Source organism: Leptopilina boulardi, unplaced genomic scaffold (assembly GCF_019393585.1).
Source record: "Leptopilina boulardi isolate dan_hultmark-lab unplaced genomic scaffold, ZJU_Lbou_2.1 LbouV2_389, whole genome shotgun sequence".
NCBI classification, from domain to species: domain Eukaryota; kingdom Metazoa; phylum Arthropoda; class Insecta; order Hymenoptera; family Figitidae; genus Leptopilina; species Leptopilina boulardi.
In genome coordinates this window covers 1922-74010 of record NW_026137961.1, presented here as the reverse complement: position 1 = coordinate 74010, position 72089 = coordinate 1922, and the positions used below count along the sequence as shown (strand labels likewise).

The following is a 72089-nucleotide window of genomic DNA, read 5'->3' as shown; positions in this document are numbered from 1 at the left end:
ACCAAAACCTTCCACTTGAAGCCAGTAGTGGAATGTACTTCGAATATATCGGCGTGGTGAGACGATCAGTCAGCAATTGGAGGATCACCATATTCCTGGATGTCGGCAAACATAGCCGATTCTTCGACGACTTAAAGGCGAGACTGCAGCGACTAACGGAACAATGCAAACCTAAAGAAGATTGGTGCAGAGAATTAACAAGTGAATATCAATGGGAAGACCGATGGGAAATGGCCTCGGAGTTGCAGAAACAATTCCGAACCCAGGTGGAAGAACTTGAAAATACCAAAATGACCTCACCTGGAAAGATGTCCTCGCAGTTACGAGCAAGACGATCCGTTCCCCTGCTTGGATTTCTGGGAAAAATCGCGGGACCAATAGTTGGAGTTCTAACATATGATGATGGAGAAAAATATGATACCGCCATCAAAAATCTTAACGAGGCCCAGGCCAACTTATCCCATCTGGTCGGAAAGCAGACACATATTGTGAGATCGCAGTTGGATTCCTTACATTCTCAGGTCCAACGACATGGTGTATTGTTAAAGAATTTGCAGGACCAACTTCAATCCCTACTTTCCAGGGTTCATCAAACATCGAAGGAAGAAATGGAGCGAATGAACCTGACGTACGCCGTGGCGAGAGCCTTGAGGTTGGGTTTGGATCATAACATCCAGGCAATGGTTACGATGTTGGATGCGGTCCACGAATCAAGGAAGGGCCAACTCCATCCTGGCCTCATCACTTCAGAACAATTGGAACCCACTCTGCGAGAGATCCAGGATAACCTAAAGGATGTCAATTTTCCTCTAACGGTACCAAGGATCAGCATTGACGAACTAATGCGCATTTCTGTCGTTACAACCATTTGTGAAAATCACCAACTCAAAATCCTCCTGGACATCCCACTCCTAGAAAAATACAACTATCAATCTTATAAAATCCACTCGCTCCCAACAGTCCAAAACTCTTTGAACAATGGGACTGGAAGAGCATATATAAAATCAGAATACGACTATCTCATCATAGACGAGGATCAACGCACTTACCTGTTATTGAAAGCAACGGATTGGAATTCTTGCAAGGCCACGGCCGCGTACCACGCATGTTTGAAGGGTACTCCAATCTACGATTTTGAGAAGAGACCATCCTGCGAAGCCCAGTTGCTGATAAATCCAACAATTCATACCTTGAAGAATTGCAATATCAAGGTAACTACCAACCCGAAATCACACTGGGAACCTTTATTAACCATAGGAGGATGGTTATACTCCTTCGCTGCGCCGGAAGCTGTGATCATAGCCTGTCATTCTATCAGCCCCACCAAATTATCCCTCCAAGGTACAGGAATCTTAAAACTGGCCCCGGGATGTTCCGTAAAAACAAGGGACGTTATTGTGCCAGCTACAATTTCCGAAGCTGGAAAATCGGAATTTATTTTCGAATCGGAGCTACACTTGAATCTTACTATATTGTCGCCATTAGTGGCAAGATATGGACACCTGCTGCAGAAGTCTGACATCCCACTTGGATCTGGCCCTGCGATCGAGCCTAAATTCTCCAGTTTCGAGATCAACTCCAAAACCTTAGACGAGCTAGAGCAACAACTCCAGGAATTTTCCCTTCAACGCCACCTAAAGGGAGAAAATCAGATTCTAGTGTACTGCTCGTATGGAGGATTGATTCTACTATTTATGATAATGATGCTGTATTTTTGCTACACATCACTCAAGGGTAATTCTAACAATTTAACTCGAGTATTGAACATCAAAAGGACAAATGGTAATTTCGAACTACCAGCACAAAAGAAACCCGACCGTGCTACCCAACTACCAGCAACAGCAGAAACACTATATGAAGTAATTACACCATCCTCAGATAGACCAGTTTCTTCCAAAGAGGAAATAGCAGTGAAAGTTAAGGATGTGCTGCGCCCAAGCTCCACAAACAACGTTAACCAGAGTGAACAAAAGTCTGCAACGACCGAAGATTATCAACAACGAAGAATCAGATGACTGTCCGAAGGATTAGGATCATTGATCCTCGAAGCCTATTCCGAGGAAGATTCTGTCGGGAGAAGGCACCGCCCCAAATCTCCAAGGTGTACCATAAAGCAACCCGACATTGTTGATCATCAGTAACGTCCGGAAGATCGACCTCGAAGATCAACCATGAAGCTGAGTAAATGTTTAATCTCGAACCGATTAACAATTTGATAAGAACATTTGAGTATTTATAACTTGAATATTAAGATTTTCTTTGAAAACAATATTTCACTTATTGATAAAAGCATTTAAGGTAAAACGAAATTCAAAATAATCAAAATTTAAAGAAAGGGTCAGATTTTGTATTAAATGTTAATTTCATTTCAATTAAAGACACATTTTTTTAAAAAAAAATGCTACTAAATAAAATCTCACTAATTAAAAAAAAAGGGGAAGAAGATGGAGTGAGTCACAAGGTCGCTATAATTAAGCAATAAACATTTTATTAGATGCAAAACTCATTTATTCAAAAAAAAAAGTGAAATGTCATTATTATAAGAGGGACTAATAACCCTTAAAATTGTAATTGTGAAATTTTCTTTATTTATTTTATTTTATCTTTAATTTTTTTTTCTCTTAAAAAAAAGAGGGAAATTGGCGCAACGACGAAACGGGCACACCTGCCCTAATCTGTACTCGTGCCGGGGCGTGGCTCGGGGCACCCCCCTTCATCGCGCGGTTTCTTTTCCTCCTCCACCTCCTTTAAAAATCCGGACTCGTCAATCTACTCCCATGCTTCTGTTAGCTCCACTCTGTAGGTCTGAAACATAAAGAATTGCTGATTAATACGAATCAATTTAAATTACTAATTACCAATAGTTAAACCAAAACTTATGGAGGATCTCATGATTTTATAATCCATGAAGTCTTGTAAACAGTTAAATTTAAAACAAAACTAAATACACTTACCACTTGCCAGAATCCGAAGATCTTTTGCTTTTCTCCTGGTCGTAGGAGAATACCTGTACGAAGGACAGGCTAAGGACGTCCTCAATGGTCTGGTATCCTTCGAAAGGTGCCATCCTTGGCAACGAGGAGAAAAGGCTAAAAGAATAAATGTACAAATTTACTATCGATTCCAAAAAAAAAAAATAATAATAATAATAATAATAATAAAAAAAAAATAAAGAAAAATACTTGCATCTTCTTCTATAATTTTTCCCACAAGGGATTCTCGCAATTTTTATTTTTTGTGTGAGATGCTGGTTTTTTGGACCTGGTATTGTGCGAGTCGTTAATTGAAGAATGTAACCGCAACTACGGCATTTCCACTCGTGCGGATGCAACTTCTCATAAACTTTTTCCGGCAGCTCGTGACTAAGAACAACCTAAAAAAAAAGGGGAATAGTGTTTGCTTTTCTTTACAGTTATTAAAAAAAAAGAGGGATAATATATAGTTGAGCTGAGCTCCACTAAACAATTTACAAAAGGAATTTACCTTGTAGGGTCCAATCTTATTTATCCTCTCCATTTCTTCGACGAACTTGCCACAATGCCAGTGACTGCTAGCATCCCACTTGTGCTGGAAGCACTTCACGTGGATCATTCCATGTAGGAGAGTCGCCATAAGATCTTCTTCGGGTAGCAAGCTGTGAATCTCCCAGCTGATACGAATGTATCTCTTTTTGGTATCTGTGAATCCGGAAGTCCTCCTCATATTCTGCCCCCAGTCTACGGTAAATCCCGCCCGTTTCAATTCCCCATTAAAATAGCGGACATCCAAATCTTTTAAAACTTGTAAAGATCCAGACGGTTGTCCTTACTGCTGGAAGGTCGATAAAACTCGAGACAAGTCTCGAGAGTGGCACCTTTCGGTCTCGTGGATCTTCCCTCCATTTGATATAAGCTAAAAAAAAAAAAAAAAAAAAATTTATTTTAATAAGGATGAACAATTAATTAAAATCAAGTTAAATTTAAAAGGGGAAAGGAAATCAGTCACAACGAACAAAAAATTAACTACTCTACTTCGACTAGACGAGATTTCTCGAACTTCTAGATAGCGCCACTTCACAGCCCATTTTCAGGCACTCCGGATGAAAAATCACCTTGAATACGCCTAGTCGGGAAATAAGGATAAGGCTCTGTAGAGTAGTTTAAGCTTTGCCAGATGAAAATTGCTCTAACTTTGTCCAAGTTATCGTCAATTTACTTCAAGCATAAAAAAAAGACAAAAAAATATAAAAAAAAAAATAATTAAATACAAGAAAAATGGATTTAAAACTTAATAAAATAAGTAATAAGTAATTATTAACTAATTATATAGATAAATTTTTTTTCTCAAATGAATAATTTCGATAAAAATTATTAAAAAAAAGAGGAGTTCCGAATTCAAATTGTTTATAATTAATTATCAATTTTATTATTTATTGATTACTTAATTACTTTAGTGGTTTTCATTTCATTTAAATTCAGGATGTCTTCTAACAAAATAAAAATTTTTTTGATTGAATTAAATTAATACGTCCGATTTGCAATGAAAGTGGCTAAATACCAACCTGAATTATTGAATCTATTAAGCAATGTTCAAATAAAAGTCTCAAAATTTCAAGGAAATAATTAAAAAAAAAAAAGTAAAATAATAAAAAAAAAGAGAAAAATATAAAATAATCCTTAAAATAATTATAAACAATTATAAAATAATAATTATTTAAAATCTATTTACTAATAATTATTGACAATTTCTATAGTAAAATTTCTGTGTTTTCTGGAGTATAAAAAAAATTAAGCAGTTTTATTAAATAAAATTGAAATAACTGCTAAAATAATGTCATCTCTGAAGCCTTTGTTTTTTTCTCTAAATATTTGAATTCTTTTGAGTATTAGCGTTTTAAAATAAAATTGTGATAAAATATAATCATAATTTACTGAAAACTAATTTTTTTAAATTATATTTTAATGCTTCTAAATTATGTTGAAAAAAAAAGTTTTTTAAAAAAAACTGAAAAAAAAACATTGTCATTTCCGAAGCTTTTTCGATGAACATAGAATTATTTCTTTGTTTTTGTATCTATATGTATTATTTTGACAGGTAATAACTAGACAGACAATAACTCATTAACCTGTTACTCTGGAAATATTTGGTACTTATTAAAAAAATTGCGAATTATTACTTTTATTTATAAAACTGTTTTACATCTAAGAATATGCGTAACTGACATTTGTGTATTTTTTCGAACTCACAAAGCGAAATAAAAATAATAAACTATTATTTCAATTTATTCTAATGTTATATTTATAATCTGAAAGTTTAATAAATAATTAATAAATAGTTTCAATAAATTATTTTCATTTACAGCATGGAAAATATATTTGTCAAAATTTGTAAAACAAATGAAAATCAACAATGCTTTGAGAACCATTTTTTTGTAAATAATTTCAAAACAAAAGTCAATAAATCTGCTGTAGCTTCTGTATTAAAAAAAAAAAATTATTAATTTTGCGCAACTTCAATACTTATGTTACACTTCTATGCTCTAAAAGGAACAATTACAAGATGTAAAAAAAAAAAAAACTTACCAACGGCAATCCGTATGTCACAGCGCTTCCACCCAATCACTCGTATACTTCTTCCTGATAAAAGAGAGGGAAAAGAAGACTTTTAGCACTTCACTCGCTATCACAGTTTTTATTTACAGTTTTCTTTTCCTTGTCTCTCCTTCGTTGAGAATATAAAATAAAACTCAAATGATAAGTCCCTTTAACGTTTAACTACAATTACATTACATTTATATCCTTCTTTGCACTAACTCTTTCGCGAACTGCCGTCGACGACTTTGAGTTACAGCGGATGCGAAACTAAACCTTTGTTAACGTATTAAGGATTAGTCATACAATAAGAAACACCATGCTTACGCTTTGTTGCCATAATGTATTAACTGACTAATCCTTCAATGGAAAATAGATTTAAGAAATGAGAAAATTTTTGTGCCATTATCAGGTTACGAGTGAAGAGTATCGAGTTCTCCGGGACGGAAAACGGAATTTCCACGGTGGATTGTTACATATTTAGTTGCTTCACTGCAACCATTTAAAATTCAATTAGTATTCGGCAACACTGCCTATTATATTTTAATCTCCTTTCGTCGACAAGACTCGCTATGAGAAGCAAGAACTTGTTTACGGATACCTGACACCCTGATAAGGAACCGCCGGCAGCTCGCTAATACTCTTTACTCGACACCCTTCTTTCAAATATAAAATATTATAAATTAAGTTTTTAAAATTGTCTCTAGAGGGTAACCTTGTGACAGTGTTACGAAGCCAGATAGCGAAAAATATCACTGTCGCAAGGTTGCATATCTATTTTATCATCGTTACATATGTCTTTTATTATTGGAAACATTGTAACAATGTTGTGAAGCATCATGGCGAAAATCAACATAGTTGCAATCTTAGTCATCTACCTCGTACAAGCACCACGCGTATTTGCTGCAGCAATGTTGCGAAGAAAATGTCGAGATGCAACATTGCGCGAACAAGACTACGTTTTATAAGAATACAAAAGGAATTATATTAAAAAATATATATGTAATAATAAATGCAAAAGAAAAAAAAAGAAAATATACATTCGAACATATACAACTCACTGCTTGTGGTGTATATGTGGGGGGGACGACCAGCGCAACACACACGGACACGAAACAGCCGTGCATAAACTACAGTGCGCTCGTGGGTTCTCGGTTACAAGACTCACACCACCATGGGACTCGTCGTGCTACGGGCACTAACTGAAGAGTTATCCCAATAGTCAATAGATTATATGGAAAAAGTAGAGTATCATTTAATTTCAAAAATATAACGTTCCATTTTGATATATATATATATACATGGGTAAAGAAAAATACAAGAAAGAGAAATACTGTTTTCATGAGTACACTTGCACTCAGGAGAATGAGTATATATATATATGTGTGTGTGTGTATGAATGTCTAAACTATATACTAATTTAGAAATCCTAAAAATACAAAAATGCATAGGTAAAATAAATTCAATGTTTAAATATTATATTAAATAATTAACAATATATAAATAAAATACCCTTTTATATTATCTTAAATATCAATAAATAAAATAATAGAAATTATTTTATTTTGCAAAATTATTATAAAAAATTAATTAATTATTTTAAAAGAAAAAAGTTATAAATTATTAATAAAAATCAAAGAAAAGAAATATTAAGAAATGAATTTAAATCTAGAGAAATGGAATTTCGGAAATAATAGAAAGAGACAGAAGACATTCATAGATAACACTATATAAGAATACATAAGGAAAAATAATAGTAAGAGACGAAAGATATAATTTCGAATATAAAGAAATTATTAATTTAATTCAAATTTAAAGATTTTTTATTAACAATATTAAAAATAAATATAAACTACTATTGGATAAACTTCCGAAAACCCCCCCCTTCCGATTTTAATGAAATTTGGTATACTAACGTAATTTCATGCGCTGATCACGAAAATGATAGTGAAAATTACCGCAAATTTCATTTTTATGGTGAAAACCATAAAAAACACCATAAAATTATGGTTTTTTGCGTTTAACTCGTAAAAAACGCAAAATTAAAAAAAATCGTTCTTACAAAAGCTGTAAAGCTTCTAAAAATGAACATTTTATGTCCTATACATTTTTTACCAAAAGTCATTAGTTTTCGAGAAAAATGCAAAATATTTAAAAACGGTGAAAATCACCAACTTCTAGCTATTATCCACAAGAGGCAGATGTCTTATGTGACGGACAATATCTTTTAATAAAAAACCTTCTACTCTTTGCTGTGCAGGGCTATTTCCAAAAGAACTTTTAGGGGAAGACATCTTGGAGGAGGGGGGTCGGGGTGGGTTCCGTACCTTCCAGTACCATTAAGAATGTGAATTTGACTGTCTGTTTTGAAAGAGAGCAACGATACTAGGGAAGGCGGGCTTCGCCCGCCTCTGCATTCTTTGCTGTGCAGGGCTACTTCCAGGGGGGGAGGGGGGGAAGACATCTTGGAGGAGGGGGGTCGGGGTGGGTTCCGTACCTTTCAGTACCATTAAGAATGTGAATTTGACTGTCTGTTTTGAAAGAGAGCAACGATACTAGGGAAGGCGGGCTTCGCCCGCCTCTGCATTCTTTGCTGTGCAGGGCTACTTCCAGGGGGGGAGGGGGGGAAGACATCTTGGAGGAGGGGGGCCGGGGTGGGTTCCGTACCTTTCAGTACCATTAAGAATGTGAATTTGACTGTCTGTTTTGAAAGAGAGCAACGATACTAGGGAAGACGGGCTTCGCCCGCCTCTGCATTCTTTGCTGTGCAGGGCTACTTCCAGGGGGGGAGGGGGGGAAGACATCTTGGAGGAGGGGGGTCGGGGTGGGTTCCGTACCTTTCAGTACCATTAAGAATGTGAATTTGACTGTCTGTTTTGAAAGAGAGCAACGATACTAGGGAAGACGGGCTTCGCCCGCCTCTGCATTCTTTGCTGTGCAGGGCTACTTCCAGGGGGGGAGGGGGGGAAGACATCTTGGAGGAGGGGGGTCGGGGTGGGTTCCGTACCTTTCAGTACCATTAAGAATGTGAATTTGACTGTCTGTTTTGAAAGAGAGCAACGATACTAGGGAAGGCGGGCTTCGCCCGCCTCTGCATTCTTTGCTGTGCAGGGCTACTTCCAGGGGGGGAGGGGGGAAGACATCTGGGAGGAGGGGGGTCGGGGTGGGTTCCGTACCTTTCAGTACCATTAAGAATGTGAATTTGACTGTCTGTTTTGAAAGAGAGCAACGATACTAGGGAAGGCGGGCTTCGCCCGCCTCTGCATTCTTTGCTGTGCAGGGCTACTTCCAGGGGGGGAGGGGGGAAGACATCTTGGAGGAGGGGGGTCGGGGTGGGTTCCGTACCTTTCAGTACCATTAAGAATGTGAATTTGACTGTCTGTTTTGAAAGAGAGCAACGATACTAGGGAAGGCGGGCTTCGCCCGCCTCTGCATTCTTTGCTGTGCAGGGATACTTCCAGGGGGGGAGGGGGGGAAGACATCTTGGAGGAGGGGGGTCGGGGTGGGTTCCGTACCTTCCAGTACCATTAAGAATGTGAATTTGACTGTCTGTTTTGATAGAGAGCAACGATACTAGGGATGGCGCGCTTTGTCCGCCTCTGCATTCTTTGCTGTGCAGAGCTACTTCCAGGGGGGGAGGGGGGAAGACATCTTATATATTATATATACATAATATATGTATAATATAATATAATATCATAATAATATAATATTCAAACGAATCAAATTTAATGTGCGATCTCTCAAAACTATCTTTATAGGAATTCCAGTTTCGTGGTATTAGTAATTTTTGTAGTGTGCTTTTCATGTTTCTGCATTTTTCTCGAAAACTAATGACTTTTGGTAAAAAATGTATAAGACATAAAATTTTCATTTTTAGAAGCTCTACAACTTTTGTAAGAACGATTTTTTTTAATTTTGCGTTTTTTACGAGTTAAACGCAAAAAACCATAATTTTATGGTGTTTTTTATGGTTTTCACCATAAAAATGAAATTTGCGGTAATTTTCACTATTATTTTCGTGATCAGCGCATGAAACCAAAACAATTTAAATACTATTGGCTAAGAAAAAAGGACGCCGCGAAAAATGCGATTAGAGGGAAAATTTGGCGGTAAGAAATATACAGCAAAAGTATACGAAGAAAGGTAGGAAGGGAAAACCGCGGATTGTCAAGCAATCAGCTATCAGAGTCTCTCTAACACACTTACAAAATTTAAATATACAAGGGATATAGAGAAATTTGGGGGATGAAGCGTCTTCTCGAGTTAATAAATAGAGAAGGAGACCCAAATTTGGACATTCATTCTCTGAATATCAGACAGTCTACATATAGCTTTCTATTATAATTTTTTGACAGATAAGTTTGTGAAGTTTAATTGTGATTGGAATTATCTATAAAACAGTAAGTTCAAAAAGAACAAAAGAACAAGCATTTAAAATTCTTTTATTATTTATATTTTTTATTATTTATTTTTTTTCTTTAATCTTATATAATATCTGAGAGGCTGGTGTAACAACCGTTCCAACTCAGAATTATATAAGAAATAAAACATTTTAACAAATAATAAATTTAAACTCAATATTAGGAAAGTAGAAGAAACGAAAAAGTGAATAATCACTTTAATTCAAAACATACAATCTACAAAGTCACGCCATGGAGAAAGACTTGAGGGGTTTCTGATAACTCGGAGTACCACCTCATTATCTGGATCCTTAAGTGGTAACAAAAGCAAATCGTAAGTCTCTTGAAGATACATATATCTCAAATTCATTGCAATAGGCGATCAATTTGTTAATGTGTAAGATTCAATTGATTATGAATCCCTGTCCTCCAATCAATAGTTAATTTAGGAAATAAATAATTTATTTAAATTATTTATTTAGCAATTTTTCAGAGAAGTAAATGAGTTTTTCATTTATTTTCCGTTTGACTTAGATCATTTTAATATGTTGTTAAATTAATAACAGATTAAATAAATTTGCGTTTAAGGAAAATATCTGCAAAATTAATTTACTTATAATAGATTATTTAATTTAGGGAATAGGGAATTTGACCTTGATAGCTGTTAGGAATTGTCAAGTTTCTTTTATTTTATTTAAATTTTATTTTATATTTTTTTTATAGATAAGCCTACGAGGTAATTTAGAATCTCAATTGAAGAATAACAAAATAGTTGGAGAGAAATAAAATAAAAAGGTGAAAAGTTAAGCTAAACAATAAAATTATTTCATTTAATTTCATTCAGAACGAACTCACAATAAATTATTTAAACCAAAATAATTGATAAACAATTATATTAGATGATTGATTGCATATTTTATTTTTCTATTAATAATTAATATTTATTTTTTTTGTAAAGTAAAAATATTCAGCTTTGAAACGATAAATGACATTAATTCATTTATAAAAGTAAAAGTGAATAAGAAAATAAACAGCTGATCTACCGAATAATTACTGGAAAGATTCCTCTAATTTGGTAAACAAGCAACAAGTTTTCTAAAAATAAAATAAATATTTTCCTTTTAACATATTTGTAGAAACAATAAATTTAAGGATTAGTCTAATTTAAATTACTCTATTATATCATTACAATCATATCTGTTGATATAGCTGGCACGTGTCTATTGTATCAAATAATTAAATTTGATAATACAATGTCCCTTTAAATTTAGACAATAGCCATTCTTTCTTTTGTATAAAGTTACGTAACGTGGGTGATTACTATATAAACATTTATGTTTATGGTCATTCAACCACATTTTTGAACTTATTAATTTCTCAGAACCGAATCAAATCAGGGCTAAGATAGATAAGAAGGTAAACACAAACACGTATAATAGTATATATCCCCGGTGTGAGAATTAATAATGCTTCAACTGGTACCCCTGGTGTTTTCGTTTTCTGAATGAATTTAAATTGAATGAAATTTTTTTTTTCTTTCTTTCTTTCTCTTTTTCTTTAAGAATATATATTAAACAAAATAATAGGGAGAAGTAGAATTAAAAGAGTGCACTCAAAGTCATTCACAATTATAAAAATATTGAATAAATAAATATAAAATCGAAATTTTTTTTGTTTTTGTTTTGAATATTTAAAATGGATCCCGAACAAAATAAAAACAAAGAAGCATCAAAACCTTTTTCAGATGAAGAAAATAAATCGTCTTTAAATGAAAATAAAGATAAAGTAAAGAAAACAGGTACAATAACTAAAAAACAAAGTAAAAATAAAGGATTTTTAGAGATTTTCGATGAAGAAATCACTCAGATTTCTCTTTGTGATAGTGATGAAGAATATGATTTTAATGATGAGGAACAAGAAATATTAAATAAAACTGAAAAAGATTTTGATGATTTCATGAAAGACTTGGGAATAACGGTTACAAAAGTAAAAAAAGGATTAGGTAAATTAAATACTAAACAAAAAGAAAATATGGATTTATGCATAAAGGAAAGATCTAAAACACGTAAAAGAATAGAACAAAATGAGAAAGAAATCGAACAATTAAAAGCTAAATTATATGATAGAGTAGACACCGGTATTGAAATTAATAAAAAAATATGCGAAAATTTAAAATTAAATGTAGAAGAATCACTGGACGAAGTAAATAACAAAATTCATGACATGGATGGCAAAATTAATAAAATTAATAATAAGAATCTTGATCTCTTTGGCGTTAGTTTGAGAGGATTTATTACATCCTTGCGCACAACTCTTTTTAAAAATCGTTCTAATAATACCAGGTCGTTCATTGCTTAAAAGTTTTTCTTTTGTTTTTGATTTTGGACGCCTTTGGTCCAATTATGTATATACATTTATATTTTTGCATTTTCATGTATAGGGCTTCTCATGCCCGTGTATAACTTTAAATAAATAAATAAAACTTACATTTGAGTACTGAGGAAAATACAATTTTAAGTTTAGATAATGAAAATAAAATAAAAACAATTCAAGAAAATCAAGCATATTTTGAACAAAAAATAAGTAGAATAAGAAACAATGATAATTCTAATAAAAATTCATGGATAAGAGAATATACTCCTCCTAAATTTTCTGGGACTACTCAGGAAAGGCCCATGATTTTTTTGAAAGAATTAGAAGATTATATTCAAGTAAATGATATTTTAAATTCAGAATTCAAATACTTTATTCAAACATGTTTAGAAGGATTTTCTAAAGAATGGTGGAATTTAGTTAAGTCGGAAGATGATAATTTTTTGAGTTTTAGAGAAAAATTAATTAATCGATTTTGGAATGAAAACATTCGTTATAAAATAAGCACAAACTTAGAATTTGGTCAATATAATCCAAGCGGGAAATTATCAAGGTCAGCTTATGCAATTAAAATAATAAACAAAGCCAAAGACTTAATTCCATCACCTTTAGAGAACGAAATAGTTATTAAAATTGCCAGACATTTTAATGAAGATATACATACAGCGGTATTAATGAGAGGAATTAATACAATTAATAATTTATTAGATCTATTAGAAAAATTTGATAGGACTGGTCCAGTAAATTCTCAAAGAAATTTTCAAAATAAAACTAATAATTTTCAAAACAAAAGTAATAATTTTCAAAATAATCCTAAGAATAATTTTGATAATTATAGTCGACAACATTATGACAATAAAAATCAAAGTAGAACAAATAATTTTAATCGGAACCCTAATTATAATAATACAAATCAAAATTTTGATCAAGGTAATAATTATCAAAACAAAAATAGTGAAAATAATAGACAACAAAATTTTCAAAACAATCCAAATTTTAAATTTAATCCAAATTTTCCAAATAAAAATTACCGAGATCAAAATTATGATAGAAACAAATACTCGGGTAATAATTTTAACAATTACAATAATAGACAAAATAATTATCAAAATTATCCTAATCAGCGTCAAAATTATAACAATGATTATGTAGAAAATGCAAGATATACACCTTATAATGTTAATCAAGAGGACAAATTTTCACAAAATGTAAATAACCAAAATAATTAAGGTTGTCAACAAGCTAGAGTAAATGTAACAAAAAAATGTAAAAATCCAAAAAGTGAAATAAATGATTGTGGAGAATCTTCATCGACTTCGGAAAACTTGTAAACCTCGGGTTTGTAAACACGAGTACGAGGTATACAAATCCGAGGTCAATGACGCTTTTAAACATAAATAACGCTAAAAATACACAAAAACAAAATAAAAAATCAGAAGAAATTATTCCATTAGATTTGCGTAGAGAATTATTAAAAAATATAAATTATCGTTTATTAAATCAATTAGGTAGATGTCCTATCGTAGAAATAATTATGTTCAATAAAAAAGTAAAAACACTTATAGATACCGGAAGTCAAGTAACATGTATTTCGGAAGATTTTTATGAGAATAATATAAAAGAAATGGAAGAATGTCTTTCATTACCGGCAGTAGGAATGAGTATTGTAGGTGCAACTGGAGAACGCCCTGTAAAATTAAAACTTCAGCTATTGATACAATTCGAAATGTGTGGTTATAATGCACAATATACATTTATAGTAGTTCCTAAATTAAATTGTGATTGCTTAGTGGGTGCAGATTTCTTAAAAACATTTCAAACAAAAGTAGATTTTGAAAAAGATATTGTTATTGTTATTAGAGAAGAAGAAGCATTAACTATGGAAATGCTTAAAGAAAACATAAATCAAATAAAGATTATTCGTGAAAATGAAAATATTGAAAATAAAGAAATTGAAAATGAATTAGAAAAAGAAATTTTAAAAGAAATTAAAGTTAATGAAATTAATAAAAATCAAAATAATAATAATGATATTAGTAAAATTATTGTCAATCAATTAACGGGAATGGAAATGTTAGAAGATGCCCCAAACGTAATTAAAGATTTAGAAATAAACAATGATTATGATGACACACAGTTCGAATTTGAAATAACTGAAGATGAAATTAAAAATAAAATTGCGGAATGTACTGTTTTAAACAAAAATGACAAGGAAAGATTTTACAAACTCATTTCACGTTATAAAAATGTTTTTTCTAAAAAACCGGGTAGAATTTCAATTTACGAACACGAAATAAAAGTAGATGATAGCAAACCATTTTTTAAAAAATCATATCCTATTCCGATGAAATTGCGTGATAAAGTCAATAATGAAATAAAAAAATTAATTAAATTAAAAATTCTAAAAAAAATGAATACGCAATATATCAGTCCAATATGTATATCATTAAAAAAAGATGGTACTATTAGATTTTGTTTAGATGCGCGAAAATTAAATTTAATTGTAGTCGATGAATATGAACGTGCGGAAACAACCGAAGTTTTATTTCAAAGATGTACGGGTGTAAAAGTGATGTCTTCTTTAGATTTAGTCAGTAGTTTTTGGCAAATTCCTTTATCGGAAGAATCTAAAAAATATACGGGCTTTATAATAGAAGGAAAATGTTATGTATTTAATGTAGTACCTTTCGGTTTAAAAACAAGTACTAGTGCGTTGGTACGAGCGTTAGATCAGGTACTATGTGGTATAGGCGATTTTGTAATCACTTTTATCGACGACATGCTGTGCACATCACAAAATATTGACGAACATCTCTATCACTTAGAAAAAATTTTTCATCTTTTAGAAAAACATAACATGACAATAAACTTTGAAAAATCTCATTTTTTTCGTCCGGAATTGAAATTTTTAGGACATATCTTGACACCACTCGGAATTAAACCGGATCCTGATAAAATAAAGGCAATACATAATTTTCCGCGACCTAGAAATTTAAAAGAATTAAGAGGTTTTTTAGGACTTATTAACTTTTATACAAAATTTTCTAAAAATCATGCCCAAGAAATAGTCCCTTTACTTGAATTATTAAAAAATAAAAATAAATGGGAATGGAATTCAAAAAAAGATATAGCATTTAAACGGGTTAAAAATCTTTTTTGTGAATTTACAATTCTTAGTTATCCAGACTTATCAAAACCGTTTTATTTACAAACAGACGCGAGCGACGTAGCGATAGGAGCCGTATTGTATCAAATAGATAAGGATGGAGAACACGTACCTATAGCTTTCGCGAGTCGAACGTTGAAAGAGCTGAGTTGACGTATTTCACGACAGAGAAAGAGCTACTTGCGATAGTATGGAGCTTATTGAAATTTCGATCGTATATACTAGGAACTCATGTAATTATAAAAACAGATCATAAGGCATTAACGTTCATAAAAACGTGTAAATTAATAAGCGGTAGGATAACGAGGTGGATTTTAGCAATTCAGGATTTTAACTTTGACATTGAACATGTTGAAGGCAAAAACAACATAGTTGCAGATGTACTAAGTAGGGCACCATCATATGAAGAATATAAAATTGGTATTAATTCACATGAGGGCAAATTATTTTTGTATAAATTAGTTAAAACACCATCTTCAATGTTGCGAAATAAATTAAAAAATATTTCACAAGAACAAAACCTAGATTCTATTTCGAAACAAAGAATTGCAGAAGTTAAAAGCGGTAAAACAAAGCGTTATTTAATAGAAAAAAATATATTATATTTTAATAGCGGGGATAATAAAAAAAAATTATGTATAACAAAAAGTATTATAAACAATTTAATCGATGAAACTCATGAAATGTATGGACATGTAGGACCACAAAGAGTTTTTCGCATGTTAAATGAATATTTTTATTATCCGCATTTTTCCAAGGTTATAAGGCATAGGATCGCTAGTTGTGACTCATGTCAGAAAAACAAAATTTCCAATCAAACTAATTACGCGGAAATGAGAAATTATGCACCGAAAAAACCGGGAGAAATTTTATCAATCGATTTTTACGGTCCTTTACCAGCAACAAAAGGCGGATTTAAATACATTTTGTCAACAATTGATGCGTTTAGTAAATATGTTAAATTATACCCCATAAGAAAAATAACAACAATAGCGCTAATAAATAAAATTTTCAAACATCATATAAAGGAATATGGAAAACCAGAAAAAATTATTTCGGACCATGGAACACAATTCACTTCTGAAGTATGGACTAATAAACTCAAAGAAGAGGGGATACAACCTGTCTTCTCGTCAATACGTCACCCCCAAGGAAATATTGTCGAGAGAATTCATAGGGAGTTATCAAGATTTTTTAGAACTCTTACCAATGGTAGACACAATTCCTGGTGGAATTGGATATCAATTATTGAAGATTGTATCAACGAAACGCACCATGAAACTACCGAGTTTACACCTATAGAACTTCAGCTCAACAAAAAGCCAAAAAGAATGTGGGAAAAATGGTTTGATTTTCCAGCTATTCCAAATAATATGGATTATGAAAGAAAATTAGAACTCGCGTATAATAATATCTGCAAAAAAGGTAAAAGAAGATCAGAAAAATTCAACATCACACATAAATTAACAGAATTTAAAGTTGGTGATAAAGTCTTAATTAAATTACTAAACAGGTCTGATAAGGAAAATAAAATAATAGCCAAATTCCTACAAGTCTATGAAGGACCATATGAAATAAAAAAAGTTATAAAAAAAGGTACATATATCATATGGGATAGTAACTTAGGACTGGAAAAAGGAATGTATCATAATCAGGATTTAAAAAAATATATCTCTAGAGATAAAGACTCCAATTAAAATAAAGTGATATTATATACAAATAAAAAAATAAAAATAATGTTAATAACAAAAATAATAAAAAGTGTAGTGAAGTGTTTTAAATAAACAATAGTTATTTATTAATATTTAAATTATTTGAACATTTAATAATAAATAATTTAGAACAATTATATTAATTAATAATAAAAAGTTAAAACATAAACAATTTCTACATATAAAAAATAAAAAAAAATAAAAATAAATAATAAATAAAAATTTCGTTAAGTGTTTAGTGATTAGTATGTAATATTTACTTTAAGAAGAAAGAAGAGGATAGATAAAAGTGATATAGACATTAAGTATCTATTCTCCATAAAAAAAAAAAAAAAAATACATATATACAAATAAAAATATAATAAATACGAAATAAACATAAAAAAATGTATAAAAAAAAAATATATAAAAGTTATAATAATAATATTGTTAAGTATAAATAGTAAATAAGTAATATAGAAATGGTCAATATAGAAAAGCTTGCAATGGTTGGATTTCTTTTCATTTTGTTTGGAAACATTTCACTAAATATATATTCAATATTATCAAGTAAAGTCAAAATTATACAATATTTTCCTTTTACTCTAGAATTTATATTTGAGAATATAGAGTGTTGAATGTCATAATTTTAAAATTTTGGTCAGTTCTTATTTGTCATTGACAAGTGAAGTGTAGTGTCGGTGAAGTGGATCCTGAAAATTGGATTAATCGTTTTAAAAAGGTATATATATAAAAATTAGTTAAAAATAAAAAAATAGTCAAAAATAAAAAATAGTTAAAAATAAATAAATAAAAATAAAGATAAAAGGGGTAGGGTCAACTTGGGTAAATCCGAACGCTTTTAGTAAGTTTCAACAATAACATAAGTTTTTTCTTTTAAAAGACAATACTTCCGGTATTCTGGTGCATGAAGTTGTTACTTTACTTCCATAGAACAATTTTATGGGGTAGAAAAAATTTTTGATAAATTACAATCGCAGGAAACTTAGCGTTCGTATTTACCTCGATACTTTGCAACTTTCCTAAAATATGGGGGTAAATACGAACGCCACTGTATTTCAGAAAAATCTTAGGGAAAATAAATTTAAAGTATTGCAATTGTTAAACTTATATAAAAACTCAAAAAAATACGATAATAAACCTATTATGTAATAATGCATCATATATAAATACAAAAATCAAACAGGTTAAAAATTAAAATGCATTACACAAATAAAACCTTCAATAACTTTATCAAATCATAACGGATTTTTGCAAAACTTGGTACAGAAAGTATTTTGGAGTGATTGAATGTAAATACAAAAATAAAAGTCAAATTTTTTAAATTCAAAATGGCGTACTTTCCTAAAACTTATTTTTAAAAATGATCAAATTTGCTAACCCTGAAACCCCCCGAGTAACAATTTTCGAGCGAATCCAATGAATTTTTTAATTCTCGTCCGCCATTTTGAATTTTGAAAAACTGACTTCAAATTGGTAATTAGCGACCCCAAAAACCGTAGAATACCAAATTTTATTAAGATCCTGAAAAACTTTTTTCAACAAACCATTTGGCAAAAAAATTGAAACACTCCTTCGAGAGAACAGAGATTAAGTTTCTGCTTATTAATTACTAACGAGGATACGTATAGAAAGAAAAACTTTTTTCTATGTACTTTTATAATGTTAAAATAATAGTGTAATCAAATAAAAACAATTTTGTGTGGCTTTGATGTAAAAAAAAATTATTAAAAATACCGTTCGGATTTACCCCAGTTTTCCAATTTTCTTGGGTAAATACGAACGGTCTGATATTATTAATAAAATTTTACAGAAGGCAAAAATCAAATATAGTTTCTGTTCTAGTATTCATAACAAACAATTATAAATAATAAAATGAATTTTTAGCTTCTTTTTCTTCAAATACGAGACAAAATACTGAAAGAGTGTCATCTTTGATTTTCAATCTTTTTTGCAATACTTGTTATCTTTGTTTATGCTGTTGCTAATTAACAAACAAAAAATGGGATAATACTTAAAATCTCTTCAAGAGGATCTGAGGTAAAAATTCTCATATCGAACTTATTTTTAAAAATTTTAATTAAGCTGAAATAATTAGCGTTCGGATTTACCCCCCGTTCGGATTTACCCCGACTGACCCTAAACTAGTAAAGAGGAATTTCTTTTATTTTTTTTAAGATGGAGATTACAACGTGTGATCAGGGGAATATGACCCGAAAATATAGAGAATGCGACAAATTCGATCTAAAACGGGGATCCACAATCTCCGACACTATTACTAACATAAAAAGAATAAAAAAAAATAATGTAACAAAAAAGAATAAATCCACTCAAACAAAAAAAAATATCAACTCAAACAAATCAAACAAAAAAAGTTCGAAGGAGAGAAGGAAGATCAGGAGAAATGAGAACAAAATTAAAAAAAATATTAAAATAACTAATACTGAAGTAGTAAAAATCAATTTAGAAAAACTTTTTGGACCTAATTACACAGACTACAAAATACAAATATTATTTAACAAAATAAAAAAAAATGTTAAAAATTAATAGAATTAAATAGTTCAATAATAAAAAAATGTGTATTTTTTTTTTATTTTCTCTTGGTGTTGTGACGGATTTTGAGTGTCACTAGATAGTATATAGTATCTTGTGATTTGCTTCTGTTCTCTTCTATCTCTTACATTCATTTTTTCTATATTAATATCTGCATAGTATTTGGTAATGATAAAAAAATAATTAAGTAGCAGAATTTTGTTTTTTTTTTTTTTTAAAGATGGAGAATAACAATCATGACTTTGATATTGTTCTCTCAATGGAACAATATCCCTCCCACCTACTTCGGGTGAATAAAAAATACTGCGTAAAAGTAGTGAACTCAATTGGACCATCTTTTATAAAAGTAAAAGTGGGAGAATTTAAACACGATTTTGAAACACAAATGGCTGAATTAAATGAATTTTATTCATTATACGATGAATCGTATAGATTCATTTTCGAAGGTGAATTAACAAATTATGCAGGATGGCCTATAGTGGCTAAAACAGACAACAATGCCTACATAAGAGGAAATCTCATGTTATTTAATACCGGAATGCAAAACAAATTTCTAGTATACGATGTGGACAATGACGTCCACATACACATAGCCAAGGAAAATATCTTTTATTTAATATACAAATTTCTCTATATAAAAAAAAATTTAACAAAAGTAGCTCTCACAGACATTTTACCAAATAACAATATCTATTGGGACAAAGAGGCAATCGATACATTCGATAATTTAATGCGAAATAGAACATTCCAATTCCACTTCAAAGATAGAATCAATGATGTAAATATGGGTTGGGGAATCCTCAACAGGCTTTGGTCAGTTGATGACAAATTAATTGATTTAAATTTAGCTAAGTTAGCACCTGGAACAATTCAAATTTTCCCAAATTATGATGAAGTGATAGAGGAGGATGTAGAGGAGGAAGAGAATGTCCGTATAAGAGCCGTTGGAGGTTAAATAAAGATATTTTTTTTTAAAAAAGAACATAAATTTTGATTTTTTTTTATTTTAAACAAATTAATTTATTACAGGATTTAATAAATTTATTCGTTTAGGGGGGCATTAAGGGGGTAATCAAAATTTTATTTTTTTTTTCTTCTCTTTAGATTGCCTATTGAGAATATTTTTCTATTTTATAAACAAATCAATTCTTTTATGCCAAAAGAATATGATTAGTTTAGGGGGGCATTGAAGAGTTATCCCAATAGTCAATAGATTATATGGAAAAAGTAGAGTATCATTTAATTTCAAAAATATAACGTTTCATTTTGATATATATATATACATGGGTAAAGAAAAATACAAGAAAGAGAAATACTGTTTTCATGAGTACACTTGCACTCAGGAGAATGAGTATATATATATGTGTGTGTGTATGAATGTCTAAACTATATACTAATTTAGAAATCCTAAAAATACAAAAATGCATAGGTAAAATAAATTCAATGTTTAAATATTATATTAAATAATTAACAATATATAAATAAAATACCCTTTTATATTATCTTAAATATCAATAAATAAAATAATAGAAATTATTTTATTTTGCAAAATTATTATAAAAAATTAATTAATTATTTTAAAAGAAAAAAGTTATAAATTATTAATAAAAATCAAAGAAAAGAAATATTAAGAAATGAATTTAAATCTAGAGAAATGGAATTTCGGAAATAATAGAAAGAGACAGAAGACATTCATAGATAACACTATATAAGAATACATAAGGAAAAATAATAGTAAGAGACGAAAGATATAATTTCGAATATAAAGAAATTATTAATTTAATTCAAATTTAAAGATTTTTTATTAACAATATTAAAAATAAATATAAACTACTATTAAATTAAGTAACCATATTTTTCATTTTTTTTTACATAAAATAATATAAATTATTTTATTTAATTGCTTAAAATAATAATATTAAAATAAAAATTATATGTTAAATAAAAGTAAAAATTATTTAAAAATTAATGGTAAAGGTAAAATTTTTGTCAAATTATTATTTTTTAAGATATTAAAGATTTAAAGAAATTACAGTAATAATTGAGAAATGATTGACAGCTGAACAATGGCATTGTTCCCTGTATACCTTACAACGGAATTAGAAAGAGAGAAATCGCTCTGTCCTTACCAAAACAATTTAAATACTATTGGCTAAGAAAAAAGGACGCCGCGAAAAATGCGATTAGAGGGAAAATTTGGCGGTAAGAAATATACAGCAAAAGTATACGAAGAAAGGTAGGAAGGGAAAACCGCGGATTGTCAAGCAATCAGCTATCAGAGTCTCTCTAACACACTTACAAAATTTAAATATACAAGGGATATAGAGAAATTTGGGGGATGAAGCGTCTTCTCGAGTTAATAAATAGAGAAGGAGACCCAAATTTGGACATTCATTCTCTGAATATCAGACAGTCTACATATAGCTTTCTATTATAATTTTTTGACAGATAAGTTTGTGAAGTTTAATTGTGATTGGAATTATCTATAAAACAGTAAGTTCAAAAAGAACAAAAGAACAAGCATTTAAAATTCTTTTATTATTTATATTTTTTATTATTTATTTTTTTTCTTTAATCTTATATAATATCTGAGAGGCTGGTGTAACAACCGTTCCAACTCAGAATTATATAAGAAATAAAACATTTTAACAAATAATAAATTTAAATTCAATATTAGGAAAGTAGAAGAAACGAAAAAGTGAATAATCACTTTAATTGAAAATACATAATTCTACAAAGTCACGCCATGGAGAAAGACTTGAGGGGTTTCTGGTAACTCGGAGTACCACCTCATTATCTGGATCCTTAAGTGGTAACAAAAGCAAATCGTAAGTCTCTTGAAGATACATATATCTCAAATTCATTGCAATAGGCGATCAATTTGTTAATGTGTAAGATTCAATTGATTATGAATCCCTGTCCTCCAATCAATAGTTAATTTAGGAAATAAATAATTTATTTAAATTATTTATTTAGCAATTTTTCAGAGAAGTAAATGAGTTTTTCATTTATTTTCCGTTTGACTTAGATCATTTTAATATGTTGTTAAATTAATAACAGATTAAATAAATTTGCGTTTAAGGAAAATATCTGCAAAATTAATTTACTTATAATAGATTATTTAATTTAGGGAATAGGGAATTTGACCTTGATAGTTGTTAGGAATTGTCAAGTTTCTTTTATTTTATTTAAATTTTATTTTATATTTTTTTTATAGATAAGCCTACGAGGTAATTTAGAATCTCAATTGAAGAATAACAAAATAGTTGGAGAGAAATTAAATAAAAAGGTGAAAAGTTAAGCTAAACAATAAAATTATTTCATTTAATTTCATTCAGAACGAACTCACAATAAATTATTTAAACCAAAATAATTGATAAACAATTATATTAGATGATTGATTGCATATTTTATTTTTCTATTAATAATTAATATTTATTTTTTTTGTAAAGTAAAAATATTCAGCTTTGAAACGATAAATGACATTAATTCATTTATAAAAGTAAAAGTGAATAAGAAAATAAACAGCTGATCTACCGAATAATTACTGGAAAGATTCCTCTAATTTGGTAAACAAGCAACAAGTTTTCTAAAAATAAAATAAATATTTTCCTTTTAACATATTTGTAGAAACAATAAATTTAAGGATTAGTCTAATTTAAATTACTCTATTATATCATTAAAATCATATCTGTTGATATAGCTGGCACGTGTCTATTGTATCAAATAATTAAATTTGATAATACAATGTCCCTTTAAATTTAGACAATAGCCATTCTTTCTTTTGTATAAAGTTACGTAACGTGGGTGATTACTATATAAACATTTATGTTTATGGTCATTCAACCACATTTTTGAACTTATTAATTTCTCAGAACCGAATCAAATCAGGGCTAAGATAGATAAGAAGGTAAACACAAACACGTATAATAGTATATATCCCCGGTGTGAGAATTAATAATGCTTCATATACACACGCGCAACGCTTGCCTCTACTCGCTGCCTTATCTGTGCGTAAAACCTTTCCTTCACCCCTCCGGGCCCGCAAGTTGTAAACACAGCACCAAAACAAAAGCACGTGCGTTTCCAACAGCTGATCCGGTATTATATGCGAACGCATGTTGCCTTGGAACATTATATGCCCAATTGCAGAAGACTCTTTTATTTAATACACATTTGTTGCAACTTTGTTTCCAACAAATTAACGGAAAACCATGGGTCATAGATATGGATATAGTCACAATTGGATACGCAACCTACTTGCTATCCTCTATATGGGTTGTAATAATTGCAATAAATTATTGCACCATTTATAATGAAATTGGACTATAATTTTGTTAAATAATATTGTAATTTATGTTATTAAATTATAATTTTGTTAAGTAAATTATAATTTAATTTAATTATTTTAAAATAATTTTCAGAAATGTCTCATATTAACAGACCATTTCCGTTCTCACGGAGCCTGCATGGTAATCAAAAAGATCAGCAAAATTGCAACTCCCACCGGGCCCAGGAATTTTCCCCTACTTCCATCTAAATTTTTCGTTTTCTCCACCTTGACACTGAAGGCAAGGACTAGAGGCTAGTCGCAAAATCTAATTAATTGCAGTACAACTTCTTGACTCTTCCGAGCAACATCTCCTGGCTCTAGCCTGGTAAGTGTTGCGAGACCTCAAGAACGCCGCGACTTAGCCCGTCTGCGCGTCGGACCCCCGTGTAGAACTTAGATGAAAAGTATAACACGAAAGGCGGACGAAAAATAAAATAGAAGTCTTCTAACCGACGAAGTCCACGTGAGAGCTGTAGCGGGAGAAATTCGGTTTAGTAAATAAATTTTACTAAATCGAATTTTGTTTAATAAATAACCGGCCAGTCCGTGCGTGTAGCGCCTGCGCCGTTTCGTTACAGTGGCCCCACAACGCAGTGTTAAAAACTTATATTCGGGTAAACCAAATAATTTAACCTGTAAAATTCGAACAATAGGTTGTAAAGACAACCAAGTTAAGTGTAATTAAAAGCGTTCTTGCCCGACGACAACAAGAATATCTCTAGCTGACGTCGGTAGTCGTAAGTAAATTCTGTATCGTTCAACATTAACCACTCTATTTGTGTTAAACTTTTAAATTCACTTGTTAACCACAATATTTTCTTTCCTGAATAAAAGAACAAATATAAATAAAATTACTAAATTTTACTTACCTTTCAACTGAACTCCTTTTGCTTTAACACCATAACTAATTGATTTTCAACCAATCATTCAAAGAAAAACAACGAAGCAGAGCGCAACTTTTAAAAGTAAGATAACGTCCCCACAAAATTAAACAAGGTCCTTCAGACCTTGGCAGCTTGGTGCCTCCCCAAACTAAAATTTAGGGCCATCTCAAAAGCTCGATTTAAATTATAAAATTTAAATAAATAAATTTTTGGTTTGTAACAATTATTATTGTAAAAATTTTTTATATCACTTTTAATTTTATTTGATAAACGATTATATATTTTTTTAACTTCACTGCTAGCGGTTCTTTGCATAACTTTTCTTAAATTATTTCTATCTTTAATAAGTTGTTTTATATTTTCAGGTAAATCAATATGAAAATTTTTTGCCCTGTTTTTAGGTATTGCTGTGTCGGCAGCCTCGATTATATACTCAGCTAGTTTTTTAACCTCTTTGTCTATATCACTTGTATTGTTCATATTTTTATTTATAATTAATTTTTGGTTCAAATATTCTCTAAATTGAGGCCAATTTGCTAATTGTTGCTAATTGTAAAATTGTTTATTGAAAAAAGTATTGGCATATGGTCTGAGTTTCATTCATTAAGTACATTAATTTCTGAAATCGAGTTAATATTTTTTGAGAACCCTATGTCAACTATACTTGGCAATGCATTACTATACGGATATAGAGTATTATTATCTGGTTGCAGTATATTGATTACATTATTGAGTGCATAATTGTATAAGAATCTACCGTTTATATTACTTGCTCTACAATTCCAGGCCTGATGTTTTGAGTTCAGATCCCCATACAATAATACTTTATTTCCCAGATTAAATATTACATCTAAGTCAGTGTTGTTTATCTTAGTCTTGGGCGGTCCATATGCAGCAACAATAATTGAATTATCGTTAAGTTTTATGGCAACAGTTTCTAGAGAAAATGTATTAATTTTTATTTCTAAAAAATTTAAATTTTCACGAATTAGTATTGCAACGCCACCTTGTGCCGTGGCATTTGGTCTATCACATCGAACAACACAATATCCTTTAACATTAAAACTAGTACCCAATTTCAACTTAGTTTCATTAAGCATCATTATGTCTATATTGTTATCATGCATAAATTGTATAAACTCTCTATAATTCCCATGAATACCATTTACATTCCAGTGGCCTATCATTATTTTATTTAACGCTCTATTTTTCGCCATTGTTTAATAATATTTCAGAAAAGATTTTAATTCTATCTAAGTCATTTCTACAGTTAAGTAATTTTTCGTTTAAATATTTAACCAATCTCAGCATCTTACCTATATTACACTTTGCATTTAACTTCTTTAATTCCTCTGTCAATTCTTGCATTTCTGTCAGCTCGTTCACCGATGTTCTATTCTCCTTCGTGCTATTACTTGTCAGCGGTTGAGTACTTCCATTTTCCTTGTCCTTGAACAGTGGTTTTCAGTCTGTTTTCTCAGCTGTGGAAATTGCTTCGTCGTGTAAGCCAGCGGCTGTTTATTTGTAAAATTCTCGACAGTCCGTTTTGCAGATCTGCTATCCATTTTTTCAACCAACTTCAAGTAGATTGGACATTTGTAGTCGCTTGACCAGTGTTCTCCATGGCAGTTGCTGCACTTTTTGGGGTCATCTTCTGACATGGTGCATGCGGTCGTTAGATGGGGACACACACACTTCATGCATTTTGGCTCCATTTTACAATGCTGCGTGCCATGTCCAAATCTCTGAAATGTGCGACACTGTGTCACTCTTCTATTTTTTCTTAATTTGTCCCAATAAATTCTAACAAAACATAGATGCTTGATGTTTCTTATAGCTTTAATATTTTGGTCTGCAGGTAGGGTAACGAGATAATTAGGATGGTTAGTCTGCAGCTTCTGCTTCATTTTAATCACTTTGACAAATTTCACATTATTCGCTTTTAAGACATCTTCTATTTCTTGCGTTAGAATAATTGGTAGTCCTTTTATAACAAGTTGTCTATTTCTCTCTTCCTTCAATGGGTGTGTGTAGTATACACGAAATTTGTGTTTTTCGTCGTTGTGATGCTGTTTATTTCCTTCATGAAGAGCGCATAGTTTGACAAATTTTCTTTAATTACAATGGGGGGAATGTATAATTTTACAGCCTTAGCAGCCATTGTCATAGATTCAGTGACGTCCTCGTCACTTGTGTCACCGGGGTCATTGTCCATGAGTGAGCCATACCTATTCTGCGTAGAAATACCCGTTTCGGTCGTTCTCATGCGTTTTCTGTTTGACATTCTTTTAATTTGATCACAAAGAGGTAGCGCGCCAAACAACTTCTACCCTTTGGTTCCACTGCACTGCACTATTAACTAATGCACTTGTCACTTGATTCATTTAATTTTGTATATAATCGTTCACCCACTATTAGAACTAGACACATTGAGCATACCAATACTACTTCTGTTCCATGAAAATACTTTCTGGGGAGCAGTGACCTGTTCAAACGCGCGGACGGTAAAGAAAGACCTCAAAGCAAATACAAATGGAGGACCAATGAATTTTTAAGTTCCACCCTTCCATACTTTAAGAAACATGGGGGGAAAGAAAGCACATAAATACTGCAGTATTTTATCTGCGAGTTATAAAATACTCGTCTTCTGGATTGTGTTTAGTGCAATTGACTTGTTTTTAAAAATGAATCGCCAGTCGACTATGCAACGACTAAGAAGATTGAGTGTTCTAATTCGACTAATGTACGAAAAGCTAAGTGTGGCAAAAAAAACCGTGTGCATGAAATATTTATGCACATGCGCGCCAAACCTCAAGCGCTGAAGCGACTTGATTTAATAAAAAAGCAGTTAGGCATTTAGTGCCTTCAAACAATAATCGGCCCTTTTCAGGGCCAACACATTTTCTTACGTAGAAATATACTTTATTTTAAACAGTTTTTTGTTTGAACATAGTTCAAATGTATGCCGCAAGATGGTAGTTTAACGCTCATCTCGCAAACACTAGAGACTGGGAGGGTGTAAGAACGTGCTTAAAAAAGCACGAGTCAATGAGAATGTGATTCCTCACAATAACAACATGTCTTGTCATAAATTTTATAAATCTTTATAAGAAAATAAACTAGAAAAATAAATGTTATAATTTTTATTTGATTATTATTGTTTTTTGTTATTTCAAATTTTCAGAAAATTAAAGTGCAACAATATTTTTAATCTATTATATTAAAATATTTAAGGAATATTATGAGCTTTCTGGGGAAGAGAATGCTATCATGAGATAGAAAAGGACAAATGTCCAAGAAGTTGGCAACGCCATTTCGTTTTTTCAAAAAAATAAAAGTTGTGCTGAATTGTGCTAGGTTTGTGCTCAACTATGCCGAAAAATTAAAAAAAAAAATTTTTTGACAAAAATTCCAAAAAAATTATTTTCTTTTACAAAAACGCCATCTTGTTAAAAATTAAAAACAAAAGTTGTGCTAAACACATCAATCACAACAGAATATTGTGCCACAGTAAAAAAAAAATTTTTTTCAAAAAAAATTTTAAAAAAATTTTATGAAAAATTAAAGTTTTTAAAATAAACATTTTTAAAAATGAAAAGTTGTGCTGACTTGTGCTAACCGAGCCCAGTAAAAAAGTGTGAATAAACTTTTCTCTAAAATTCATATTTTCCATAGAAAATCATGTTTTTTCAACTTTTTTTAAACAAAAATTTTCAAAAGTGAGAATTTTTGAAAATGAAAAGTTGTGCTGACTTGTTCTAACCGAACACAGTAACACTTTTCCCTAAAGTTCATTTTTTCCATTGTCCTGAAAAGGTCAGATTGTACAGAACTGCAGACGGTTAATTCATATTATTTTAGGTTTCGAACTTTAAGTATTTCCTACGATTGACATTTTTTTCGGTGTTTGTTCTGAAAAGGACAGATTGTATTGACCGGCAGACGGTTGATCTATATTATTTGAGGTTTAAAACTAAAAGTATTTCCATCCATTGATAATTTTGGCGGTGATTGTTTTGAAAAGGACAGATTGTTTATAACGGTTGGCGGTTGGTAACATGGCGTTGAGAAGTTGACTGGTTCCGCGACAGCTTGACTGGGAAGAGAGTCAGTTGAGGTAACTGACTTATTACTCCGTTGAAGATTGGGGGCGACTGAGAGCGAGTCAGGAAAATTGCATTCTTTATGCGCCTCTGCTGTGTCTCATCCGCCGCTTCCCCTTCCCACACGGCTTCCCCTTCCCAGTCAAGCTGTCGCGGAACCAGTCAACTTCTCAACGCCATGTTACCATCCGCCAACCGTTATTGGGATCTGACATGGGGGCGGGGCCTAAAGCAATATGGCGTAAATTGGGTAACACTTTTAGTGAATTTACATGGGAATAACAGGGGATGCAATAGAACAAAATCGTTTAAAAAATATTGCTTAATTTAATAAATGTATAAGTGAATTTTTTAAATACAAAATTACTATTTACATTCCTATTTACAAACATGAATAAAAATATAAAAGAAATCTTATTTTTATACAAATTATTTTCTCAAATCCAGCGATACATGTGCAAGAAAAGTATTGTATTTTCCTTTATATTTCATGAAATTATATGAAAATTTATAAATGTATGTATTTCATTTTTCATTGTAAAAGTCTGTTAACAAGAACTGAAAAAAAAATTTATTTATCCGTTTTTACAGTGATAAATTAACTTTCAAAATGTTCACATGCACGGGTAATATGAAAGATTATATAACCTCCAAATTTTAAAATCTTAAACTTACCTGGCAAAATGTAATCACTTTTTTTGAAATGCAGAGAACATACTCTCATAGAAGGCTTTATACTGTTTATTTTTAAAGCATTTTTCCAGGCCTTTAATTGATCGACTTTTTCAAAATTATCGAACGTATTTTCACATCCACTACTCGTTGTTTTGGTTTCGGAAATTTATGGAAAATTACGCTTAAATTTTTCGCTACAGTACTGCCACAGCCTCTCACAGAACACTTAATTCTGCAGGAAGATTTCTCACGCGGTAAAAATGTAGCTTCATTCATAATGATAAAATAATTAACAATGACAGCGGAACTACAATTGCAAGTGACACAAACAGTTATCCAAAACTAGTTACATTTTTCAACACCAGATGGCATGTGTACGAATGTCAGATCCCAATAAACAATCTGTCCTTTTCAGGACAATCACCGCCAAAATTATCAATGGATGGAAATACTTTTAGTTTTAAACCTCAAATAATATAGATCAACCGTCTGCCGGTCCATACAATCTGTCCTTTTCAGAACAAACACCGAAAAAAATTTTCTATGGAAAATATAAATTTTAGAGAAAAGTTTATTGACACTTTTTTACTGGGCTCGGTTAGCACAAGTCAGCACAACTTTTCATTTTTAAAAATATTTATTTTAAAAAATTTAATTTTTCATAAAATTTTTTAAAAATTATTTTTGAAAAAAAAATTTTCTTACTGAGGCACAATATTCTGTTGTGATTGATGTGTTTAGCACAACTTTTGTTTTTAATTTTTAACAAGATGGCGTTTTTGAGAAAGAAAATATTTTTTTTTGAAATTTTTGTCAAAAAAAATTTTTTTTTTAAATTTTTTGGTACAGTTGAGCACAAACCTAGCATTTATACCCTTTTCTATGACATGCTTGCGTTCCTGTTCGCGTTTTATATTCTACGTCGACTTATTTCATTTAAAAACAAATGCATCTTTTTATAATGGTCCTTTCTTTGTAAACGATTCTATTGTTTAGGCAAAAAAGTGAAGAAAAAGTAGTTAATTTTATATTTTAAAATTAAAAGCAGAAGTTTTTAATAACTTAGAATAACTTCAGAATTACATTAAATTTTTTTTAAGTGTGCATTTTGATATGTAGTATGTTTTCTTTATAAACTATCAGTTATGGTTTCTCATGAGGAAGCTTGATAGTCCTTCTGGTTATGTAAGGTGATGTATAATAACATCTTATTACTAACGTCAAGACGAATCGATTTATATATATATATATATATAAACTATAGATTTGAATTAAATTTAAAGAATTATTGAAAATTAAAAAAACGAATGTCTCATTTTAGCTAAAAAAATATCGATATCGTTAAAAATGCAAAAAATAGACCAAATAGTGTAAACATAAAAACTTTCACATAAGTGACGCCAAAGCACCAAATTACTAACAGCTAATTATTCCGTGAAGCAAAAAAAATCAAAATAGTTGCCAAAGATGCGCATAAGTAAAACAATACTAGTAGGAGATCCCACTGCAAGATTTCTACACTCATCTCTTTTATGGATGAAATTGATTTGAAATGAAAGATTTTTTTATCCTGTTTCCGAAACGCATAGGGTGCCTAACCTTTTATGGTCCATTTTTTTGATACAATAAAAATTTCTGTAAAAATTTGTTGAAATGTTTCACTCATAAGTTTTATGGATGAAACTTGCATTAATGGAAAGAACATGAAAAAAATAAGAAATAAATGATAGGTTGCCTCATTTCCAATGGTCTCGTTTCCTGGCAGCCACTTAAAAAATTCCCACTTTCTGTTGAAATATTTCATTTATAACTTTTATGAAAAAATCCACCACCAATGTAAAGATTGATCATTTTTCTACACGATAAGAGTAGGTTGCCTAAAAGAATATGGTCCAGAAAATTAGTTGCCACATATTAAAAATTAAAAAATTTATTCGAAAGTTGAGAAGAAATTGCGCAAAATATATACGTAAAACAGGTGACAAAAGACGAACGTATCATAAATTGTTGATACGTAGAGGTTATTTGATATTAAAAATTTGTCAGAAGATAATGAATAATGCAAAATGAACGTATATAATACTCAAATAAAAAACAAATTGTTTTTCAATAATAAAAAAAGCAAAACTGTTTATAATTAAAGAATCATATTAAATTGCGATAATAAAATCCATATATTGTCATTTGTAATTATTTTAGAAATTCTTGCATATTACTAAATGCAAAGACATATTAAATTTATAATTATTAAATTTTATTTAAAAGTGGTAATTGCTGATTAATATTTTCGGTAATCATTTCATGAATTGTCAACGAATTATTTTATTATTTATATACGTCAAAGAAACAAAACAACAGCGTTCGTGTCATCTAGTTGCGCGGTTTTTCTCACCATTCAAATAAATTTTTTAATTTTTAATATGTGGCAACTAATTTTCTGGACCATATTCTTTTAGGCAACCTACTCTTATCGTGTAGAAAAATGATCAATCTTTACATTGGTGGTGGATTTTTTCATAAAAGTTATAAATGAAATATTTCAACAGAAAGTGGGAATTTTTTAAGTGGCTGCCAGGAAACGAGACCATTGGAAATGAGGCAACCTATCATTTATTTCTTATTTTTTTCATGTTCTTTCCATTAATGCAAGTTTCATCCATAAAACTTATGAGTGAAACATTTCAACAAATTTTTACAGAAATTTTTATTGTATCAAAAAAATGGACCATAAAAGGTTAGGCACCCTATGCGTTTCGGAAACAGGATAAAAAAATCTTTCATTTCGAATCAATTTCATCCATAAAAGAGATGAGTGTAGAAATCTTGCAGTGGGATCTTAGACTATACTTCTCTCAATTCCACTTTTTAAAAAGAAATTTGTTTTTGAGATATTCCTATCGGCACAACTTACCCCCGGCACTTTCAGCCCCGGTCTCCCCTACTCTCATTATGTGAGACCTACAATTTAAAAAATATATTTATTTAACTCTCATAGTATTCGAGGTATTAATGAAAATGTAACGTATATATATATGAAACTTCGTTTTTAAAAAATGTGGTTTTTTTAATAATAAAAATCGAAAACAAAGATACATCAATAAATGGAAATCGAAAAAATTTGGTTCTGTAATAATTTCTCTATGAGGAAGCAAAATTAATTAATTTGAATATTATATAGATTCTTCAATTTGTTTCTAAATATAATATATTTTTTCAAAAATGTCAATCAACAAATAATGTGAATTTGCAAATTTGTTAAGTTAAAAGAAATATGAATATTTTCAAATTCTTCCAAAGCGAAAAATCGCTATTATTTATACAAATTTACATTAAAATATACATTTTATATACGAACCGTTCATACATCAATAATTATATTGTGATTAAATAGAATAATTTGAAGTGTTTACTTAAAAATTCATGAGTTATTTAAATTTTAATATTATGACTTAAAAATTTAAGGTTATACTCTTAACGTATTATTTTTTAAGAAATAAATTACCACAACAGCAGGACTTGAAAAACAGGTATTTATTTTGCAGAATAAAATGGGACTATTTATGTTAAAATTAAAAATTTATTATTCTTAATGTTTGAACCTTTCAAAATCATATAGGTCAAAATTTTTTTCATCCTTTTATACAATAGTCATATACATATGAGGCAAAATTCCTGAAGTGATCCAACTTTAAAATTGAAGGTTTTCGGAGTAGGTTGAAATTTGCACAAACTTTAGTACTATGAGTGAGTATGTACTTCACCCCAAAATTATTATTAAATTCTATGCAAAACTGTAGAGGGGGGAGGAAGTTCAAGTTTTTCGTCAAATGTGAAAAAAGGATTTTTTAAAAAATCATAACTTCTATATAAATGGATGACAAAAATTTTGACCTATATCACAGGTTTACAAATTTCAAATTTTTTTTTGTCACTCGTACAAAACATTTTTTTTCGATTAATATGTGTTTTTTGAGTAAGAAAATCATATTTTAAATTTTTTTCCCTCGTGCAATTTTTTTGGAACAGCAAATTATGCATTTTCGAAGTGTGACGTCACATAAAGTCACCGGTAGAGAAAGCAGTTAATCCAAATGTAAAAAATAAATCACCGTTTGAAAGATAATTAAATTACCTCTCAAACCATTGGTGAACCAATAAAATCCATTCAAAATTATTGTCAGAGTTACAGTCGATCAAAGTTCAAATTTTAAGCAAATTTTAAAGATTTTTAGACATTCGTCTAACTTTCGCTAATTTTTTTAAAGTCAAACAACTAAAAAAATGCAGGTTTTAAATTTTTTATTAATAGTATATTTAATTATGAAACTTTTAAGCCTTTATAGACCTCGATCGGATAAAAAATGACAATTCTACACTAGATTTATTGAACAAAGTACTTTTTCACTTTTAGTATATTTTCAAGTGATTTCGATCTATATCAGTTTTGTATAAAACTAAGTTAAGCAAAGATCACCAAAATGAGTACTTGGGTGTTTTCGGGCTCGCTGATTACGAATTCGAGGTCAGTTTTTGAAAATTCAAAATGGCGGATCCAATATGACGGACAAAGTTTTAATAATTAGAGTTAAGTACTCCACAATGAGTACACGGGAGTTTTTGTGAGGGAGTTTCCAATTATATGAAAAATATTACTATTGGGAATAAAATCAAACCAGGCTATAGATATTGTCACTACGCGATAACGAAAATAAAATTATAATATACGGGATCCGCCATTATGAATTTTGAATAGCTGACCTCAGATTCGTAATCAGCAACTACGAAAACCCCCGAGTACTCATTTTGGTGTACTTAGCTCTAATTATTAAAATTTTGTCCGTCATATTGGATCCGCCATTTTGAATTTTCAAAAACTGACCTCGAATTCGTAATCAGCGAGCCCGAAAACACCCAAGTACTCATTTTGGTGATCTTTGCTTAACTTAGTTTTATACAAAACTGATATAGATCGAAATCACTTGAAAATATACTAAAAGTGAAAAAGTACTTTGTTCAATAAATCTAGTGTAGAATTGTCATTTTTTATCCGATCGAGGTCTATAAAGGCTTAAAAGTTTCATAATTAAATATACTATTAATAAAAAATTTAAAACCTGCATTTTTTTAGTTGTTTGACTTTAAAAAAATTAGCGAAAGTTAGACGAATGTCTAAAAATCTTTAAAATTTGCTTAAAATTTGAACTTTGATCGACTGTAACTCTGACAATAATTTTGAATGGATTTTATTGGTTCACCAATGGTTTGAGAGGTAATTTAATTATCTTTCAAACGGTGATTTATTTTTTACATTTGGATTAACTGCTTTCTCTACCGGTGACTTTATGTGACGTCACACTTCGAAAATGCATAATTTGCTGTTCCAAAAAAATTGCACGAGGGAAAAAAATTTAAAATATGATTTTCTTACTCAAAAAACACATATTAATCAAAAAAAATGTTTTGTTCGAGTGACAATTTCACTGTAAACCTGTGTATGTTTTCGAAAGGTTTTTTTGTGCTTTTTCGAATGCTGAATTTTATTTTTTTTAATTCAAAATTTACCCCTTTTTGTCAAAATCAAAAATATTTTTGATTTTTTCTTTTAAAAAAGCACTTCTTTTTAACCCTTAAAATCAAGCTTAAGATATATACTTTCAATACCAAAAGAAACTAGAATTGTTTATTAACAAACTATTTATCCAAAATACTTCATATAATGTTCGTTGGATCCTGAATTACGTTAACTTTCAATTGCTAATTTCAGAATTACGGTAACTTTATTTGTTTGTACAATATTCCATTTGTTATAAACATTAATTAATTAATTAATATCTCGAAAACAAAAAAAAATGTTATTTTAGTTTTTTTTGTATTAATAGTATATATCTTAAGCTTCATTTTGAGGGTAAAAAAAAAATTAAAAAAGTGCCTTTTTGAAAGAAAAAATCAAAAATATTTTTGATATTCAAAAAAAGTTTTATTTAGTCGAATTCGCGTAAATCGGGGTTTAAGTTTTCATATAAAATAAATATAATAATTTAGAATTTAGAAGAAATATGTTAATACGCGCGGTCATAAAAAACCGCATATCTCCGAATTAGCGTAAAACGGGGTAGCGTAAGTCGGGGTTTTACTGTAATTAAAAGCAATTGGCGATTCAAACAGCTACACTAGCGCCACAGTTGAACTAATTTAGGCGTGACTCGCTCTAAAGCAGTCTCTGTTTTGACAGTTTATTTCAAATTATTTAATTATTCTGATATTTTTATTGCGTTTGTAAAATTATTTTTAAGCGTTAAATAAAAAAAAATAATTTAAAACACATGGAGTGCTACAGAGCGAGTCACACCTAAATTAGTTCAACTGTGGCGCTAGTGTAGCTGTTTGAATCGCCAATAAAAGAATCTGTTTTTGTTCCCTTTATAACGTATTAAAAAGCATTAAAATTTATATGCGCTAATTTAGTTATTTTTTCTGAATAGAAATGCATTAAATATAGAAAGCAACTATTCTTACTTCTTGAAATTAAAAAAAATTTGATTAATCATGGAATTAATTTGATTAAAATACATTCAATTCAGCATTAAAATTATAAATTTCAATTCTTTATAATGCAAGCCTTCTTACCGGGTAGCGAACGGCTCACATTATGTCTTTATTTTCATATTTGATTTCACAATGCCCTACGAAATTTATTTCATAAATTATAATTATTCTTATTCAAGGTGTCTAACGGTCAGGGAAGTCAGGGGAAAGTCAAGGAATTTTTCTAATTTTCTGGAATTTTTTATGAATAAATTAAAGAAACAATTAGTTTCAAAATTTTTATTACTTTTTTCCTAAAGCAAATGCAAATTAAAAAGTTGTCCTTCACACTCAATTATTAAGCATGTGATATATCTTATATTAATTAAGTAAATAACTATTTACTACTATTTATTGAATCTAATAAATGATTTTTTAAACTTGAATAACAATTAATTAATTTTTATAGTGAAATATTTGGTTTTTTAATATCCTAAGGAGTAAAATACCTGTAGCGTACTAAGAGATAAAAAAGTTGATCGGATCGGACTGTAAATTGCACATAGTTTAGTCCTAGGGGTGAGTTTTTTTTAAGTTCGGTCTTTTTTTTATTTATTTATTTATATATTGAGATATTTATTTCAATTGGTAGCTTGAGAATTGCAATAACTTTATTTAGTTTTAAAATATTTCATTTTTTATTAACATTAATTAATTAATATCTCAAAAATAACAAAAAAGGACATCGCAATATTTTTTGTGGTGAAAATTCACATTTTTAACTTTCAAAAAATAAATAAAAAAATGACCGAACTTAAAAAAAAGTCAAAAATATTTTTGAATCACTGTTTAAATTTTTCAAAAAAATTCAACTCCCTCCCTCTCCTGCAGTTTCTGAAAAACCTAACAATACTTCTTGTTTAAAATACTCACCCCTAGGGCTATGTGCAAGTTGCAGCCCGATCCGATCAACTTTTTTTTCACTTATTACGCTACAGAAAATTTACCCCGTAAATAAAAATTATTTGATAGAATTTTATTTTATCGGTTCAACTTCAAATAAAGTAAATTATTCATTAATACGAATAATTTATTATTTAATGTTAATAACCACATTTAACTTATAAAAATTTTTACTGCGTCGAATCTTAAATTATCGAATTTCTATTCATCAAAATTGTATAAAGTGGATTTTATATTAATATGCAAAATTTTCATACCGAAGAATTTATATTTAACTAAAATTCGATTTAAAAGAATTTCTATTTAGCAGAACTCTTATAAAGCATTTTTTCTAATACTTTTTTAAAATTTTTAATTAATATAATATCAATTTAACGAAATTTTTGTCTATACAAAGTGACAAAAAAAAACTAAGTAGAATTTTTCTTAAATGAGAATTCTGTTAAATAAGAATTGGTTTTAATTAAAATTTTCTTTAATAAAAACTTTGTTAAAGAGAAATTCTGTTAATTGTGGATTTATTGAATGACAATTCTGTTAAGTAAATAATTTGATAAATCAAAATTTTCTAAAATAACAATTTTGTTAAAAAAAATTTTTCTTTATGCAATTTTTCTTGACATAAATTCCGTTAAGGCCATTCGGGAAAAATCCCTAACCTAAAAGAGGTTTCCCGCGCGAGATATTACTCGTAAATAACTTGAAACATCTTGTTCGGATTTGTCGGATTAATTACACTCAGAAAAAAGATATGTTTGAACCAAATGAACCATTTTTTTATATTTACTCAATTTTTTTGGTTAGTCCATACAAAATTTGTTTAATTCTGTTTTAAACTGTATATCAATGCATTTATTTTGTTGATTTAACCAAAATTTGGTTGCTTCAAACGAATTTTTTCTGAGTGTAGATGAGGGCGAGCTGATTAAGAATCATCTCCATTTTTACAAGTAATTGTGTAAAAAAGTATTAAAAAATCGTTGTTATAAAAGTTGTATTTTTGACAGAAGTGGGGACAGACATTGAATCTATGTGTCAGTGGCCCAGAAGGTGGCGCCAATTCTAGCTAGTGGCCGCTGCTGAACTAACTTACCCAAATTACACCACTTTAAATCTTTAATAAAATAATTTCCTCACAATATTATTGCAAAAATGGAGAATGAAAATAAGTTACATTTTAAATCAAATTGAATAAACTATATGAAAAATCACTGCGAAGATAAAGTATGCATTTTTTGTGTTTATTTCATGAAAACTTTTATTCTTCATTGAAATTTTTTGTGACCAATTTTTGGTAACTCTTTCAAACTAAGCAACAGTAAAATATAATAAATGAAACATTAAATAACAAAAATTAAATTTTTAATTTTTTCAAAAAAGGAAAAGAATTATCCGCTATATTGAAATATGTTATATGAGATCCTGAACAATTTTCCGAATGTATGTATTTGTGGATTTCATTTTTGTAAACACGTTAACTTTAATAGGTTTTAATAGATTTTGATAAAATTTAATAGGCTAATTTATCACATTAATATTTAAAAATTGATAGATCGATTTAAAAAAAAAACAAAAAAAGTTTATTGTCTTTTTTCCAAAAATTTTGTTTTTAATACCAAAATTTAAGCAAATTTGTATTTGCTTTGAGGGCTTTCTTTCCGTCCGCGCGTTTGAACATGTCCGTTAATGCAGGAGTTGATTTTTCCATTTTTTTTTATAAATTATGCTGTAATTTTTAATTATATAGTATGTTAATGGTACAATAACGGGGTGTCTAACAACTGCTAGGAAAAAAATTCCCTGACTTTTCCCTGACCTAAATTACACTATAAAATTTTTATTTTGATACAATTTAATAATTTATCTGTCTATTATCCACTAATTTCATATGTATTTGAACGAAATAAATAATGTTCCGTAAAAAATAAAATATTTAAGTAAAATAAATAAACCAATTGGGGACGTATAAATATTCTCAACATTTAATTTAAAAGAATTTTTACGGAATCAAATTTTTATTTAGTAACATTATATAAAGCAGATTTTCTAGTACATCGAATTTCAAATTAATATAATTTCAATTTAAGGAAATGAGGGAGAAAATAATGGTTTTGTAGATTTCTTCTCATTTGAAAAGAATAGAATATTTTAGGTTTTAATTTTTTGAAAATAATAGAGGAAGGTATCCTGCCATGGGCTCTTCTCGGAATTTTGCATAATCTTGATAAATAATTATTGAAAAAAATGTTTAAACATTGGCCGAAAGGGGTTTCGTAAATTTCTTCTCATCTTTAAAGGATAAAGAATTTCGAGTTGGCATTTGGAAGAATAAAAGAGGAAGGGTCACTGAGTGGGGATCTTCTCCATTTTTGCAATAATATTGTGAGGAAATTATTTTATTAAAGATTTAAAGTGGAGTAATTTGGGTAACAAAGTTTTTATTAGAGAAAATTTTAATTAAAACCAATTCTTATTTAACAGAATTCTCATTTAAGAAAAATTCTACTTAGTTTTTTTTTTGTCACTTTGTATAGTCAAAACTTTCGTTAAATTGATATTATATTAATTAAAAATTTTAAAAAAGTATTAGAAAAAATGCTTTATAAGAGTTCTGCTAAATAGAAATTCTTTTAAATCGAATTTTAGTTAAATATAAATTCTTCGGTATAAAAATTTTGCATATTAATATAAAATCCACTTTATACAATTTTGATGAATAGAAATTCGATAATTTAAGATTCGACGCAGTAAAAATTTTTATGAGTTAAATGTAGTTATTAACATTAAATAATAAATTATTCGTATTAATGAATAATTTACTTTATTTGAAGTTGAACCGATAAAATAAAACTCTATCAAATAATTTTTATTTACGGGGTAAATTTTCTGTAGCGTAATAAGTGAAAAAAAGTTGATCGGATCGGGCTGCAACTTGCACATAGCCCTAGGGGTGAGTATTTTAAACAAGAAGTATTGTTAGGTTTTTCAAAAACTACAGGAGAGGGAGGGGGTTGAATTTTTTTGAAAAATTTAAACAGTGATTCAAAAATATTTTTGACTTTTTTTTAAGTTCGGTCATTTTTTTATTTATTTTTTGAAATTTAAAAATGTGTATTTTTACCACAAAAAATATTGAGATGTCCTTTTTTGTTATTTTTGAGATATTAATTAATTAATGTTAATAAAAAATGAAATATTTTAAAAATAAACGTTCGCAAAAATGATAAAAATTGAAATTCAAAACTTTGAATTTTGAAAAATACAACATTGTAGGAAATTAAAAGGCGCATCTTTTTTCTCTTTTAAATTTTTTAATAAAATGAATAGTTTAGTTTCTAGAGACCAAAAACTGAGAAATTTAAATAGTTAAATTTAATTAAGTTTTAAAACATAAATCATCATATCTCCGACAATTATTAATGAATTTGATTCAAATTTGATATATACACGTATTAGGGTCTACTGAAGGCGACAAAATAATAAAAAATTAAAAAATCATTAATCGTTTAAATTTTTTTAATAAAAATTGAGACCAGTTCATAATAACGTTTTCTTACTTTCATCGACAAAATGTCTGCGTGGAACTTTGTAGTTCAGAAAACTTCCAATGAGACATTTGTTTATCACTATACTATACATATAAGGAAGTTTTCTGCAAAATATTAAATCAATTCATTGAAAACTTTTAAAGTTATTTGTTTAGAAGAAAAATTTAGATTTTTTAAAACAAATAGACATATTTTCCAAACAGCTTCCTTGTTTGAAAATCCCCACAGTAGAAGCGATGTGACAAAAAATTTTATCCTATGCAAATTGTATAAACAAATAAATTTTTAAGGTTTTACATTTTTTTCTTGAAAATTGATATTTCTTTTTTTAGAAAGTAAAATTTATAATATCATTTTAATTATTTAAATGTTAATTACTTTTTCTGGAGGTCTGCATTTCCGTGGATAAACATCCTTAATGAAAATTTATCTACAAATTTTATAGAAAAATTTAATTGAAATATATTAAATTTTGACATGCAACAAGTAAGCTTAAAAATTATTTATTACCTAATAATATATTCTTTTTTATACAATAATTAATTAATATACATAAATTAGACTTTTTGAACAATTATCCTTGAAAGAAGTATATTATCTATATTATTTATGTGCTTCTTATTTAATTTTGACACCTGTTAAGGTATCACATCGGTACTAATCGGAGTCAAAAGTTTGTAGCTCGCATTACTACTTCCCGCACTATACTTTCGCCCTCAACTCCCTATACTCTCAGCCCATACTGTACCTACTTCTATAAATACACTCGTACACGTATACCCCACACTAGCAGCGATTGGAAGGAGTAGGAGGTTTGACAACGTCGCTATAAGTCTCGCTTTGACTACTGTGGACTACTGTCTCTCTCTAACTAATGTTACCATCCTACGATGTTGCCACATCAAAGTGGCGGGTGTGCTATATATTGCAAATGACGTCATGAAATAGAATTTTTAATTTATAACATTAGTCCCGTCTCCCATGCAAAATAAGCAACTTTGATTGCTAATATCTCTGGTTCCGTACGGCGAAAATTCTTCATATTTTGCAAATTTGTCAAGAATGATAATAAGAACATATGGTAAAATTTTCAAGAAAATTTATAGAAAACGGTTTTACCGATGTGATACCTTAAATTAACCTTTTTTCGTACAATTCATCTTAAAAATTAGATTCCTAGATAAATGTACAAAATTTTAACGAATAATTATCAAAAATGAATTCTACGGATATAAAAAATTATTATAACGAATTATACATTTCTAAAAATTGGCAGCAACGACTTATGGTGAATTATAATGGATTTATCTGCACTTTTAGTACAAGAAGAACGAAAATGTTACTTTTTTGTATTTTAGATATTAGTTAATTAATAAAAGTTAGTAAAAATAAAATATTTTATAAAAAAATAAAATAAGCGTACTTCTGAGCTAAGGAAGATTATACCTTTTAGAGTTCTTCACGGTAAGAGAGCGAACCGACTTTTGACTATGAAAACCATATTTATTTATCATTGAGAGTTGTACATTAAAGTTATACAAAAAATTTCTTAATTCTAAGATATATATTCAGCGCCTGTTATTTTAAGTAACTTATCTGAATGTTTTTTATTTTATTAAAGTTTATATATTTAATAATATTTATATATTCTTTGTTTGGGTATAAAGGTAGAATAATCCAAAAACCCCATTTGAAATCTTTTTAAACTTAAAACTAAAACTAAAAGAAATGACTAGAAAACTAAAAGGATAACAAAAATACTTATAAACTAAATAAATACTCTAAACAAAACAGTATTTTAGTATAAAAATAGATGTCATTTATAGTATTATATAATTAATGCATAAGGCAGTTTGTGTTTTATTTTAAATGGAGCAGTGTCCCTGGAATACAACTTAATGTTATCTAGAGCTTTATTATTCTTTATTTGTTCAGTGTAAAATTTATATGTTAAGTTTAAAATATTTAGGAATATTTCATCTATTTTTAATATTTCTCTAATTTTTGAGTTTCTAGTTCTAGGACTTGTCACGTCCCGAGCTAAGGTAGAGTTTATTTATTATTTATAATAATAAAAGGGAGATAAGTTGCTGATTAATCAGGTTGGTAAAGCCTGATATTTATTTTTAATGTAGGATCGCGTCACTTCCTCAAAACTAAGGGTTTTGTGTTAAATAATATAAGAGAGATATTCCTTTTTATGACTGACAATTTATTATAAACATTTGTTAATTATAAATGTACTTACAATTGATGCGACGATACAGTAATATAACAAGCTGCAACCAGGATTACAGAAGTGAGTCTCTGGATGCGTCGTAATTATTAATGATACAGTTCGTCTTTATTACACTTTCACAATTTGATTATTACGACAATTAAGAATTGTTTAAATTCACACTAAATGTTGTTTTAGAAATACAATGAAAATATGAACTTTTAAGTAATAATAAGAAATTAAGAAGTTCACGAAATTCACGATTAACAGCAATGAGTGATAAACAATTACGAAATCGAAGGGCCGAATTTAAGACACCGTTCGGGCAGAAACTCGTCTGAACAATTGACATTTTGCAATAGAAAAACTGGGGTTTATATACTACATGATCTTTGTTCATAGGGGTAGAATTGTCACGTATAATTTGCAGACAGCGCAATTATCACGTACAATTTTCATTTAGCGCAAAAGTCACGTACATTATTTATTAATAGAATTATAATAATATCTTAATTAATTTATTAAGAATTTAGTTTATTAATTATTAATTATAAAACTATCTTTTATATTTGTTAGATTTTTATCAATAGTTATTGATTGATATTTGATTATTGATTTATATGATATTCTATTAATAATCAATGTACATATATGTTTTTATTATTATTATTATAATATAATTAATAGTATTGAAATAATGTAATGATGATTGTTTAAACAATTACGAAATTTATTAAAGATATATGGCTGCAGTTAGCTCGTAATTTCGGCATCTTATATACATACATCATTACGTGATAATACACCGACCAACGATTAGTCATTTATATAGTTACAGTCGGTTTCTTACCGAGATTAATGTAGATAATTAACCGACTGCAATCTTTTCATTTGTTAAATCTTAATCGATAATAAAATATTTTATATACTGTAAAAGATTATTTACTGATTATAATATTCAAGAAATACTGATTTTTATGATGACATATAATTATATTCGCATGAATTAATAATTATGGTATATATATAGTTATTTATATACATTCATTCCAATTCATATATACTATATTTATGATAATTAAAACTATTGTAATTTTGGTTGCCTAGTTGTAGGCGAACTTAATTAATTTGAAAAGAATTTGTTATATCGGGATGTAACAGTCCTCCCCCCTTAGATTTTTATTGTCCTCAATAAAACATTGAATTTTAATAATTTAATTATGTAGTTTAATTTAACTATATCTATGCTGACAAGGAAAATGACAAAAGGTAAAAATGCAGTTGCGAGCCTTTTTGCAGAAGTCAAAACAACTATTCCTTGTGTACGTGACTCTTGACACAAAATCCTCTTTTATGAGTGTCATCAAATTTTTGCAAGATGACATACATTAGGTCAACCTTTGAGTTGCATCAAAAGACCTTTAGTTTCCTTTGTGTTATGGATGATCAAAGATCTGTTTTTAGTGCAGTTACTGTTAATTTTGTTGATTACTGTGAAGAGAGGATGTTACCGCTACCATTATTAAGGGATAAACAATTGCCCCCTGGTGAGTAATTTTGAATTATAATGAATTTTCTTTCTTATTCTCACTTATTTTCCTTTTGTGCATATTCGCGTTTGAATGTGATTTGTGATGGAGAGTTCATCTAATGATCATATTAATTTATCTCAGGAATTAATCGATAGTTTTGACTTGAGTATGTTAGAAAATTTCGGGAGTGATAATTATTTAATAACAGAATTTAGTGAAAATTCGAATGTTGCAGTATCAGGTTCTATTGACAGTTTACGTCCTAATATTCCGTACGTGAATCAACAACGGTTAATTATTGAACGTTTAGTAGATTTAGAAGAAAGGGTAGGTATTTTCCAGTTCGCCTTTTGGAAAATTTCGTCTAGTAAGGCGGTGGATGTTTTATGTAATTTGTGTTCATTAATTTTTAATAAAACATTTTCAAAAAACGAATTTGAAATCGTGCGAGAACTAGACAGTCGTCGTCAAGGAGTGTTGGTGCGCGTTTTGTCCTTAGAACAAAAAAAAAACATTTTATCCAGTGACTCTCTTTTTAGATTATATGGTTACCATGTCGATATATATTAGTTAATGTAAGCTGTTTATTGTTCCCTTTTTTTTTTTTAGTTTCCATAAAACACAGAAGGTCGGCTCGTCCTAACCCAAAAACTTTGGCAAGGATGTTTTTCATCATAAATGAAATGAGTCGTCTTCTGAATTTGGCCGAAAGCATCAAAAATTATTTGGATGCTCCAACATCTCATAAAGTTATTCAAAAAAAGGCGTGGACGTCCTAAGAAAAGGATTTGTATTAAGGCTCCGTCAACATCACAAAATGTACCGTTCTTGAGTGCAGAGGTGGAGGAATATAATGACGTATTAGTTTGTGTTAAGAGGCATTCAGATGAATTAAATAATATTGTCACGCAATTAGTGTCTGATGAGAATCCGAATCCTCGAGCCTGCACTCATATCTCAAATCCTTCGATGTCCATTTGTCAAGGGTAAGTTATTTATTTTATTGATTAATCGATATAATCTTAATATTGTTATATCAAAACCATTTTAATTTTTTGTTTGTTTGTTTTTTTTTTTTCTTTTTTTTTTTTCTTTTTTTTAGCTATCCAAATAGTGATCATCAGTTTTGCGGTTGTGGAATGTATCTAGCTGGAGATGCAGAGTGTATATGTCGCAAAGGATTGAATTACCATCCTTCTCCGTTGTTAAACATTGACCAAGAATCGGAGCCTGGTTCTAGTCGTGACTATGAAGAAATTGATGTCGAAATTTAATACTGTCTTCTTCCTTTTGTTTTCTTTTCTTTTGTCATTTCTCCAATAATCATATATAGATATATATATATATATATATATTAATCTCTTTTCTTCTAACGATTATTTACAATAAAAATTTTTATTACTGAAATGTTGGTTGTTTTATTTTAAAATTATTATAAATTTTTATTATATGTATATTGAAATTAAAAATTTCTTACAAAGAAAATTTATTTACAATATTAACGTATATAACATTTGTGCATACATTCTGTCCGTTTAATTATTAATTCAATATATATATATTTATATTAAAAGTTTTTGTTGTTTTTATTTTTAAATGAAGAGTAATTATGTTATTCGTCATAAGGCGTGGACGTGTTTTATTAAAATTAATTAAGGGGCTTGGTTTCGATTCACCTTATCTTAATGTTATTTGTTTTATCAGAATACTTCATATATTTTTATAATCAGTAAACATCTATTTATATATTTCGATATATATATGCAATTGATATGTATTCTCACCATTTGCAAGATCAAAATTTTGTATTATTATCTTTCAACAAAATATTATTTTTTGCTATTTTTCATTGGCGCATGCGCATTTTCATAGTAAATTGCATTTATAGTTACAACTGAATCTGTTAGATTAAAATTAATAATTAAGTAATTTAATGATTATTCAAAATTAGATTTTAATTTGTTATTATCCAAATTATATTGTTTAACAGTTTCCGTTATAACTATGTATAATTATTAGGTTTTATTAATGATTACGATTGTGACTACATTAGATAGACATAACTTTAGTTCCTTATTTGATATATTTTTCATGGCGCTACGATGTTTTGTTAGGGTCGATACTCATGGTCGAAACATACAGTGTAATGCATGGTAGGTTAATTCGAGGTGTAAAAACTCTATATTATGACATTACGTAAGGCGCGTTATAGAGTGAAGTTAGTTGATAGTCGCATTGGCATGAACCTTTAAAACGTAATACTTTAAGGTTCATACATAATTGAACGCATTATTAAATTAGGTTGCTTAGATTAATTTATTCGTATTATTGATAATTATTACTTATAATTTAAAGATATATTTAATTTGTTTATTTTAATTGAATTGTAAAAGATTAAATTTTTTGTAATATAGTTTGGTAATAATTCCAATAAATTAATCATGTTTTGTGACTTTTTAGTTTGCGCAAGCGCATTGTTTACAAAATTTTATTAGATTGAATTTTTTAAATTAATATAAGTTTTACATGTATTATTATTATTATAATTTAATTTTAATTAGTTTATTTGTTTATTCTAATTTAATTAACAATTTCAATCTAAATATTACTTGTTAGATGTCATTTGGTGTTTTGAGAATGTGACTACATTCTGCAGTTTTTGTGTAGTTCCATGTTTGACATGTAGTATATAGCGCTGCGGTATAATGTTGATCGATGGTTGCGGTCGATACGTAGTCAGGGGTGTAGTCTAGATTCATGAATAGTTTAATGTTTATTGAAGGTGGCGCTGCAATTGTTTACATGATTTTTAGAACTTTAATGTTTTTGAAATAATTTTTTTTTTTTTGAAATTTTTAAGTCCCATCCTCTCTCCTTAAATAATTCCATTGTCCTCAATGGAAATTTTATACAGATGATGGATGGTTTGCACGTTGTCGTCTCATTGTTATGACTTTGTATAGAATATATACGTTTTTTAATACAATTATTGCTACGAGTAGCAATAATATTTTGAATGCTATTGATATGTAGTCAACGGCGTCGGTAAAATATCCAATGAATGGAATTTCCATCTGGAATAGTTTAAGTTATTATTAGTATCTTTCTTATATAATTTATTATTTTATGATTATAAAGGCATAAGTATGCATTAATTATTGTTGCTTATTTTATTTAAAATTGTTTAATTATAATTTATTGTATTTGTTAGATTTATTTGGTAGTTTAAAATATTTATCTATCTTTTAAGTCGATATGTGTATTGATCGATATATCGATATATAAATTGTAAAGCTTGGTTTACAATTTTCATAAAAATTTTTAAATGAAGAGGAGAGAAGAAGGCAACCTCCAAATCCTCTTCCTTCTCTTTCGTCCTCATTTAAATTTTTGTTTTGTTTATTCTTTATATGTTTTTATACAACATAATTTTTATTTATATAATATAATTCTACTTATGTGATTTAGTATGTTTCTATGATTAATTAAAAACTTTTTGTTATGTACATTAATACTTTATGTTTTTAGTTGGATTATATATTTTCTTTATAAATGATTTATTAATAAAAAGAGGAAAGAAGAAGGCAACCACCAATTCCTCTTCCTTCATTTTCTTTCGTCTTTTTATTTGTTTATTTATTTATTTATTTTTATTATTTATTGAAATTATGACATAAGTAATTATAATTCGTATAATTATTGTTTGTTATTAAGATTACATAAATTTTATTACATTATTAAGATTATTTATTTACGAAAACTTCGCAATAGTTGCATATTTAAAGTACTGTTGACTCTGGGAGATCCCAAGTATCTTCGCAACTATTATTTACTGAATTTAATAAAGGTTTTCCTGGTATTTCCCAGAATTCATCAGCACTTTCTTGTTTAAATTTTGGCATTAAATTTTTATTTCTTATGGTTCCAAAGCAATTGGCTCTTAAATGGCCTCTCATAAAACACGATTCGCAACTATTACTCCATTTGAATAATTTTATTCTTAATATTGTTGGGTGGGTTAAACACATAATATAACTTAAACCGTTGGTTTCGGGATCTACTGCTTCTTCGCTAAAGTAGTAGGTTTTTTCTAAGAGCTTTAAAATTTTTCGCGCAGCCGCATGTTCAGCATCTCTGATTTTTCTTTCATTTTCTCCGATAGTTATAAATGTGTTACCATTATCTGAATCTTTTACCGTACATTTCACGTCATATCTTCTATTATTAGAAGGACCTACTACTCTTTCTACAATATATTTTGGTTTTGTTAGATTGTATTCTATTGCTAATTATTCTAAAATTCCTTTGGGGAATTCGATCTCGTTAATGTCTCCTTTTGGGAAATTGATTTCGTTGACGACCTCTCCCTGGAGAGGTGGTGATTGGAGTACTACTTCTGCCATCTATAATACATAAAATAATGTTATTATTTTTATTCATATGCAAGTTTTAATTTGTCTATATGTTTTTGAAACCTTTGACCTTCATTTGTAATTAAAATAGCGGTATGTTTATCTAAGATATCCACAATTTCGTAGGGTCCATGATAATAAGGGTCGAATTTATTTTTCTTTACTTCTCTTAAAACGTAGGCTTTGTCGCCTATTTTTCCTAAAAAGGGTTTTAAATTTTTGTCATAATTTTCTTTAGATTTTAATTTAGATTGAATGAGGTTTTTAGCTGCCATATTTCGTATTTCTGTTATTCTGGTTATTAATTCTAATAAATAAGATCCGTAAGTTTCTAATTTTTCTTCTGAAGGAAAAGAACTAGGGGTTCTAGCAGTTTTTCCGAAAACTAATTCAAAAGGGGTTAAATTTTGTAGCCTCATGCACTGAAGTATTATATGCGAACATTGAGAAGGGTAATAATTTATCCCAATCGTCATAATTTTCTGAATATTGTTTTAAAAAGTCAACTAAAACTTCTTTCTAAACTTCCATTTGTTTGTGGTCTATATCCAGATGTTGTTACTTGTTGTACTCCAAATATTTTGGATAGTTTTCTCATGAGTTTACTAATAAAACCTCCTCCTTTATCAGTTAGTATTGTCTTTGGGGCTCCATATTTCGAGTATAATTCTGTGGCTACTGCATGAGCTATGGTGGTGGTTGAAATATCTGGAATAGGTACTGCTATACAATATTTTGATAATTGATCTTGCATAGTTAATATGTGGCAATTTCCATCTGGGGTTGTAGGTAGTTTTCCTACTGTATCTAATGAAACTTTGTCAAAAACATCAAGTGGTGTGTCAGTAATTAACATTGGTTCCTTAGTTTTTGCTCTTACTAATTTTAATTCTTGGCAGGTGGGGCATTTTCTTATGAATTCTGTTACTTGTTCTTTAATTCTTGGCCAAATAAACTTTTCGCGTATTCTACGATAAGTTTTCGTTACTCCTTTATGTCCTCCTATTTTACTATTGTGGTATTCTTTAATTATGGCTTCACGAATTTCTTCTTTTGGGATTGTAACTTGACCATAACATATAGTGACCTTTATGTTACTATTTTGAAAAATGGACTGTAATAATTGTAATAATTCGCCTCTTAATAATTCATTTGTTAAATCTCCTCCTTTGGATATTCTGATTTCTTTTATATTATTTCTTTGAAGAGTAATTTTTAAGCTTTGTAATGTAGTTCGAATATCGTCAATATAAAGTCGATCAAAATGATTATGTTTTACGACAAGAGAATAAATATTATAACGTCCTCTAGGAGTTATTAAGATTTGTCCCTTCTGAGGGTTTTGTAATTTTATTTCCTGTGGATCAATTGCACCGATATCGATAAGTAGACGACCGATAGGTGTGGTTATTTCGCAATCTGCAGATAGAAAATGAACATAATTATTTTTATAATATGTTAAATTTTCTCTACAACCTACAACGTTTAAATTTTCTGTGTTTATTTCTTGATTTATTATTTCTGGAAGATTAGGGGGAATACTAGAAATTGATGTTTGAATTTTTGATTTGATTATAGGCTGTTTTTCCTTAGATTTATCTTCAATTGTTTCTTCTTTTTCATGGATTACACCGTAATCATCTTCTTCAGATTCTGAGGATGATTCTTCTTGGATGACTGGATAGGGAGTTGATATTGCAAGTGGTCTATCAAAATTTAGCGGCGTGACAGCTCTTTTAGGTTGATCACCGAAGGTTACATTTTTATTTTTGTTTGTTTCTCCTTCAAGCTCTTTTGTCAATGCTTCTTTTTCTTTTTCGTTTGTGTTTATCGGATTATTTGTTAATTCTTGAATTTTTTGGTGAGCTTGTTCTAATATTTCTCCTACTTTTTCAGAAAATTCTACATAGTTTCCTGGAATGTGTGCATTAGCGGCTTCATGAATTTCAGGATCATCGTTTCCTAGGGAGGTGTTAGGCCAATTTCTTGGTGGTAATTCTTTTTCCTTTAACCATTCTTCACGTTTAGAGAGAGATTCATTAAATTGTGAGACAGATTTCTCTAGTTCTTGTAATTTTTCTTCCCTAGTTTTGGAAAGAATGTTTTCTTCTTCTGATGAACTGTCTTCGCTTCCACTATTGGGTGGGCTAATTGTTGTTATTATTGGTTTATCTGTAATGTTTGTATCTGTAATTATTTCTTCTTCTTCAAAGGGTGTTTCTGGTGATGCATTTTTAGGTGCATGTGGGTCATATAGGGGTAATGTTGTAACTAAACTGGGGATTACGCTTGAACTCTTTTTACGTATAGGAGGGTCCGTTTTTTCTTGTTCTGATTCTGAACTAGATGATGAATCGATAATTCTTTTTTGTTTTGATTGTAATTGGTCTCCTTTTCTTCTTTTTGTTACTCGTTGAGCAATAGTACTTTCTTCTAATTTTCTACTCGTTTTTGGTTTATTTGTTGCACCTGATTTTGGATTTACTTTGGGTTTTGGTAGTGGAATTAATTTACTGCGGGTTGAGGGTCCAGCAATTGCTGTGGTGGGTTTTGGATTTATTTTGGGTTTTGGTGGTGGAATTATTCTACTACGGGTGGAGGGTCCTGTGTTTGTTGCGCTCGTAGATGCTTCTGATGGTATTTTTGATGATCGCTTTGATTGTCTGGTTTGCATTAGAATTTTGGCTTGTTTAGAATTTTCTTCGTTAATTAATTCTTGTGAGTCTTTTACTATTGGATTTCTGGATAATGCATCTGCATTATGATTTAATTTTCCAGGTTTATATCTGAATTCATATTCGTAATCTCTTAATTTTAAACGCCATCTTACTAAACGTTGTCCAGGATCTTTTATTGAATTTATCCATTTAAGTGGTTCGTGATCGCTAACTAACATGAACTTTTTGCCGTAAATGTAAGGTCGAAAGTGTTGGACAGCATAAAGAACTGCTAAACATTCTTTTTCTGTAGTAGAATAGTTTTGTTCTGGTGGGTTTAAAACTCGAGAAAGATATGCTATAGGTAAATCCATTCCGTCCTTTTCTTGACTTAAAACGGCGCCTATGGCGTAGTCTGATGCGTCTGTTGTTATAGTGAATAGTTTATTGAAGTCAGGATATTGTAATATGGGAGCTTTACATAAAGCAGATCTTAATTCCTTGAAACTGTGATCTTGTTCGGGTCCCCAAACGAATTTTATGTCTTTCTTTAGTAAGTTTGAAAGAGGTTTGGCTTTGGCAGAAAAGTCTTTTATGAACCTTCGATAATAACCTGCTAGACCAAGAAATTGCTTTACGTTTCTAGGTGTTTTGGGGGTAGGAAATTGCTCTACAGCTTCTATTTTCTTTGGGTTAGGTTTTACTCCTTCGCTACTAATTATGTGCCCTAAATAGGCAACTTCTTTAAACAAAAATTCGCATTTTTCTGGTTGTAAACTCAGGTTCGCTTCTTTTAATCTTTTTAGTAATCTTCTTACCTTTTTGCCATGTTCTTCAAGATTTTCAGCATAGATTACTATGTCGTCTAAATAGACAAACAATTCTACTCCTTGTAATCCTATTAATACTTGATCCATTAGTCTTTGGAACGTAGCTGGTGAATTCTTTAGTCCCATGGGCATTCGTATGTATTCGTAATGTCCGTGAACAGTTGAAAAGGCAGTTTTTTGTCTATCAATGGGATCTAATTCTATCTGATGAAATCCACTGGCTAGATCGAATACTGAGAAGTATTGGGCTTGGCCCAAAGAATCGATGATAGAAGTTATGTGGGGCATTGGGTAGAAGTCACCCACGGTCTTTTCGTTAAGTGCTCTAAAGTCTATTACTATTCTCCACTTTTTCTTACCTGTTCCATCAATCTTTTTAGGTATAATTAACAAAGGAGAGTTATATGGTGAAGAGGAAGGACCTATAGCACCTTCGGTAGACATTCTTTCTATGACTTTGTCGATTTCCTCTTTTTGTGAAGGTGAAAATCGATACGGTCTTGTATGAATGGGTATTTCATCTACAGTCAATATTTGATGTTGGACTCGGTTTGTTGGAGTCAGTGGTTCTCCTGGTAAATGAAAACTTTCCGGATATTCATTTACAATTTCTCTGACATGTTCCTGTTCTTCTGCATTTAGGTGATTGATTCTCAGGTTGCTAATAATGGCTGAAACTCTATCTTCTGGTGGTTCATATTCTTCTTCTGATGGTTCTCTTTCGGATTCTTCTCCTGGTAATTGGTAATAATCAAAAGGAATCAATTCTTGGTGCGGTATTTCTACTTCTATGTCTTCTAATGTTGTATTTATGGCTAAAATGTGGAAAACCCCATCTCTATTAGTTACTACTCCTTCTCCTATTAGTAGTCCTTCTACTGTATTAATCATTGGTAAATATCCTTCTGCTATATCTTTATTTTTTACTTCTATTGGTATTACTTGTCTTTGTCTTGCTTTTATTGTTAATCCTCTTCGTTTATTCTCCTTATTTTCTACTAAATTTTCCCTGGCTGCAATTGATTCGTTGTCCTCGAAAAATATAGGTTTTGTGGGATTAGTGTGGGTTACCATGGTGTTATGCCAAAAGGATATTTCGACTTTTTCTTGTCTGAGGTATTCTCGGCCTAAAATTCCATCGGAATGAATAGGAAAATCAGAAGGAACTACTTGGAAAGTTATTGGTTTTTTATTGAATGTTATTTTAGTAGTTCCTAGTGTCGGTATTTTTACAGGATTGATTCCAGCAATGTGGATTGCTTCATCTTGTCTAACGATTAATGACGGTTGTAAAACACATAATTTTATTAGACTAACATCAGCTCCAGTGTCTATTATGAACGAAGCCTTAGAATTTATTATTTCCGGGGATGTTAGGGATATTACAGGGGATTCTCTGTTTATTTTTGTTTGCAAGATTCTTCTTGTCTTTGGAATATCATTACTTGGGCTTGACGTTCTTGTTTTTCGGGGCTCGTCGTCGCGTCTGTTCGGCGAGTCTGGTTTAAGTTTAAATTTTTATCGTTATTTAGTGCAGGAGATAAAGCGCGTGGGGGCGTTCTAGCTCCTCCATGTGAACTTGGATTATGTCCATCTGTCCTTGTGGAAGGTGGATAATATGGATAAGGATTATATGGCATATATGGAAGTGGATTAAAATGCGTAGGATATTGAGGAAATGAAGGATAATAATTTGAAGTAGAGGGTTGAGGATTATAAGGATATTTTAAAATTCCTGTCGGATTAGGGGATTGAGAACGTGGTCTTTGTTGTTCTTCTTGTGGGGTGAAACGTACTCTTGGGCTGGGGCTTCTGTCCCGTGGTTCGTAATCGGAATTTCTCATTCTATAATCGCTCGGCTGCTGATACCGTGAAAAATGATAATTATTGCTATAATTAGGCACTTGATGTTGATGTCTGGATTCGTATTGTAAAGCTGCCTTAAATGCGTCTTCTATTTTCTTTAAATCTCGGGCTTCTATCATTCCTGAAATTGCATCCGGAAGTCCTCTTATAAAAGCTTCTAACGCGCAATCGTTTAAGGGTTCAATCATGTTTCCTATTTTATCTGCTTCGTATTTTTCTTCAAGGGCGGCTCTAGCTCCTCCTAATAAAAGGGTTAACCTATCATAAAATTCACTTACACCTTCATTTCGACCCATACGAATAGTGGATATCTCGTGTAAGTACCACGAATGAGATTTTCTGGGCCCGAATCTTTGCTTTAAATGATTAATTAATTCGTCAATGGTATCAAATTTCTTTCCATGTGTGCTATCACGAGCAGCACCTTTCAATTTTGATAAAACAACTTTTACAAATTGATTCTCGCAATTTTCAGGAATACTAGATTCTCCATTAATTAAATCTTGAATGAAATCTCTTACAGGAATATTTTTGCCGTCATAAAAAGGAATATGCATAACTCCCTGTTGTAACGCGAAACATTCTGCCATTGAGGTTACCATGGCGTCACTTAAGGTTCTATTAATAGTGTTTGCTTCTTGATCGTGTGCCATTGTGTCTGGGGGATTAATAATTTTCATTAAATTTTTGAAAAATCTCTTGCTTCGTTTATTATATCAATTTTAAAAGGTAAACCTAATATTCCAATTATATTTGTAAATCCGGTATATTTTATTGTTTGAAATTCTACAATTGTATGATTAATGCAAATGTCTGTTTGACCTGTTGTAATAATAGTGTCGTCTCTAAGTGAATAACGGTGTGATTTGTTAATTTCTAAAATAGGGATTAGATCTTTTCTTTTAATTAAGTTTATTGGTAGAGAAGGATCAAATATAAATCTTCCTTCAAATTCTTTGAAAAATATAGATTTAATAAAGATAGAAGGGTATAATTCTTGATATCTTTCAATAAAATAGAAATATGTACTCATAGGTAAATTTTTATTTATTATATTTTTTTTTTGTGTGAGGAATGCTTAAAGGCTTAAGCCTGTAGCTAGTAGTTAACGTGACAGTTGTCGCAGCATGAACGTTTGATTTGATTTGGCTTGAACTACTGTGAGAGAGTCGCGAATGAATTAATAAGTGATTAATGTCAATGAGGATTATTATGCCGCGACTTTTAAATTATAATGACCTCTTATAGTTTTATGTTGCCTTGTGCGTTCAATCACGAAAAACTTTATTTAATGCTATTTGTTTATTAAAGTTTATGATTAATTAATTTAATAGATTATTAATAACGTAATGAATAATAAGGATAACAATTGTTAGTAATTGTTGTAAGATTAATTAAAGTTTTCAAAAATGAAATTCTTTAGGATCTATGTTTAAAAAGGATCGCCCTAAAATACCTGTTAATTCTGTTTGATTAATATTTTTAAATGTATAAAATTTTACAAATTTACCGGCAATCAATATTTCTACTGTACCGGAAATGTTTATTAATCCAGGAGATAAAATAAAATCTCTAGCTCTGTTTATGAATGTGGATGAGGTTATGTGACTTTCTTCGATAAGATTTATATCAATACTGGGATTAACTATAAATAGTCCTCTATTGTTTATGATATCTTTTGATGAAATATGAATATTGGGATAAATTGCTGTGTTAAATACAATATTATTTGATAGATTAGTTTCAGACATTACCGAATTTTATTTTCTAGAGAAACACCTTGGTGTTAGAAAGGAAATACAAGTTTGAAAGATTTGCTGTGCAGTTCGTTCACGTCTCAGTTGTAATATTTCGTAATCTAATGCCCAATTATTAAAATAATCAGTGCTAAATATTATGTCCAAAAATGGCGCACCTAAAATGCCAATTATTTCAGATTCGGTATCTATGTTCACAACCCCAAAATTAAGGGAAAAATCATAAAAATCTATTTTTACAACACCTCTTGTCACAACTCTATTTCCACGAGCGAAATGTATTTCATTCGTATTAATATAAACAGTTGATGATAATTCTTTTTCTTTAATTAAATTTATAGTTAAAGTATGATCAATAATAAATTTTCCTTTGTTTGATTTAAAAGCAATTGCAATTAATTCAACACTTGGATATCTATATCTATTATATTCAGTATTAAGAAAATAACTATTCATTTAATTTATTTGAAATTTTATTTTTCTTTAAAGACAACTTCGTTCGTCTTTAGTTGCCCAATAAATAAAAGCGAAAATAAGATTGAAAATAATGTACAAAATGATGTAAATTTCACATGGCATTATAGTTACTTTTTATTTATGAAATATAACATAAACTCATTAAAATTTTGTTAATTTACAATATTTTCTTTTTATTAATAAAAGTATATTTGAATAAAATTACATATGATATATTATGATTTATACTAATAATGTGTTTATTGTTTCTCTTTAGTTTTATATATAATTTTTTCTGTTTTCTCCAATAAATTTTCAAAATATTGAGAAAATTCCTGTTGTGTTTGAAACGTTTTTAAACGGTTACAATTTTTAAATCTTCTTTGTGTATTTTTTCCTCCTCTATTTCGAGATTTATTGATGGGTTGGTTAGAATTTTGCATAATTATCTAACTGAAAAGAAAGACATATTGTCTTTAGATTGAGTTTAATATTAATTAAATTTTATTATTAATTATAGTATATGTATTAATGTTAATAAAATGTGAACAATATAAATTTGTGTATAACTATTACATGTAAGTGAAAGAATAGTGTAATTCTTCAAATTCGCCGTGCGGCGTAAAAGAAGAGTGACAATTGATAATTACCTATTCAGGCCTAAAATCAATTACAGTTATTTATTAATATGTATTATCAAGATTCGCCGTGCGGCGTAAAATTGATAAACACAAAATTACAATTAATTAATGCTGACGTAACTCGCCGTGCGGCGTAGAAACGTCAAAATTGCAAAGTTAGAATTCGCCGAGCGGCGTAAAACAACTCTACAATAAACAATTAAATTTTATAATACATCAATTCGCCGTGCGGCGTAAGAGATGAATTATTATTGAAAATTTCCTATCAGGCCTAAATTCAATAGTTTTCAATTGTGTGTGTTTTTAATTTGCAATATTGTTTGTAAAATAATTAACTTTGTTATAATGTTTAAAGGAATATTTTAACAAAATTTATTGTGTATTTATGAAAGGATATCAATACCCATCAATTGATTCTAATTATTTTTCTTTTCAACTTGCACCATAAGATTGAATATACAATCGGAAAGAATTTAGTTTCGAAACACTCCTAAACCGCGAGCAGAAACTGTCAATTCTAAGTGTTGAAAATTTAACAATTGTCACGATAATCAGATAGAACTTTATTGATTAAAGAAAGAACAATTAAAGTATTTACTTCCTGACACATTAATAAAAATTGAATTTCTCTTTTTGGATAATTATTTTAACAAAAGTGGAATCCCACCGCTGCCACCAAATCAGCTGTCACGTCCCGAGCTAAGGTAGAGTTTATTTATTATTTATAATAATAAAAGGGAGATAAGTTGCTGATTAATCAGGTTGGTAAAGCCTGATATTTATTTTTAATGTAGGATCGCGTCACTTCCTCAAAACTAAGGGTTTTGTGTTAAATAATGTAAGAGAGATATTCCTTTTTATGACTGACAATTTATTATAAACATTTGTTAATTATAAATGTACTTACAATTGATGCGACGATACAGTAATATAACAAGCTGCAACCAGGATTACAGAAGTGAGTCTCTGGATGCGTCGTAATTATTAATGATACAGTTCGTCTTTATTACACTTTCACAATTTGATTATTACGACAATTAAGAATTGTTTAAATTCACACTAAATGTTGTTTTAGAAATACAATGAAAATATGAACTTTTAAGTAATAATAAGAAATTAAGAAGTTCACGAAATTCACGATTAACAGCAATGAGTGATAAACAATTACGAAATCGAAGGGCCGAATTTAAGACACCGTTCGGGCAGAAACTCGTCTGAACAATTGACATTTTGCAATAGAAAAACTGGGGTTTATATACTACATGATCTTTGTTCATAGGGGTAGAATTGTCACGTATAATTTGCAGACAGCGCAATTATCACGTACAATTTTCATTTAGCGCAAAAGTCACGTACATTATTTATTAATAGAATTATAATAATATCTTAATTAATTTATTAAGAATTTAGTTTATTAATTATTAATTATAAAACTATCTTTTATATTTGTTAGATTTTTATCAATAGTTATTGATTGATATTTGATTATTGATTTATATGATATTCTATTAATAATCAATGTACATATATGTTTTTATTATTATTATTATTATATAATTAATAGTATTGAAATAATGTAATGATGATTGTTTAAACAATTACGAAATTTATTAAAGATATATGGCTGCAGTTAGCTCGTAATTTCGGCATCTTATATACATACATCATTACGTGATAATACACCGACCAACGATTAGTCATTTATATAGTTACAGTCGGTTTCTTACCGAGATTAATGTAGATAATTAACCGACTGCAATCTTTTCATTTGTTAAATCTTAATCGATAATAAAATATTTTATATACTGTAAAAGATTATTTACTGATTATAATATTCAAGAAATACTGATTTTTATGATGACATATAATTATATTCGCATGAATTAATAATTATGGTATATATATAGTTATTTATATACATTCATTCCAATTCATATATACTATTGGGATCTGACATGGGGGCGGGGCCTAAAGCAATATGGCGTAAATTGGGTAACACTTTTAGTGAATTTACATGGGAATAACAGGGGATGCAATAGAACAAAATCGTTTAAAAAATATTGCTTAATTTAATAAATGTATAAGTGAATTTTTTGAATACAAAATTACTATTTACATTCCTATTTACAAACATGAATAAAAATATAAAAGAAATCTTATTTTTATACAAATTATTTTCTCAAATCCAGCGATACATGTGCAAGAAAAGTATTGTATTTTCCTTTATATTTCATGAAATTATATGAAAATTTATAAATGTATGTATTTCATTTTTCATTGTAAAAGTCTGTTAACAAGAACTGAAAAAAAAATTTATTTATCCGTTTTTACAGTGATAAATTAACTTTCAAAATGTTCACATGCACGGGTAATATGAAAGATTATATAACCTCCAAATTTTAAAATCTTAAACTTACCTGGCAAAATGTAATCACTTTTTTTGAAATGCAGAGAACATACTCTCATAGAAGGCTTTATACTGTTTATTTTTAAAGCATTTTTCCAGGCCTTTAATTGATCGACTTTTTCAAAATTATCGAACGTATTTTCACATCCACTACTCGTTGTTTTGGTTTCGGAAATTTATGGAAAATTACGCTTAAATTTTTCGCTACAGTACTGCCACAGCCTCTCACAGAACACTTAATTCTGCAGGAAGATTTCTCACGCGGTAAAAATGTAGCTTCATTCATAATGATAAAATAATTAACAATGACAGCGGAACTACAATTGCAAGTGACACAAACAGTTATCCAAAACTAGTTACATTTTTCAACACCAGATGGCATGTGTACGAATGTCAGATCCCAATAAACAATCTGTCCTTTTCAGGACAATCACCGCCAAAATTATCAATGGATGGAAATACTTTTAGTTTTAAACCTCAAATAATATAGATCAACCGTCTGCCGGTCCATACAATCTGTCCTTTTCAGAACAAACACCGAAAAAAATTTTCTATGGAAAATATAAATTTTAGAGAAAAGTTTATTGACACTTTTTTACTGGGCTCGGTTAGCACAAGTCAGCACAACTTTTCATTTTTAAAAATATTTATTTTAAAAAATTTAATTTTTCATAAAATTTTTTAAAAATTATTTTTGAAAAAAAAATTTTCTTACTGAGGCACAATATTCTGTTGTGATTGATGTGTTTAGCACAACTTTTGTTTTTAATTTTTAACAAGATGGCGTTTTTGAGAAAGAAAATATTTTTTTTTGAAATTTTTGTCAAAAAAAATTTTTTTTTTAAATTTTTTGGTACAGTTGAGCACAAACCTAGCATTTATACCCTTTTCTATGACATGCTTGCGTTCCTGTTCGCGTTTTATATTCTACGTCGACTTATTTCATTTAAAAACAAATGCATCTTTTTATAATGGTCCTTTCTTTGTAAACGATTCTATTGTTTAGGCAAAAAAGTGAAGAAAAAGTAGTTAATTTTATATTTTAAAATTAAAAGCAGAAGTTTTTAATAACTTAGAATAACTTCAGAATTACATTAAATTTTTTTTAAGTGTGCATTTTGATATGTAGTATGTTTTCTTTATAAACTATCAGTTATGGTTTCTCATGAGGAAGCTTGATAGTCCTTCTGGTTATGTAAGGTGATGTATAATAACATCTTATTACTAACGTCAAGACGAATCGATTTATATATATATATATATATAAACTATAGATTTGAATTAAATTTAAAGAATTATTGAAAATTAAAAAAACGAATGTCTCATTTTAGCTAAAAAAATATCGATATCGTTAAAAATGCAAAAAATAGACCAAATAGTGTAAACATAAAAACTTTCACATAAGTGACGCCAAAGCACCAAATTACTAACAGCTAATTATTCCGTGAAGCAAAAAAAATCAAAATAGTTGCCAAAGATGCGCATAAGTAAAACAATACTAGTAGGAGATCCCACTGCAAGATTTCTACACTCATCTCTTTTATGGATGAAATTGATTTGAAATGAAAGATTTTTTTATCCTGTTTCCGAAACGCATAGGGTGCCTAACCTTTTATGGTCCATTTTTTTGATACAATAAAAATTTCTGTAAAAATTTGTTGAAATGTTTCACTCATAAGTTTTATGGATGAAACTTGCATTAATGGAAAGAACATGAAAAAAATAAGAAATAAATGATAGGTTGCCTCATTTCCAATGGTCTCGTTTCCTGGCAGCCACTTAAAAAATTCCCACTTTCTGTTGAAATATTTCATTTATAACTTTTATGAAAAAATCCACCACCAATGTAAAGATTGATCATTTTTCTACACGATAAGAGTAGGTTGCCTAAAAGAATATGGTCCAGAAAATTAGTTGCCACATATTAAAAATTAAAAAATTTATTCGAAAGTTGAGAAGAAATTGCGCAAAATATATACGTAAAACAGGTGACAAAAGACGAACGTATCATAAATTGTTGATACGTAGAGGTTATTTGATATTAAAAATTTGTCAGAAGATAATGAATAATGCAAAATGAACGTATATAATACTCAAATAAAAAACAAATTGTTTTTCAATAATAAAAAAAGCAAAACTGTTTATAATTAAAGAATCATATTAAATTGCGATAATAAAATCCATATATTGTCATTTGTAATTATTTTAGAAATTCTTGCATATTACTAAATGCAAAGACATATTAAATTTATAATTATTAAATTTTATTTAAAAGTGGTAATTGCTGATTAATATTTTCGGTAATCATTTCATGAATTGTCAACGAATTATTTTATTATTTATATACGTCAAAGAAACAAAACAACAGCGTTCGTGTCATCTAGTTGCGCGGTTTTTCTCACCATTCAAATAAATTTTTTAATTTTTAATATGTGGCAACTAATTTTCTGGACCATATTCTTTTAGGCAACCTACTCTTATCGTGTAGAAAAATGATCAATCTTTACATTGGTGGTGGATTTTTTCATAAAAGTTATAAATGAAATATTTCAACAGAAAGTGGGAATTTTTTAAGTGGCTGCCAGGAAACGAGACCATTGGAAATGAGGCAACCTATCATTTATTTCTTATTTTTTTCATGTTCTTTCCATTAATGCAAGTTTCATCCATAAAACTTATGAGTGAAACATTTCAACAAATTTTTACAGAAATTTTTATTGTATCAAAAAAATGGACCATAAAAGGTTAGGCACCCTATGCGTTTCGGAAACAGGATAAAAAAATCTTTCATTTCGAATCAATTTCATCCATAAAAGAGATGAGTGTAGAAATCTTGCAGTGGGATCTTAGACTATACTTCTCTCAATTCCACTTTTTAAAAAGAAATTTGTTTTTGAGATATTCCTATCGGCACAACTTACCCCCGGCACTTTCAGCCCCGGTCTCCCCTACTCTCATTATGTGAGACCTACAATTTAAAAAATATATTTATTTAACTCTCATAGTATTCGAGGTATTAATGAAAATGTAACGTATATATATATGAAACTTCGTTTTTAAAAAATGTGGTTTTTTTAATAATAAAAATCGAAAACAAAGATACATCAATAAATGGAAATCGAAAAAATTTGGTTCTGTAATAATTTCTCTATGAGGAAGCAAAATTAATTAATTTGAATATTATATAGATTCTTCAATTTGTTTCTAAATATAATATATTTTTTCAAAAATGTCAATCAACAAATAATGTGAATTTGCAAATTTGTTAAGTTAAAAGAAATATGAATATTTTCAAATTCTTCCAAAGCGAAAAATCGCTATTATTTATACAAATTTACATTAAAATATACATTTTATATACGAACCGTTCATACATCAATAATTATATTGTGATTAAATAGAATAATTTGAAGTGTTTACTTAAAAATTCATGAGTTATTTAAATTTTAATATTATGACTTAAAAATTTAAGGTTATACTCTTAACGTATTATTTTTTAAGAAATAAATTACCACAACAGCAGGACTTGAAAAACAGGTATTTATTTTGCAGAATAAAATGGGACTATTTATGTTAAAATTAAAAATTTATTATTCTTAATGTTTGAACCTTTCAAAATCATATAGGTCAAAATTTTTTTCATCCTTTTATACAATAGTCATATACATATGAGGCAAAATTCCTGAAGTGATCCAACTTTAAAATTGAAGGTTTTCGGAGTAGGTTGAAATTTGCACAAACTTTAGTACTATGAGTGAGTATGTACTTCACCCCAAAATTATTATTAAATTCTATGCAAAACTGTAGAGGGGGGAGGAAGTTCAAGTTTTTCGTCAAATGTGAAAAAAGGATTTTTTAAAAAATCATAACTTCTATATAAATGGATGACAAAAATTTTGACCTATATCACAGGTTTACAAATTTCAAATTTTTTTTTTGTCACTCGTACAAAACATTTTTTTTCGATTAATATGTGTTTTTTGAGTAAGAAAATCATATTTTAAATTTTTTTCCCTCGTGCAATTTTTTTGGAACAGCAAATTATGCATTTTCGAAGTGTGACGTCACATAAAGTCACCGGTAGAGAAAGCAGTTAATCCAAATGTAAAAAATAAATCACCGTTTGAAAGATAATTAAATTACCTCTCAAACCATTGGTGAACCAATAAAATCCATTCAAAATTATTGTCAGAGTTACAGTCGATCAAAGTTCAAATTTTAAGCAAATTTTAAAGATTTTTAGACATTCGTCTAACTTTCGCTAATTTTTTTAAAGTCAAACAACTAAAAAAATGCAGGTTTTAAATTTTTTATTAATAGTATATTTAATTATGAAACTTTTAAGCCTTTATAGACCTCGATCGGATAAAAAATGACAATTCTACACTAGATTTATTGAACAAAGTACTTTTTCACTTTTAGTATATTTTCAAGTGATTTCGATCTATATCAGTTTTGTATAAAACTAAGTTAAGCAAAGATCACCAAAATGAGTACTTGGGTGTTTTCGGGCTCGCTGATTACGAATTCGAGGTCAGTTTTTGAAAATTCAAAATGGCGGATCCAATATGACGGACAAAATTTTAATAATTAGAGCTAAGTACACCAAAATGAGTACTCGGGGGTTTTCGTAGTTGCTGATTACGAATCTGAGGTCAGCTATTCAAAATTCATAATGGCGGATCCCGTATATTATAATTTTATTTTCGTTATCGCGTAGTGACAATATCTATAGCCTGGTTTGATTTTATTCCCAATAGTAATATTTTTCATATAATTGGAAACTCCCTCACAAAAACTCCCGTGTACTCATTGTGGAGTACTTAACTCTAATTATTAAAACTTTGTCCGTCATATTGGATCCGCCATTTTGAATTTTCAAAAACTGACCTCGAATTCGTAATCAGCGAGCCCGAAAACACCCAAGTACTCATTTTGGTGATCTTTGCTTAACTTAGTTTTATACAAAACTGATATAGATCGAAATCACTTGAAAATATACTAAAAGTGAAAAAGTACTTTGTTCAATAAATCTAGTGTAGAATTGTCATTTTTTATCCGATCGAGGTCTATAAAGGCTTAAAAGTTTCATAATTAAATATACTATTAATAAAAAATTTAAAACCTGCATTTTTTTAGTTGTTTGACTTTAAAAAAATTAGCGAAAGTTAGACGAATGTCTAAAAATCTTTAAAATTTGCTTAAAATTTGAACTTTGATCGACTGTAACTCTGACAATAATTTTGAATGGATTTTATTGGTTCACCAATGGTTTGAGAGGTAATTTAATTATCTTTCAAACGGTGATTTATTTTTTACATTTGGATTAACTGCTTTCTCTACCGGTGACTTTATGTGACGTCACACTTCGAAAATGCATAATTTGCTGTTCCAAAAAAATTGCACGAGGGAAAAAAATTTAAAATATGATTTTCTTACTCAAAAAACACATATTAATCAAAAAAAATGTTTTGTTCGAGTGACAATTTCACTGTAAACCTGTGTATGTTTTCGAAAGGTTTTTTTGTGCTCTTTCGAATGCTGAATTTTATTTTTTTTAATTCAAAATTTACCCCTTTTTGTCAAAATCAAAAATATTTTTGATTTTTTCTTTTAAAAAAGCACTTCTTTTTAACCCTTAAAATCAAGCTTAAGATATATACTTTCAATACCAAAAGAAACTAGAATTGTTTATTAACAAACTATTTATCCAAAATACTTCATATAATGTTCGTTGGATCCTGAATTACGTTAACTTTCAATTGCTAATTTCAGAATTACGGTAACTTTATTTGTTTGTACAATATTCCATTTGTTATAAACATTAATTAATTAATTAATATCTCGAAAACAAAAAAAAATGTTATTTTAGTTTTTTTTGTATTAATAGTATATATCTTAAGCTTCATTTTGAGGGTAAAAAAAAAATTAAAAAAGTGCCTTTTTGAAAGAAAAAATCAAAAATATTTTTGATATTCAAAAAAAGTTTTATTTAGTCGAATTCGCGTAAATCGGGGTTTAAGTTTTCATATAAAATAAATATAATAATTTAGAATTTAGAAGAAATATGTTAATACGCGCGGTCATAAAAAACCGCATATCTCCGAATTAGCGTAAAACGGGGTAGCGTAAGTCGGGGTTTTACTGTAATTAAAAGCAATTGGCGATTCAAACAGCTACACTAGCGCCACAGTTGAACTAATTTAGGCGTGACTCGCTCTAAAGCAGTCTCTGTTTTGACAGTTTATTTCAAATTATTTAATTATTCTGATATTTTTATTGCGTTTGTAAAATTATTTTTAAGCGTTAAATAAAAAAAAATAATTTAAAACACATGGAGTGCTACAGAGCGAGTCACACCTAAATTAGTTCAACTGTGGCGCTAGTGTAGCTGTTTGAATCGCCAATAAAAGAATCTGTTTTTGTTCCCTTTATAACGTATTAAAAAGCATTAAAATTTATATGCGCTAATTTAGTTATTTTTTCTGAATAGAAATGCATTAAATATAGAAAGCAACTATTCTTACTTCTTGAAATTAAAAAAAATTTGATTAATCATGGAATTAATTTGATTAAAATACATTCAATTCAGCATTAAAATTATAAATTTCAATTCTTTATAATGCAAGCCTTCTTACCGGGTAGCGAACGGCTCACATTATGTCTTTATTTTCATATTTGATTTCACAATGCCCTACGAAATTTATTTCATAAATTATAATTATTCTTATTCAAGGTGTCTAACGGTCAGGGAAGTCAGGGGAAAGTCAAGGAATTTTTCTAATTTTCTGGAATTTTTTATGAATAAATTAAAGAAACAATTAGTTTCAAAATTTTTATTACTTTTTTCCTAAAGCAAATGCAAATTAAAAAGTTGTCCTTCACACTCAATTATTAAGCATGTGATATATCTTATATTAATTAAGTAAATAACTATTTACTACTATTTATTGAATCTAATAAATGATTTTTTAAACTTGAATAACAATTAATTAATTTTTATAGTGAAATATTTGGTTTTTTAATATCCTAAGGAGTAAAATACCTGTAGCGTACTAAGAGATAAAAAAGTTGATCGGATCGGACTGTAAATTGCACATAGTTTAGTCCTAGGGGTGAGTTTTTTTTAAGTTCGGTCTTTTTTTTATTTATTTATTTATATATTGAGATATTTATTTCAATTGGTAGCTTGAGAATTGCAATAACTTTATTTAGTTTTAAAATATTTCATTTTTTATTAACATTAATTAATTAATATCTCAAAAATAACAAAAAAGGACATCGCAATATTTTTTGTGGTGAAAATTCACATTTTTAACTTTCAAAAAATAAATAAAAAAATGACCGAACTTAAAAAAAAGTCAAAAATATTTTTGAATCACTGTTTAAATTTTTCAAAAAAATTCAACTCCCTCCCTCTCCTGCAGTTTCTGAAAAACCTAACAATACTTCTTGTTTAAAATACTCACCCCTAGGGCTATGTGCAAGTTGCAGCCCGATCCGATCAACTTTTTTTTCACTTATTACGCTACAGAAAATTTACCCCGTAAATAAAAATTATTTGATAGAATTTTATTTTATCGGTTCAACTTCAAATAAAGTAAATTATTCATTAATACGAATAATTTATTATTTAATGTTAATAACCACATTTAACTTATAAAAATTTTTACTGCGTCGAATCTTAAATTATCGAATTTCTATTCATCAAAATTGTATAAAGTGGATTTTATATTAATATGCAAAATTTTCATACCGAAGAATTTATATTTAACTAAAATTCGATTTAAAAGAATTTCTATTTAGCAGAACTCTTATAAAGCATTTTTTCTAATACTTTTTTAAAATTTTTAATTAATATAATATCAATTTAACGAAATTTTTGTCTATACAAAGTGACAAAAAAAAACTAAGTAGAATTTTTCTTAAATGAGAATTCTGTTAAATAAGAATTGGTTTTAATTAAAATTTTCTTTAATAAAAACTTTGTTAAAGAGAAATTCTGTTAATTGTGGATTTATTGAATGACAATTCTGTTAAGTAAATAATTTGATAAATCAAAATTTTCTAAAATAACAATTTTGTTAAAAAAAATTTTTCTTTATGCAATTTTTCTTGACATAAATTCCGTTAAGGCCATTCGGGAAAAATCCCTAACCTAAAAGAGGTTTCCCGCGCGAGATATTACTCGTAAATAACTTGAAACATCTTGTTCGGATTTGTCGGATTAATTACACTCAGAAAAAAGATATGTTTGAACCAAATGAACCATTTTTTTATATTTACTCAATTTTTTTGGTTAGTCCATACAAAATTTGTTTAATTCTGTTTTAAACTGTATATCAATGCATTTATTTTGTTGATTTAACCAAAATTTGGTTGCTTCAAACGAATTTTTTCTGAGTGTAGATGAGGGCGAGCTGATTAAGAATCATCTCCATTTTTACAAGTAATTGTGTAAAAAAGTATTAAAAAATCGTTGTTATAAAAGTTGTATTTTTGACAGAAGTGGGGACAGACATTGAATCTATGTGTCAGTGGCCCAGAAGGTGGCGCCAATTCTAGCTAGTGGCCGCTGCTGAACTAACTTACCCAAATTACACCACTTTAAATCTTTAATAAAATAATTTCCTCACAATATTATTGCAAAAATGGAGAATGAAAATAAGTTACATTTTAAATCAAATTGAATAAACTATATGAAAAATCACTGCGAAGATAAAGTATGCATTTTTTGTGTTTATTTCATGAAAACTTTTATTCTTCATTGAAATTTTTTGTGACCAATTTTTGGTAACTCTTTCAAACTAAGCAACAGTAAAATATAATAAATGAAACATTAAATAACAAAAATTAAATTTTTAATTTTTTCAAAAAAGGAAAAGAATTATCCGCTATATTGAAATATGTTATATGAGATCCTGAACAATTTTCCGAATGTATGTATTTGTGGATTTCATTTTTGTAAACACGTTAACTTTAATAGGTTTTAATAGATTTTGATAAAATTTAATAGGCTAATTTATCACATTAATATTTAAAAATTGATAGATCGATTTAAAAAAAAAACAAAAAAAGTTTATTGTCTTTTTTCCAAAAATTTTGTTTTTAATACCAAAATTTAAGCAAATTTGTATTTGCTTTGAGGGCTTTCTTTCCGTCCGCGCGTTTGAACATGTCCGTTAATGCAGGAGTTGATTTTTCCATTTTTTTTTATAAATTATGCTGTAATTTTTAATTATATAGTATGTTAATGGTACAATAACGGGGTGTCTAACAACTGCTAGGAAAAAAATTCCCTGACTTTTCCCTGACCTAAATTACACTATAAAATTTTTATTTTGATACAATTTAATAATTTATCTGTCTATTATCCACTAATTTCATATGTATTTGAACGAAATAAATAATGTTCCGTAAAAAATAAAATATTTAAGTAAAATAAATAAACCAATTGGGGACGTATAAATATTCTCAACATTTAATTTAAAAGAATTTTTACGGAATCAAATTTTTATTTAGTAACATTATATAAAGCAGATTTTCTAGTACATCGAATTTCAAATTAATATAATTTCAATTTAAGGAAATGAGGGAGAAAATAATGGTTTTGTAGATTTCTTCTCATTTGAAAAGAATAGAATATTTTAGGTTTTAATTTTTTGAAAATAATAGAGGAAGGTATCCTGCCATGGGCTCTTCTCGGAATTTTGCATAATCTTGATAAATAATTATTGAAAAAAATGTTTAAACATTGGCCGAAAGGGGTTTCGTAAATTTCTTCTCATCTTTAAAGGATAAAGAATTTCGAGTTGGCATTTGGAAGAATAAAAGAGGAAGGGTCACTGAGTGGGGATCTTCTCCATTTTTGCAATAATATTGTGAGGAAATTATTTTATTAAAGATTTAAAGTGGAGTAATTTGGGTAACAAAGTTTTTATTAGAGAAAATTTTAATTAAAACCAATTCTTATTTAACAGAATTCTCATTTAAGAAAAATTCTACTTAGTTTTTTTTTTGTCACTTTGTATAGTCAAAACTTTCGTTAAATTGATATTATATTAATTAAAAATTTTAAAAAAGTATTAGAAAAAATGCTTTATAAGAGTTCTGCTAAATAGAAATTCTTTTAAATCGAATTTTAGTTAAATATAAATTCTTCGGTATAAAAATTTTGCATATTAATATAAAATCCACTTTATACAATTTTGATGAATAGAAATTCGATAATTTAAGATTCGACGCAGTAAAAATTTTTATGAGTTAAATGTAGTTATTAACATTAAATAATAAATTATTCGTATTAATGAATAATTTACTTTATTTGAAGTTGAACCGATAAAATAAAACTCTATCAAATAATTTTTATTTACGGGGTAAATTTTCTGTAGCGTAATAAGTGAAAAAAAGTTGATCGGATCGGGCTGCAACTTGCACATAGCCCTAGGGGTGAGTATTTTAAACAAGAAGTATTGTTAGGTTTTTCAAAAACTACAGGAGAGGGAGGGGGTTGAATTTTTTTGAAAAATTTAAACAGTGATTCAAAAATATTTTTGACTTTTTTTTAAGTTCGGTCATTTTTTTATTTATTTTTTGAAATTTAAAAATGTGTATTTTTACCACAAAAAATATTGAGATGTCCTTTTTTGTTATTTTTGAGATATTAATTAATTAATGTTAATAAAAAATGAAATATTTTAAAAATAAACGTTCGCAAAAATGATAAAAATTGAAATTCAAAACTTTGAATTTTGAAAAATACAACATTGTAGGAAATTAAAAGGCGCATCTTTTTTCTCTTTTAAATTTTTTAATAAAATGAATAGTTTAGTTTCTAGAGACCAAAAACTGAGAAATTTAAATAGTTAAATTTAATTAAGTTTTAAAACATAAATCATCATATCTCCGACAATTATTAATGAATTTGATTCAAATTTGATATATACACGTATTAGGGTCTACTGAAGGCGACAAAATAATAAAAAATTAAAAAATCATTAATCGTTTAAATTTTTTTAATAAAAATTGAGACCAGTTCATAATAACGTTTTCTTACTTTCATCGACAAAATGTCTGCGTGGAACTTTGTAGTTCAGAAAACTTCCAATGAGACATTTGTTTATCACTATACTATACATATAAGGAAGTTTTCTGCAAAATATTAAATCAATTCATTGAAAACTTTTAAAGTTATTTGTTTAGAAGAAAAATTTAGATTTTTTAAAACAAATAGACATATTTTCCAAACAGCTTCCTTGTTTGAAAATCCCCACAGTAGAAGCGATGTGACAAAAAATTTTATCCTATGCAAATTGTATAAACAAATAAATTTTTAAGGTTTTACATTTTTTTCTTGAAAATTGATATTTCTTTTTTTAGAAAGTAAAATTTATAATATCATTTTAATTATTTAAATGTTAATTACTTTTTCTGGAGGTCTGCATTTCCGTGGATAAACATCCTTAATGAAAATTTATCTACAAATTTTATAGAAAAATTTAATTGAAATATATTAAATTTTGACATGCAACAAGTAAGCTTAAAAATTATTTATTACCTAATAATATATTCTTTTTTATACAATAATTAATTAATATACATAAATTAGACTTTTTGAACAATTATCCTTGAAAGAAGTATATTATCTATATTATTTATGTGCTTCTTATTTAATTTTGACACCTGTTAAGGTATCACATCGGTACTAATCGGAGTCAAAAGTTTGTAGCTCGCATTACTACTTCCCGCACTATACTTTCGCCCTCAACTCCCTATACTCTCAGCCCATACTGTACCTACTTCTATAAATACACTCGTACACGTATACCCCACACTAGCAGCGATTGGAAGGAGTAGGAGGTTTGACAACGTCGCTATAAGTCTCGCTTTGACTACTGTGGACTACTGTCTCTCTCTAACTAATGTTACCATCCTACGATGTTGCCACATCAAAGTGGCGGGTGTGCTATATATTGCAAATGACGTCATGAAATAGAATTTTTAATTTATAACATTAGTCCCGTCTCCCATGCAAAATAAGCAACTTTGATTGCTAATATCTCTGGTTCCGTACGGCGAAAATTCTTCATATTTTGCAAATTTGTCAAGAATGATAATAAGAACATATGGTAAAATTTTCAAGAAAATTTATAGAAAACGGTTTTACCGATGTGATACCTTAAATTAACCTTTTTTCGTACAATTCATCTTAAAAATTAGATTCCTAGATAAATGTACAAAATTTTAACGAATAATTATCAAAAATGAATTCTACGGATATAAAAAATTATTATAACGAATTATACATTTCTAAAAATTGGCAGCAACGACTTATGGTGAATTATAATGGATTTATCTGCACTTTTAGTACAAGAAGAACGAAAATGTTACTTTTTTGTATTTTAGATATTAGTTAATTAATAAAAGTTAGTAAAAATAAAATATTTTATAAAAAAATAAAATAAGCGTACTTCTGAGCTAAGGAAGATTATACCTTTTAGAGTTC

General features: G+C 28.9%; 2 protein-coding genes across 2 annotated transcripts; one reads left to right on the top strand and one right to left on the bottom strand.

Moving 5' to 3' along the window:
* The first annotated feature begins 44404 nt into the window (after positions 1-44404).
* Positions 44405-45870, top strand: LOC127288480 (uncharacterized). Its single transcript, XM_051315955.1, has 4 exons — positions 44405-44573; positions 44794-44885; positions 45309-45544; positions 45661-45870. Exons 1-4 carry the CDS (start codon positions 44405-44407, stop codon positions 45830-45832), a joined length of 669 nt encoding a protein of 222 aa, XP_051171912.1. The 3' UTR covers positions 45833-45870.
* A 2977-nt stretch (positions 45871-48847) lies between these two features.
* On the bottom strand, positions 48848-54976 carry LOC127288479 (uncharacterized). The gene is made up of 4 exons (XM_051315954.1): positions 53903-54976; positions 49484-53804; positions 49135-49169; positions 48848-48961 (listed from the first exon to the last, which is right to left on the bottom strand). The coding sequence occupies exons 1-4, from the start codon at positions 54974-54976 to the stop codon at positions 48848-48850; spliced, it is 5544 nt and encodes a 1847-aa protein (XP_051171911.1).
* Between the last annotated feature and the right edge of the window lie 17113 nt (positions 54977-72089).

What these genes read in the sequence shown, in the direction of transcription:
- LOC127288480 (XM_051315955.1), top strand. Translation starts at nt 44,405, where the DNA reads ATGACATACATTAGGTCAACCTTTGAGTTGCATCAAAAGACCTTTAGT. An exon ending in TAGTAGATTTAGAAGAAAGG is followed by an intron (nt 44,886 to 45,308) that starts GTAGGTATTTTC and finishes CATCTCATAAAG; the next exon opens with TTATTCAAAAAAAGGCGTGG. An exon ending in TCGATGTCCATTTGTCAAGG is followed by an intron (nt 45,545 to 45,660) that starts GTAAGTTATTTA and finishes TCTTTTTTTTAG; the next exon opens with CTATCCAAATAGTGATCATC.
- LOC127288479 (XM_051315954.1), bottom strand. Translation starts at nt 54,976, where the DNA reads ATGGCACACGATCAAGAAGCAAACACTATTAATAGAACCTTAAGTGAC. An exon ending in AAATGGAAGTTTAGAAAGAA is followed by an intron (nt 49,170 to 49,483) that starts GTTTTAGTTGAC and finishes AACCCTTTTTAG; the next exon opens with GAAAAATAGGCGACAAAGCC. An exon ending in AAGCCTACGTTTTAAGAGAA is followed by an intron (nt 48,962 to 49,134) that starts GTAAAGAAAAAT and finishes TATGTATTATAG; the next exon opens with ATGGCAGAAGTAGTACTCCA.